The following is a 72089-nucleotide window of genomic DNA, read 5'->3' as shown; positions in this document are numbered from 1 at the left end:
AAGTTCTTGTCATATAGGTCTTTTACTTGTTTGGTTAGAGTCACCCCAAGATACTTTATGCTGTTTGTGGCTATTGTGAGGGGGGTCATTTTATCCTTTGAATATATAAAGGCTACTGATTTGCTTGCATTGATTTTGTAGCCAGCCACTTTGCTGAAGTTGTTTATCAGCTGTAGGAGTTCTCTAGTAGAGTTTTTGGGGTCACTTAAGTATACTATCATATCATCTGCAAATAGTGATAGTTTGACTTCTTCCTTTCCAATTTGTATCCCTTTGACCTCCTTATGTTGTCTAATTGCTCTAGCTAGGACTTCAAGAACTATATTGAAAAGAAATGGAGAGAGGGGGCAGCCTTGTCTAGTCCCTGATTTTAGTGGGATTTCTTCAAGTTTCTCTCCATTTAGTTTGATGTTGGCTACTGATTTGCTGTATATTGCTTTTACTATGTTTAGATATGGACCTTGAATTCCTGTCCTTTCCAAGACTTTTAGCATGAAATGATGCTGAATTTTGTCAAATGCTTTTTCAGCATCTAATGAAATGATCATGTGGTTTTTTTCTTTGAGTTTGTTTATGTAGTGGATAGCATTTATGGATTTCGTTATATTGAACCATTCCTGCATCCCTGGGATGAAGCCTACTTGATCATGGTGGATGATCGTTTTGATATGTTCTTGGATTCGGTGGGCAAGAATTTTATTGAGTATTTTTGCATCGATATTCATAAAGGAAATTGGCCTGAAATTGTCTTTCTTAGTTGGATCTTTGTGTGGTTTTGGTATCAGCCGTAATAGTGGCTTCATAGAAGGAGTTGGGTAGTGTTCCTTCTGTTTCTATTTGGTGGAATAGTTTGAAGAGTATTGGTGTTAAGTCTTCTTTAAAGGTCTGATAGAATTCTGCACTGAAACCATCTGGTCCTGTGCTTTTATTTGGTTGGAAGGCTATCTATGACCCCTTCTATTTCTTTAGGGGTTATGGGTTTGTTTAGATGGTCTATTTGATCCTGGTTTAATTTTGGTAATTGGTATCTGTCTAAGAAAATGTCTGTTTCCTCCAGATTCTCCAGTTGTGTTGAGTACAGGTTTTTGTAGTAGGATCTGATGATTTTTTGAATTTCCTCGGTTTCTGTTGTTATACCTTCCTTTTCATTTCTAATTTTGTTAATTTGGATACTTTCTCTGTGCCCTTTGGTTAGTCTGGCTAAGGGTTTATCTATCTTGTTGATTTTTTCAAAGAACCAGCTTTTGGTTTTGTTGATTCTTTGTATGGTTCTCTTGGTTTCCACTTGATTGATTTCAGCCCTGAGTTTGATGATTTCCTGTCTTCTTCTCCTCCTGGGTGAATTAGCTTCTTTTTGTTCCAGGGCTTTCTGTTGTTCCGTTAATCTTCTAGTGTATGCTTTCTCGAATTTCTTTTTGGAGGCACTCAAAGCTATGAGTTTTCCTCTTAGCACTGCTTTCATTGTGTCCCATAGATTTGTGTATGCTGTGCCTTCATTTTCGTTAAATTCTAAGAAATCTTTGATTCCTTTCTTTATTTCTTCCTTGACCAAGGTACCATTGAGTAGAGTATTGTTCAGTTTCCATGTGTATGTGGGCTTTCTGTTGTTTTTAATTGTTATTAAAGACCACTTTTACTCCATAGTGATCGGATAGGAGGCATGGGATTATTTCAATCTTCTTATATTTGTTGAGGTCTGTCTTGTGACCTACTATATGATCGATTTTGGTGAAGGTACCATGAGGTGCTGAGAAAAAGGTATATTCTTTTGCTTTGGGATGAAAAGTTCTATATATAGCTGTTAAACCCAATTGGTCCAAAGCTTCAATTAATTTCACTGTCTCCCTGTTTAATTTCTGTTTTCCTGATCGGTCCATTGGTGAGAGTGGAGTGTTGAAGTCACTCACAATTATTGTGTTAGGTGCAATGTGTGCTTTGAGCTTTAGTAAAGTTTCTTTTATGAATGAGGGTGTCCTTGTATTTGGAGCATAGATGTTCAGGATTGAGAGTTCTTCTTGTTGGATTTTTCCTTTGACCAGCAAGAAGTGACCTTTCATGTCTCTTTTGTTGACATTAGGTTGAAAGTCAATTTTATCTGATATTAGAATGGCAACTCTGGCTTGTTTCCTGGGACCATTTGCTTGTAGAATTGTCTTCCAGCCTTTTACTCCAAGGTAGTTTTTGTCTTTGACACTAAGGTGTGTTTCCTGTATGCAGCAAAATGTAGGGTCCTGTTTACATAACCAGTCTGTTAGTCTATGTCTTTTTATTGGAGAATTGAGTCCATTGATGTTAAGAGATATTAAGGAGTAGTGGTTATTGCTTCCAATCATTTTTTATTTTAATTTTATACGTGTGTGGTTATCTTTTCTTGGGTTTGATGAAAGAAGTTTAATGTCCTGCTTTTTCCAGGGTATAGCTTCCCTCGTTGTAATAGTGTTTTCCCCCTATTATCCTTTGTAGGGCTGGATTTGTGGAAAGATATTGTGTAAATTTGGTTTTGTCATTGAATATCTTGGTTTCTCCAACTATAGTAATTGAGAGTTTCGCAGGGTATAGTAGTCTTGGCTGGCAGTTGTGTTCTCTTAGAGTCTGCATGAGCACCACCCAGGATCTTCTAGCTCTCATGGTCTCTGGTGAGAAGTCTGGTGTAATTCTGATAGGTCTTCCTTTATATGTTACTTGCCCTTTTTCTCTTACTGCCCTAAGTATTCTTTCGTTGTTTAGTACATTTGGGGTTTTGATTATTATGTGATGGGAGGTATTTCTGTTCTGGTCCAGTCTGTTTGGAGTTCTGTAGGCTTCTTGTATATTCATGGGCATCTCTTGCTTTAGGTTAGGGAAGTTTTCTTCCATAATTTTGTTGAAGATATTTGCTGGCCCTTTAAGTTGTAAATCTTCACTTTCATCAATGCTTATAATCCTTACGTTTGGTCTTCTCATTGTGTCCTGGATTTCATGGATGTTTTGGGTTACAAGCTTTTTGCATTTTGCATTTTCTTTAACTGTTGAGTCCATGGTTTCTATGGTATCTTCGGCATCTGAGATTCTTTCTTCTATCTCTTGTATTCTGTTGTTGATATTTGCGTCTATGGTCCCTGATTTCTTCCCAAGGTTTTCTATCTCCAAAGTTGTCTCCCTTTGTGCTTTCTTAGTTGTTTCTACTTCTGTTTTTAGATCCTGGAAGTTTTTGCTCAGTTCCGTCATTTGCTTGTTTGTGTTTTCCTCTAATCCTTTTAGAGATTTTTGTGTTTCCTCTTTCATGACTTCTGCCTGTTGATCAAACTTCCCCTGTATTTTTTAAAGTGATTTTTGCATTTCCTCCTTATTGGCTACTAACTTCTGACCCATATTCTCCTGAATTTCTTTAAGTGATTTTTGTGTTTCCCTTGTAAGGGCTTCTAGGTTTTGATAAATTTTCTCCTGAATTTTTTTTTTTTTTTGAATTTGGTTATTTCGAGACAGGGTTTCTCTGTGTAGCTCTGGCTGTTCTGGAACTCACTCTGTAGACCAGGCTGGCCTCAAACTCAGAAATCCACCTGCCTCTGCCTCCCAGAGTGCTGGGATTACAGGTGTGCGCCACCACCGCCCGGCTCTCCTGAATTTCTTGAAGAGATTTATTTATGTCCTTCATGTGTTCCTCTATCAGCATCCTCACCAGTGCTTTTAAATCCAACTCTTGTTTTTCTGGTGTGATGGGGTATCCAGGACTTGCTATCGATGGAGAATTGGGTTCAGATGCTGCCATAATGCCTTGGTTTCTATTAGTAACATTCCTATGTTTGCCTTTAGCCATCTAGTTCTCCCAGGTGTTAGATGGTCTTATTGTCACTGGCTGGTGCTTCAACCTACTATGGATCTTTAAGGTTATTTCTGCAACACTGGATGACTGGGTTTCCTCTGGCACAGATTACTGATATGCTGCCTTCCTCTTTTGTGCCTTTGGAGCCCTGCTCAGTCTTGCCTCAAGCAATGTTATACCTAGGTTGTCAAGGTCAAGCAGGTGTTCTCTGACTGCTCTGTTATGGAGCAAAGATGGTGTGGTGGGGGTCACTCTCTCTGTTGATTCTCACATAGGACACAGGTACCGCGACGGACTGGCTTGCAGATGAACCGCCTATGTGCTAAGTTCCTGATTGCAGGCAGACCCCTGGAGATTTGCACCCCCAGAGATCTAAAGCTCAGGGTGATCCGTACCTAGTGACACTTTTCTGTCCTGGCAGGGAGTGAATATCGCCCAAACTGTTAAAAGGTCTGACGGCCATTAAAGTTGGGGCCTCAATCAGTAAAATATTGTCCTGGCCTTCTTTCTTTTCGCTCCTTCCCCATCTATCCCTCAGCTTCTGTTCCAGCAACCCAGTTCGTAATAGCTGCAGGCAGCTATGGAATACAACAGGGGGTTGGATGCCCTCTTCTGACCACCAGGGACACTCTATGTATGTGGCACACAGACACACATGGAAGCAAAGCACTCATACACATAAAAATCAATCTTTAGTTAAAAGAGTCCTTCGCGTCTCAGGATTTCATTCCTATCACCTATATAAACTATATTTTGCCAAATAACAAAAAGAAAGAACACCCAATACCAGCTTCCATCTGAATAGAGCTTTTTCCTAATGCACACTATGATGACATTTGAACAAGTGATTTCGTTTCTGTGATACAACTGTTGTGAGTGGCTGGTGTTCACACCCCATCAGCCAGCCCCAGAGAAGTCAGAAGTGTTAGCGTCCTAAACCACAGAGAAAGAGCCCAAAATTATCATAGTTGCAGAAAACATAATTGAATATGTTGTCTTCTTGCCATTTTATATTATCTCCCCAGCCTAAATCAAAGTAATTTCTCATGATACTTCCAATCCTAATCTTTACTGTCAACTTGGATAGACTTAGAATCATCTAGAAAACACACCTCTGGAAGCATCTGTCACGTTTCCAGGGAGGTTTAATCTCAGAGGTCCGTAGGCCGGGGTTCTGAAGTGACTAAAGAAGAACCTGAGAGAGGTGTCAGCATCTGTCCCTCACGCGCCTGCAGCCATGCCGTCTCTCCATGACAAACCAGGAGCCAGGTAAATGCCTTCCTCGGTTTGTTTTTGCCAGGAATTCTGACACAGTGATGAGACAAATAAGTAATAGTTTAATCATCTGCATTCCTGACTCCATTGTATACAGATCTGTAGACAGACTCTGGGTAGTGTCTTAGGAGAGGGAGAACAAAGATACGATGTGTTCTGGAGTTGATCTGTGGATTTAAATTCAATCAAGTGAGGCATGAACTATACCTCCCCAAGCAGGGATAACATGATCTAATTCCAGACTGGTCCCTCCAAGCAAGAGCTTCAGTGACAAAGCAGCCACTCTGGTCACACAGACCAGTCATCGTGATGGGTTATATCAAATGTCAACCCGTCAGGGTTAGAATCGCCTAGGTCTGCACACACCTGTGAGGGAGTGTCTAGATTAGGTTGGTTTCTGGGAATGACCATGAGGGAGTCATTCAATTGGGCCAGTTGAGGTTGAGAAAGGCCAACCTAAACGTGTGTGGTACCACTCCATAGGCCTGGATCCTGGACTAAATACAATGGAGAAAGCCAACATTCATCACCCTGCTTCCTGACTGCAGACATCCAATGACCAGCTTCCTCAAGCACCTGTGGCTGTCACCCCCCCCCCACCTTCATGAAGAACTGCACCCTCAAACTCTGGGTCAGAGTAAATACGCCTTGCCTTAAGTAGCTTCTCAGGGTTGTATGTTCAGCAACAACAAAGAGAGTTACCTAATTGGTACCTACAACAAAAATGCTCAATAGTGCTCTTTGTCTTCCACACTGTAGTTAACAAGGCACGTGGAATGCCTCAGGCTGTAGAGTGGCCTTAGAGTGGCCGCACAAGTCCAGGTCACACCTCACAAAGCATGGCAAGAGTGTCAGGAGGCTGGCTGTGTCCGCTGCCTGCACTGGAGAGGCCATGCGGCTATGGTGCCAGCTTTATCCCCTGAGACAGGTGTCCCTGCTCTCAGCTATGTGGAAGCAGCCCATTTTCTCCTCAGTCAGGTTGGCTCAAAGTTCTACACAAGTAGGTCACAGTGTGTAGCAGAGACCATGTTAACTACTGGCTGTTTTGTGACTCCTTTGGTGAGGAATGAGATGACTGGATAAGCCACTAATCTATGAGTATAGCAAAACATCATTAGGAGTCATTTTATTTTACTTCTTTTGACTAATCATGTCTGGTTTTGCCATAGGTCACTGGGCTATCTAGACTCTGGTTCTTGGTTGCCCTAGCAGTATTAGATATGGGCTCCTTTTTGTGGATTGAGTCTTATGTCAATTCAGACATTAGGTGTCCACTCCCTATTCTGAGACAAGTTCTGTGCCTCCGTTGTCCTAGAATATTTTACAAGCAGGATAGAGTGTAGGTCAAAGGTTTTGTTTCTGGGGTGGTGTCTACATTTCTCTTTGGCAGTCTGCATATTACCTTCCTGCACCAGAGACTAGAATGTAGGGTTGAGGGCTCCATACAGGCACCATCTCGACTTCTCCATGACCAATGAGTTTTATAGGTGCAATGGGGCCCTTGCTGTCAGTTTGCAGAGAGTAAGCTTTTCCTTTTGTCTTAGATTCAGCCCGAGTTATTTGGGGATCATGGGACATTCCTCCCCATCACTCCATACCTGCCCTGACCAACAGTGCAATTGAATGCTATTCAGACCTTCCACTGAAAACCTAGCCTGACCATAAGACATAGCTAGTTGATACTCCGAATCCCTCATCTCTAGGAGCCCTCACTAGGATCACCCTCATAGACACCAGGAAGTGTTCACTGCACTAGACTTCCATATGAGCCCCTTAAGTCCCCCCAATTCCAATCCTCTATCCATCCAATCTCCCATCCCCAATATGAGCTTTCCTGCTCCACATATGTCCGCAGGGCACCCACAAAATCTATTCTATCTCCTCTTCCCAGGAAGATCCATCGTCCCCTCTAGATCCTTCCTGTTTACCTAAGCTCTCTAGGTCTACAGATTGTAGTTTGGTTATCACTACCTAATGGCTAATATCCACTTAAAGTGACTATATATATATTTGTTCTGGGCCTGGGTTTCCTCCCTCAGGATTTTTTTTCCTAGTTCCATTCATTTGCTGCAAAATGAATCCCCCATGGCTTTCCTTGCCTGTCAGACCGAGACAAGCACGGTGCTGCTGCTGCTGCTGCTGCTGCTGCTGCTGCTGCTGCTTCTGTGTCTCAGCACTAACGGAGTGGCTGGAAACTTTTCACAATGTCATTTTTTAAAAAACAGCTGAGTAATACTACAACATGTAAATGAACCAAACTTTCTTTATCCATTCTTCTGTTGAAGGACATCTAGGTTGGTTCCAGTTTCTGGCTATTATAGATAAAGCTGCAATGAACATAGTCCATCAAGTGTCTTTGTGGTTAGATGGGGAGTCCTTTGGATATATGTCCAAGAGTGGTATAGCTGGGTCTTAAGGTAGAACTATTGCCAATTTCTGATGAACTGCCCTATTGATTTCCATAGTGGCTGTACAGGTTTGCACTCCCACCAGCAATGGAGGAGTGTCCCCTTACTCCACATCCTCACCAGTATGAGCTGTCACTTGTGCTATTGATCTAAGCCATTCTGACAGGTGTAACACAGAATCTCAAAGTAGTTTTGCATTTGCCTGATGGCTAAGGCTGTTGAACATTTATTTGAATGTTTCTTGGCCATTTGAGACTCCCCTGTGGAGAATTCAAAATGAGAATATTCTAAACCCACAGGTGTGCCCCTCCCTCCTATTGGCTGTCAGGCTGTTAAAACAATGGTTCCCGAGATAGGAAATCTCATGCTGGCTGGAGCCTGGTGGCAGCCAGAGGCAGAGTTTGTTTCCTCAGAAAGACATTTCACAGGTTGACAATTCATCAGGCTATCTTGTAGGACAGACCAGAACTGAGGCAACAGAGTCAGTGACAGACAGGACCGCATGATGACTGGGGTGTCTTAGCTATGAGTTGCTATAACTCTCTACTTAAATCTAAACTCCCAGTCAGAACCCAAAGGATAGACTTGGGATGTGGAAGTATGTGTGTGTGTGTGTGTGTGTGTGTGTGTGACTGTGTGTATGTGTGTGTGTGACTGTGTGTGTGTATGTGTGTGTGTGTGTGACTGTGTGTGTGAGAGAGACTGCTTGTGTGTGTATGTGTGTGACTCTGTGTGTGTGTGTGTGTGCGTGTGTGTGAATGGATCTCTCTGTCCCTCTTCCCAATGTGAGCACATTACTTTTCATCATTATTTATTCATTTAATTGGCTTACTGAGGATGGATGACTAAACTCAGCTTGTTAAGGGGATGTGGGGACTTGGGCTCTGGCCCTGGTGGCTCTGACAACAGAACAGTACAATACCAGGACTGACAGGGCCAACCATAAGAATGCCATATGACAGCAGTCAGGATCTGGTGGCACAGCAATGGCAGGAAACTGAATATAGGTTTCTCCGGGAGCTGTCAGGACCTGTGATGGCCAGCAGCTGCTCTTCAGAGGGGACTCCCCACTCCAGCACATCTGCAGCAGGGTGACACCTGTGCAAATGAATAACCCCAAGAATAACTGAGCTGATAATTGAGGAATTGGATACAATGCTGCCATGCAGCCACATTTCTATTTGTGTTGGATCTTTTGGTTTCTAATCCCATGAACCCAAAACTTTTATTTAGTTCTTTATCTCTGTTACAACTGAAAGCTTTTCTAAACCTTGTTTATCTGGAAAGTTCTTGAACTTTACATTTAAAAGTAGCAATCAAAACATAAGTAGCTTGAACAATGGTGAGAATTCTCCAGTGGCTAGGATATTTATTACCATGTCATGTGTAGCTACTAGGATATTTATTGACTAGTTTTGTGTAGCTCCTATGCCGGTTCCCGGGTCCAGGTTCATGACCTAAATTAACCTGCGTCAGTGTCCCAACAGCTCCCCCAGATGACCCTCCTTGTCTGGTAGAGCAAGACAAACACGTGGCTGCTGCTGCTGTCCCTCAGCAGTGATGCAGAGGTTGGAGACTTTGGGCCTCTATGTTGACTAAAGTACAGAACAGCTTTCCCTCCCCTCTTTTTTATCATGCAATGGAAAAAGTAATGCAGATACAAACAAAAGGGAAAATGCTGAAGATCTTTCACAGTGTTAAATATAAAAGCAGCTTGGTTGTAAAAGTAACTTCGATTCTTCTCATGTAGTTGTTGTCTTGGAGGCTTACTGATGAATAAGCTCACCCTTTCCAGTTCTTTCAGCCTTGCTGATTCAACTCAGCTGTTCTGGTCCAAACTCCTCTCCAAGCTGACTGATTCAAACGGACTTCTCTCCGCTTCTCACTGAATTGCTCTGATTGATCTTTAACTCTGGCAAAATCTTTTCTAATTTGTGACTCATTCTCATTCTCTGAGTCACCTGTGTCTAGCTTGTTCTCTCTGCCACCTGTTTGTAAAACTGTCCCTATAAAAACTGCCTCTGAACTCCCCAAACTGATCTGCCACAAACTCTACTGCACATCCTCAATGAAACTGACTCCCTAGCTTTCAGTCTCCTGAGTGCTGGGATTAAAGGTGTGTACCATCATACCTGGACCTAAGTTTTTCTTTACCTGAAACTTGTTCTATACCAGGCTGGCCTTGAGCTCAGAGATCCGCTTCCTGTCTCCTGGGGTTAAAGGTGTGTCTGTATTCCAGTTATATCACACAGACCTGAAAGGGTTTGGGATGTGATCCCTTGCCAGAGAACCCATGTTGCTGGATTAAAAGTCCTCTACACAGGCTCTGAAAAAAACCTGCTTATCAACAGAAATCAACAAAGGAACCCTTGATAGTGTGCTTATGATACAAGGCTAGGTGATATAGACACAGGAACGAGTGGGACCCTCAATTTGGATTCTGAGAAAATTCCACTCTCTTGTTGGAAATACAATAAAACAACTACAGCAAAGGAATGGCACCCTGGGCTGAGCCATTATCTGAGCATGTTGTTCTCGTGACTAGTGGAAAGTTACTGTGCCCTGAACAAGGACAGCAAGCAGCAGGGGAGAAGATGAACTCTTGTTCCGATCTGAGCTAACCAATCCCAAGGAATAGCCTCCGTTAAAGCCTTAACCTGGGTGTCCTTTTCACCGTCTCACTTTTTAATTCTCTCATTACTGGAAGTTCCCACATGTTTCCTCTATCGCCAACCTTTGAAAGACTAGTTTCAACACAAAATATAAAGACAGAAATCACTGAAATAAATAAAAACAAAATAGAACGCAAAGGCATCTATATACATGAGGGGAAATTACCAAGTTCACAGTCTGCCTTGTAATGACAAAAAGGCAAATTTTACCATGGTATCTGTCTTAGTCAGGGTTTCTATTCCTGCACAAACATCATGACCAAGAAGCAAGTTGGGGAGGAAAGGGTTTATTCAGCTTACAGTTCCAAATTGCTGTTTATCACCAAAGGAGGAACTCAAAGGAGGTCAGGAAGCAGGAGCTGATGCAGAGGCCATGGAGGGATGTTTCTTACTGGCTTGCTTCCCCTGACTTGCTCAGCCTGCTCTCTTATAGAACCCAAGACTACCAGCCCAGGGATGACACCACCCACAAGGGGCCCTCCCCCCTTGATCACTAATTGAGAAAATGCCCCACAGCTGGATCTCATGAATCCAGCTGAAGCTCCAACTGAAGCTCCTTTCTCTGTGATAACTCCAGCTTGTGTCAAGTTGACCCACAGAACCAGCCAGTACAGTATCTTATCTCCAGTGGTCACCTGCCTTCGGATATCAACAATGAACATAGATAAAAAATCATCTGGCTTCCCCTATTACAGAGAATAAGCACTCTGAGTGGCCCTGCAGAGAGTCCTTTTGATTTACTCAGGATACAACCTGTGCTCATGTCTTTGGGTTTTGTAAATGATGCATGTGTTTTGGTTTGGGGTGTGATTGTGATAACCATAGTAATTCATCTTAATGGCAGCACGCAGCAAAGATACTTGGAGGCATCCCATCATGCATAGCTTAATGCCAAGGAGAAATTCTGAGAAACCTAGATGAGTTCATCAGTGTGACAACATTAGAGAATGCTCAAGCTAGTTCAACCCCCCTAAGTGATACAGTGTTACAGGACCACTAGTGTAGGACAGACCACATTCAGCTGCAATTCTGGATAGTGATATCCATTAACTTTTGTCATTTTGACACAAACTAGAGTCACCTGGGAGGAGGGACTCTCTGTTGAGGAATTGCCTCTGTCACTCTGGTCCATGAATCTGTCTATAGACCAGATTGGGCTGACTGGGGTGGAAAAGTCCAACCTATTGTGGACAGTGCCATGCACTGGCAGGTCAGCAAACAGGTAGCCAGTGTTCTGCGTGGTGTCTGCTTCAGTTCCTACCTTAAGTTCCTGCACTGGCTTCCCTCCAGGATGAACCTGTCAGCCAAACATTCACCTCCATGTTTAATTTGGTCAGTGTTTTACTTAATTAGGACAGTGGCACGAGGTGGTACTTAGCACTAAGATGCACCAAGATAATAAGAGTCATCCCGGTGACCCTTACCATATCCGTCTCCACAGTCTTCATACATCCTGCTACCCCAGCCCTGATGGTCCCTTCCAGAACCATCAGCACCAGTTGTAACAGAGCCCAGGGCCTTAGCACAACTGGAAGTATCACTCAGGCTACAAAGGTCAGCACTGAGACAGTGTCTGGTCTCTTAACAGCACCATCCAAAAAAACTACAACAGAAGGCTAATCCATCAAAAACCATAGATCTGGAAAAGTCCCTAAATATGTGCTCCTCTACTTTATATCTGTTTGCTGTGATTCTCCTCTTCTTTAAGCTAACTTCTTTAGGCTGAGTTAGTCAAACCTGAATCAAATTGTCAACGTGCGGAAACACAGACTATGAGCCTATGGGAGCCATTCTTATTCCAACCGCCATGTGGGGTGAATATAGTTTATCTATATGAAATTCCTGAAGAGTAAAAACAAATGTAATTCTCTACAGAGGGGAGAGAGGGAAGAGTGAGAAGCGTGTAAATGCAGTCCTTATATATAAAATTCTTGAAAATTTTAAATTAACAATATTCTCTATATGGATCTGTGGTATATTAAAAAAGCACGATTTCATTCTTATGCCTCAGGCTTTATTTAAATATGTCTCAGAATTGTGTTGACTTTCCCCAAACAAATGTAATATGTATTTGTTTATTTATTTATATTCATCTGTGTTTCCAGCTTTGAAGGACTGCTGACAAGCATTATGGGATTGTTAACAAGGACTGCTCAGCAGGATACTTGGCGACCAGAGAGGATCCTGTAACTGGCGACTGCCATTTTCCTGGAAGCTTTATCCCTGGGGTCTGTCAGGATGCCTTGCTCACTGTGCTGTGGAGTCACACTTAGACTGTTCACATGAACGAACACTGAAATACGTGGCACTAATTTGAATGCACCCCTAGACCTTACTAGGATGCTACTTACTAGCTGGGACACTGCACACTCCTTAAAGACCTTCAGCGAGGAACTTGTAGCAAGGCAAGCCACCCTCACAGTGTGCATTACGGATGATTGTGGGAAAATCCATATATTCTTAGAATTGGAGGCAAATTCAAGCCATTGTATTTCTGGTCGACTTTTCAACAGCAAACAACTTGAGAAATGATATTTTAGCACGATCCACTGAAAGGGAGACAGTATAGTCCAAAGCTAATAAAAGGGGCATGATGGGTGTGCATAGCTCATTACAGGAAGGTCCTAATTAAATACACAGTGCTCATCTGGTTTTACTGTGTGTAATGATTATAATAGTGTCTGCATGTCATAGTTCTGGCCTCAAATGAGCAGTGTATACACAACAACTAGGAAGGAAACGTTTACTCCAGGGTTTATTTATATGTCACCTTGGACCTTTCTGAGGAACTGTATAGAGGTAGACACAGCCTCAATGTTGACAAAAGGACTGGACTGGGCGCTTATTCTCATGAATATTTAATGAGTGCATTTAATGAGTGCGGTGTACATCCCTGTGGAAGCACTCTCCCTTCTAAAGTGAGGGCCTACTAGGACGTCTTCCCTTTACCTCACTCTATGGCCTCCTTAATCACAGATCGCTGTGGTGGTACAGCTTCCTGGAGTCCTCCGGACAGCCCAGGAAACACCAGACCCTTTAAATCCCTAAGAACTGATCCTGTGTAGCATCTGTGAGAGAACCCGGTAATCGGGGAAAGACAATAAAAAATTATCAGGTTACAGTTAAAGAGTTTCATTTTTATGGTAAAATACATATGGCCAGACTAAAAATAAGAGGTTGGCGATGATCAGACCAGATAAAACAACAGACCGCCAAAGGGAGTGTCCAGTGCAGCTCAAATTTGAGGTACAAGGCACCCGCCTGGGAGGGAGGGTGTTTGCTCGCTGTGCCCTGGGCTCCATTCGGTAGCCCGGAGTGGGGTATTTCAGACTAGCTCCAAACTGATGCTGACAAGCAGGGCGCTGGTCCCCAGACTACACTGAAGAAATACGTGTGTCAACTAAATCCGTCGCTTGCTTAAATGTTGGGAGCTATAACGCTACCACCCTTTATCATTAAGCAAGTGAACCTGCCAGGGCCACCTCGGTGCCGCCCTCTTGCATCTCTTAGCAAAATCCTGAAGCAAGCACCTGAGTGCGCAGTAGGATCAGCAATAAAGCGTGGGGAGCGGAATGACATTTGGAGGTGTCTTCCTCGCCTCCAGGGCAGACCCCTACTCCCCAAAAGGACAGGACCTCCTTTCTCACGCCGGAGACCCCCGACAGCCGGCGCATCCGGACCACTTTCCCTGTCCAAGCGGCCCGGAGGCCTTTTGGCTCCGGGTTCCGTATTGCGCACGCGCAGCAGCGCCTCCGACACCCGGAAGTGCCTGTGCCTGTTGCCTGCCGCCGCCACGAGTGGGCGAGAAAAGCTGTTTGTCTTTCTCCACTACCCCCATGTCAGCGAGTCTGAGATGAATTCAGCAGGGGTCCTTGGATGGAAGGACCTTAGGAAGTTTGACTCCCGACAGATTAAAATAAAAGCCAACTGCCGAAACCCGGGATCGAACCAGGGACCTTTAGATCTTCAGTCTAACGCTCTCCCAACTGAGCTATTTCGGCGCTGTGGCGGCATTCTTCTCGAGTATGCTATCCCTGACTCCTTCAGGTCCAGTCCCGCCGTGTTCTGTCAATAATTAACTTTGGTTGCGCATTTCTGTTTGCTGTGTTTGAATTCTAATTTTACCATCTCGCTTTTCCCGACCAGAAATGCAAGGTCCTGGTCCCTCACGGAGACCTGCTCTGGCGCCTGCAGCCCGAGCGCAGGGACAAGGATGCTGATCCCCACCATCCAGGTTTGGGGGCCTCCTAGGTGAACAGGTCACACTTTTGGACTGTGCGGGAATGTTCCAGATCTGGTTGGCTGGCAGTGTTTGCCCAGAGCTGTTGGTAGACAGAGTAGCTGCGTCCCTGGAGATCAGAGTCCTCTGGCCAGCCCCAGTTGCACCGTCTGTAGAGTCCCCGAGAGCCGAATCCTGCAAAGGCCACAGCTCGGTTACAAGCTCTTTGAGGGAACCTGTTTGGCAAACTCTTGTGCAATTCGTGAATGATAATTCAATGTCGGCGCTCCTTCGCGTCACGCGGGTTTCTGAAGCACCCACTACCTGCTCCCTGTCTTTCTGAGGTTCTGTTTCCCGTCTCTCTCCTATTAGTTACTAATCTCGAGGCAGTTTTCTTTCTCTTGACGCCCTTTTAGCTTACTTAGGAGACGTTTCTTTTACCTAGAAACGTCGCTATCATTTGGGTTGATGGGTAGATATGAAAGAAAAAAAGGAAAAAAAGGAGTGCTTGTACCCCTCATTGGGTCCCCTTCATTCAGTCTGCATTCTACAAAACGAGTTTCTCAGCGCCAGAGTCAACCAAACCCAGGTAACTAAAGAGCTCAAAAATTCAAAGGTCGGTAGATATAAGGAAACCCAAAAAGATGCTTAGAGCGGAAGGAGGAAGATAGGAAAAGACATTTAATGTGTGTTCCCGCGACCTTCCGCATTCTCCGCGGGACACTGCAACAAAGACTTGATTTTCTTGGTCTCTTTGGGCAACCAGCCTCTCTTCCTCTCTGTGGCTGCCTGCCCGGACCGCTGAGAGTCGATCTCAGGTCTTTCCACCTTGTCCTGGAGACTTCCGGAGATGCGGTGGTCTGAATGAGAAATGTCCCGTCTAGTCTTGAGCATTTGAACACCAGTTTAGGGAGGTTTAGAATGTGCAGTCTTTCAGAGGCAGTGTGTCTGTCCCTCAGGGCCCCTGGAAGGTCACCGGCACTTTAGGTCCCCAGCCTCTCCGGTTAAAATTTCACATTCCAGGTTCTGAGTCTCGTTTTCATGGACGGAACTCGTCTGTTCTCTTCAGCTTAAAGTCCTGTGAACAGTGTAAGCTGATCGCAAGGATACGGTGACGCTGGGTTTGAGAGAAAACTTCCTTTCATCCGCAAGACTGCAGAGGGGAGATGAACCTTTAGCGCGACCATGGAGGGCCAGTCGAGTTGAGACTCAGAATAAGAATACGGATGTGGAAGGAGATTCTAGCCTGAAAAGACACTCTTTGTAGGCTATACTTCTGTCTTCCCAGTTAGCCGATTTTTTTTCCTAACCCCTATCTAATTGCTTATGAGAACTATGAAAACTGAACTAGCCAGCAGACGGAGGACGAATTAAAAAATAAAACTAAAAATAAAAAACTAAAGGAAGCTTGTTGTATATATGTCTGAACTTTTTTTTAACTGTCGTCGATTGATTATCTATTCTTAACATTGATTCTGGGACCCCTATAGCACAAACAAAACCCCAGCAACACTCTATTTCCCTCTTATTTTAGTATTCGTCATAGGGAAGTTTAAGAAAAACTGATGGGAATATTACAATACCTAAAAGCATATGACAGGCAGTGAAGACTTGTCCCAGGGCTGAATGAATTATGCCATGGGTTAAATGCAGAAGAAGCGGTGGCCCAGGAAATCACCGTTTTCTAAGCGCTATAATAAAGGCTCATCCAATGAAGAATTATCAGCAGCTGGTAACTAGCTCAGTGGTTAAGACTGCTTGCCTCCCACGCATAAAACCCCGTTTCTGACCCTCAGTCTTACTGAGGCCACATGTGGTGCTACATGCCTGCAATCCCCACACTCAGGCGTTAGAGATAGGAGGATCAGAAGTTCGAGATTATCCTCAGCGAAATTTCAGGTTCAAGACCAGCATGGGGCAGAAAAGACTCTGCTTCAGAGAAAGAAAGAAAGAAGGAAGAAAAGGATGATGACAGAACGGGGGAAGTCAGATGAGATGGCAAGTCTAGCTTGGGTAATGTCACGAGGCCAATACAAGGCTTAGGGTTCCAGCAGACAATGCCTTGACTTGTTCGTTAAGGTTAAGATCAGCAATGGAGAGCGAGCGTTTGGGCATCATGTGCCCTGAGACAATACACACACAGAATCCAGCCAGACATAACTAGGTTGGAATTTACCACGAAGCAGCATTAATCACCAAACAAAAGCTGTTCTCTAGAAGATAACCAGAAGAACAGTTGGGACGCCCCTCACACCACACCGCCTACCATTGAGATATAACCCCACTCCTTAGGTTTTTTTGTTTTGTTTTGTTTTGTTTTTTTTTGAGACAGTTTTTGCAAGTTAGCCCAGGCTGGTCTTGAGCATGTTCTGCAGACTGGGATGCCCTTACCCCGTGCCAACACTTCAGCTTTCCATGTATTGATGTTAGAGACAGATATACACGGCCACACCCAGGCACTTTTAACCTTTAAAGAGACCCTATTCTAATTAAAAATTGATATGAGAGCCTAAGTTTCAAGACCAGAATCCAGGGCTAGGCCCCACACTTGCTGTTAGGTGTTTTTAATGAGGGCATGACCATGCATCGTGACGTTTTTCTGTGGGTAGAAAGTAACGCCTTTCACTTGACAGATGCAAAATGATTTCTCCAAAGTTCTATGTTAAAGTTGCAACTGAGGGGAGAAGCATTAAAACGCTAATAGATTGCAAATATCACCAGTGTGTCGAATCGATCCAAAAGAACTTAATTTATTTAAAGCCATTAAACCGCTGGTCAATGAAGACCTTATTGGGTTTTGGTTTTGCTTTGTTTTTGTTCAATCACATACATCAATATAAAGCCTCCGGCTACACTCACCGGGCCAGAAACAATTAAGTAAATTATACACAAGAACAACCTACCAAGCTGTTTGTATGTTCTAACCCAATCCTCCCACACCCACCCAGCAAGAGTCTAACTCACCTTTGTGCATTTTGCACGATGCCCTAAAGGTAAGAAAATTTGGATTCCGGAACTTGCATGTTCTAGGCTTGGGCACTCTTAAGTCCTTCTTATCTTAATTGCTTGTGCCTTGCAATTAAGGGCACAGTGAGCCAGCCTTCCACCTGTTTTCATCCCCCCATCTGCGGGCCTCCCCTCCTACTATCCAGAGGTAAGGATAAAGCCTAATCATTTCCTAAATCCCTTGTCAATAAAAAAAAGGGGGGAGGGAAGGGGGGAGCAGGGCTGGAGAGATGGCTCAGTGGTTCAGAGCTATACTACTCTTGCAGAAGAGACAAGTTCTGTTCCCAGCAACCACAAGTGTCTGTTTCCTTTTTAACTTTTTAGGTGCTTCAAGTAGCTGGGAGTCCAGACTACGTCTGGCTTAGACGAAAGCAGCATTTCCTGGAGACCCTCTTTTTTGACTAGAGATATGGACTTGTAAGGAAAACACTGCCATGAACCCCCTTGTCGTGGGGATACTTGGACAAGACACTGCACAGGCATGACCCCAAACTGTCATATCTTCCAGTTGCTCTCTCTAATGGAATTCCTCTCACTGCCTGTCCCTCCCTTAAGTCAGCCTATCATCCTTTGTCCCTAGCTTTGCAGGCAGCCTCTGTCTGAGAATGACTTGCGTGCATGTGAGTTAAAACAATTCCCACCACTCGCCTGCCACAGGCTGAGTCAGAAAGTACATTTGCCCTGTTTGCAGGGACTGTCCATGTATGTGATGGAAAGGCAACCTTTCTCTTTGAGAGTAATAGATAGTTGCTTGTTTGCCTCAGGATGGCAATCCTCTTTAAGATACGCTGATCAGGGCTGTAACCACTGGGGAACTGCAATTGCCCACACTCCAATAAATGATCATATATGCAAGCAACACAATTACACCTAGTAGGGCTTGGTGGGACACACACACACACAGAGACAGAGACAGAGAAGCAGACACAGACATGGAGACAGAGATAGAAACAGAGAGACAGACAGACACAGAGACACAGACAGAGACAGGCAAAGACACAGAGACACAAAGAAACAGAGAGGTGAGCCACAGTAGGAGAGAGGTTTTGGGGTCCAACATGACTGAAAGGGAATGAGGGAGGGTAACAGAGGGATAAACACAACACATTTTTGTGCTGTTCCGTTTTGTTTTGTCAACATGACAGAAGCCAGGGTCATCTGGCATGACGGAACTTCCGTTGAGGAATGACCTCCATCAGACAGGCCTGTTAATGAGTCTGTGAAGCATTTTCTTGATTACTGACTGACACGGGAGGACCCAGCGTAGGTGGGTAATACCATCATGGAGCAGATGATCGGGGTAAGCTAGCCACGAGAGCACTCAATAAATGGGACCACCCCAGGGATCCTGCCTCATTTCCTGCCCTGGGTTCCCTTCGTGAAGGACCACAGCCTGTAATTTAAACCCTTCCTAAGTTTCTTTTGGTCACGGCTTTGACCACAGCCACAGAATGCAAACTAAGATATGCATGTATGAAATTGTCAAACACAAAATAATAAACACATCCTGACATTTGATCCTGTCGATTTGCATTACTGACAAACTTTACGGCACTAGAGTGGAGCTGAAGAGAGGCCTCGCTATCACATGTGGGTCAGTGAAAGCCCGGACCGGAGACTGAGACCCGGCGACACACATTTAGTGACAGAAGTGGGACTAGAATTTAGTTTTAGGTCCCCAGTCAGAGCTGCCACACTGTGTCATGCTTGTCCCTAAATTAGATTAGCTCTCAGGACCCACAAGCATGCTGTAATTTAGTATTCGTAAACTTTCAGAGATCATCAACTCTGCACCAGAGGGTTCTGTAGCCATGGATTGAAAATATTTCGAGCAGGGCAGTGGTGGCACACACCTTTAATCCCAGCACTTGGGAGGCAGAGGCATGTGGATTTCTGAGTTTGAAGCCATCCTGGTCTACAGAGTGAGTTCCAGGACAGCTAGGGCTGCACAGAGAAACCCTGTCTTGGAAAAAAAGAAAAGAAAAGAGAAGAGAAGAGAAGAGAAGAGAAGAGAAGAGAAGAGAAGAGAAGAGAAGAGAAGAGAAGAGAAGAGAGAAAAGAAAAGAGAAAAGAAAAGAAAAGAAAGAAAATATTTCGAAAAAAAAATCCCAACTTGTATCCTCACTGGATATGAATAAAATGGTTTTGTCATTATTCCCTAAACAATACAGTAACTTTAAATTTCTTTTATATTATATAGGGCATCCTAAAGTAATCTGGGGAAGTCCTAAAGTATAGGAAAGAATAGATATATGTTATATGTATATATATACAGGTTATATGTAAAAACTTTGTAACTTTATAGCATGGATTTTGATCATGGATTTTATATCCATTGGGTTTTGATACCCTCAAGTTTCTCAGAACCAAGTCTCCAGGGATATCCAGGAGTGATCATGTAACATTTTAAGACAAATAGTCTTCATCACCGAATTCAGTGCCAAATCTTGCTAGTTACACTACACTAGAATATTTGGATCACATGAAAAACTTTTATATAAACTTAGCTGAGAATCTTTCGGACTGACATTAACTAAAGTCCGGACCCAGGGCTAGACAGGTGGCTCAGCAGTTATGAGCTCTGGCTCCCCTCACAATTCCCAGAACTCACAACACCTGCAACTTCAGTTCCAAGGATACAATCCCCTCTCCTCTTCACTTCTACAGGCACCAGATACATATGGGGCACACAAACAGGTATGCAGGCAAAACATCCACATACATAAAATAAATGCTTTTTAAAATCTGGATCCACCATAGGCCGAACTTCTCCCCAAGGTTTTAGGTTTGGTGAAGGAAAAGAGAATATTTTCTTTCTGGTAATATGCTGTGTCCCTGTAAAAACAAAAACAAAACTTCCACCCACAGCCCTGAGACAACCTTGATGAAGCTTAGTATGGCTTTCTCTGGGTCTTGCCCTCCCCCCTCTTTCTCTCCTTGGAGCTGGTTTGGAAGAGAAGCAGAGCGGTATTAGCAGAGGTGGGAGGGGGACAAGACAGGAGAACAAGGGTGTGACTATTAATTGAACTACCAAAATGCCATAATGAAATCCATCATTGCATATAATTAATATACACGAAATCTTAAAAAATATATAGGTCTATGAATAAAAAGAAAGATTAGTTTTTAGTTTTTAAAGTTAGATATAAATGGGGATGTTACATATATACATATATACGTTTATGTATGTGTATGTATACATATATGTGTGTATATATGTATGTGTATATATGTATATATGCATGTGTGTATATGTATGTATATAAATGTATGTGTATGTATATGTATATGTATATATATATGTATGTGTATATATGTATGTGTATATATGTATATATGCATGTGTGTATATGTATGTATATATAGGTATGTGTATGTATACATATATGTATATGTATGTATATACACACACACATATATATACACACACACACACATACATACACACACACACATACATACACACATGTGGACAGGGCCACCATATTGGCAAAGCTTGAATCTCAAGCACTGCAGTCCCTGCATCAAAGGCTTGGTTGCCCACGTGTAACGCTATGGGGGATGGTAGAACCTTAGGAAGTGAGTCCAGATAGAGGAAGTTAGGACACCGGGGATGTGTCCTTAAAGGAGGTAGGGAACTACCAGTTCCCTCTCAGTGAGTCACTGTGAGGGTGGCAGCCTCCTGCCCCTCCTGCCCCTCCTGCCCCTCCTGCCCCTCTTGCCCCTCCTGCCCCTCCTGCCCCTCCTGCCTCCTCTCCTGCCCCTCCTGCCCCTCCTGCCTGCTCTCCTGCCTCTCCTGCCCCTCCTGCCTCTGCCTCAAGTGCTGGAAATTAAGGTGTGCCCTGACATGCATAGCTTCAGTAAATATCTCAAATATATTCACACAGAGATAGAGCAAAATGTTAACATTGTTGAATACAGATAAAGACATGTCTTAAATGTTGTTTGACTTTAATTTTGCATAATAAAAATGTGAGAGAGAACAAATATCAGTGTTACTTCCCAGCTGTAGAAAGCTCTGTGTTAGGAACCTGTGTTCTACTGACGGCTGAAGAGCTCCGTTCACGATCGGTCTCAATAGCCTGTGCAATAGCGATGTGTGCTGTACATAAGCCAGTGCCGTATTCTTGGCATCATCAAATCAGAAATATACAGTCTGATAAAGGATCTTTATCTTGATCCTTCTTTGCCATTGAGACTCTATCAAAGTTCCCAAACCAAAGGTGCCTGACTTATTTCTTTAAACAAATTCTTTTAAAAAAAAAAGTCTAACCGAATTTTAATTTTATAAGGAATCATCTCTATTGAAAAATGACACAACTAAGTGAAATTTGCCTGCCTCAAAAATTCAAAACACAGAGTTTCCAGATCTTGTAGTCAAGCCCAATGTAAGCCTTTCTTTAACTTTACAAGGTCAATTTAATAATCTATCACAACATAAGATGGGGGTAAAAATGTCCTCTTTTCCTTTTATTCTTAAATTTTAATTTCTTTTTTGATTCAAGCTTTCTGTTTTGACCTTCACGATTCCTAAGGAAAATCAGATCGCAGTGATTATAATATCACAGCAGCAGAGAGAGGCCCTTTGATGGGCGCCTTGGCTTAAGCAACCGCAATCGCAACTCCTGAGAATTCAAAGCTAATTTAATTTCAGCTGTATGGTGCATTATTCTTTTTTATGATAACTGAAATATCTGCAGAGCAAGTCAGAGGTTGTACACATATTTAGAATTCAAGTAGAGTGAAAGAAACGTCTAGAAACAGCCGATCGGCTTAAGGGGAGCACGCATTTTGTAAATACTAAAAGTTTAGCCCTTCCACTCGGTAGGGAAGATTCAAATAGGCAAAATGGGTATTTTCCTTCTGGAAGATTTTTCATTGGTCTTTGGCAGAGGAAAAAGTGCTTTACATTTTCCGCTCTGTTTATCCGGTTCCTTTGATGTCCTTCTGCGGATGAGCTGATGTGATAATCCTGCACAACTGTGGTCCTGATCATCTCTTCTGCAGCAGTGGCTCTTCCAGCAGCAGGGTTTTGCACTCTTCCAGTCTGATGAACAATCTGTCCTTCTTCAGCTGGTTAGCTGAGCTGTCCCCGCGCAGTGGGGATGGGCTTTCTGGGTCATCCGTGGGGCTGTCTGTCTGTTTTTCTGGGTCATCCGTGTGGCTGTCTGTCTGTCTTTCTGGATCATCCGTGTGCCTGTCTGTCTGTCTTTCTGGATCATCCGTGTGGCTGTCTTTCTGGCTCTCCTCCTTCCTCCAGTCAGGACTTTCATTTGGAAGCTTCTCTTTCTCAGATTAGCTCTTTCTCAAGGTTGATGGAACCTACAGACTTTCATCCCCTGTGGAAATGTAGGCAAAACTTCTTTCCCATCAAACACATTCCCCCTCTTCCACTCTGATGTTAAAACGTCATTAGTACACAGGTTAATCTAACTCAACTCAGCAGGGTTTTTTGTTTTTTCTATGATCCAGTGTCTTTAAACTAATCTTAGGCTCCCTTTCTGCCTACCAAGGTACAATTAGGTTTTTATGAGTCCACACATAAAGTAGACACACTCAGGCACTCATCCCAAGCCTAGCTCCACTGGAGAGAGCTGGGTTTCTCGCCCATTTACACACAGAAACAATCAATGACCCCTTTTTGCAAAGCTCATCCCCCAAAGTGAAAACAATGTACATTTTGACAAGTAGGATTATACGCCATTGCTTGTCCAATCGAATAGTCGTGAGTGTCAATATCAGCCGAAGTTCTAATCCACTCTTCTATGGATGCAGATCAAACTTTTAAAAGTCTAAGGACCTGTTTACACTATGCATTTGCATTTTCAAAAGCTGAAGTTTCCTTTGTTGCCTGTTTTGCATCTGGAGCTGACAACGCCCTGTTTATAGAGGGTGTTAACCTTTACAATGAGTCAGTACAAGCCTCTCTGGGGCTTTGCATAATCTTTGTGAATGAAAGACTTTTTCTTGTTGTTTCTCAACCTCATCCTAGGCTCTCAAAGCTACTAAAGTAGTAGTGTAACAATAGTCATCAAGTGTCATCTGCTCTCTTAAATCAGTAAGATGACCTTCACTTCATGATTAGTCTTTTACAATATTAACACCTTTAGATCTACTATGATTTTCCATAATTGCATCTTCTTCTTATAAAGGAAAACTACAAAATGTATGGTTCAAGGAGCTAGAGAGATGACTCGGTGGTGGTAAAGAGCATTGGCTGCTTTTCCAGAGAAATGGGTTCAATTCCTAGCACCACATGGCGTCTCACAACTGTCTGTAATTACAGTTCCAGGGAATTAAAGGTGTGTGATGTGTCTGCATTCCAACAGGATCACACAGACCTAGGATTTTGGATGTGATCTAGTGCCAGAGCAGCCATGTTGCTTGATTAAAATTGCTAGAGTAATTTTAATTTTCCTGGTATTGAAAGACCCCCAACTCAATGTTTTTAAACCTCTAAACAACTAGCCCATCACAGAGTAACTTGTTTTTCTGTTTTCAGCTTGAGAAAGATAGCCCACCCTGTCCTAGTTCCAATGTTTAACTATACAATGCCCCAAGGATGTTTGCTCCAGATAATCTCTAACCTTCCTTACTTCCTTATTCTGTACTTCCCCATTCCATGCATGTTTTGTCCTCCACCCCTGGCCTAGTGAATTGTGGCCTCCAACTCTTGTCTTGTGATTTTTCCCCTTTAAATACCCCTGACTTCAGTTGCACAGGATCCACAGTCCTCTACCCCTGCGCAGTGTATGGCTGTGGAACCCAGAATTCTGGAATAAAGAAACCCCCATGTTATTGCATCGAGACCGTTTCTCAAGAGTGATTTAGGTGTCGCCTTCCAGGGCGTGGGGTGCTGGGGCACCCTCAGTTTTGGGGGGTCTTACATTTTCATTATCCAAGAGGCTTTCTGCTGAATAAGCTCACCCTTTCTAATTCTTTCTGAACTCTACCTGGCTGGGTCAACTCAGCTGTTCTGATCAAACTCCTCTCCAAGCTGACTGATTCAATCTGCCGTCTCTCAGCGTCTCACTGAGTTGCTCTGTTTGGGCCTCAAACTTAACTCTGGCAATCTGTCCTTGTAAGACCCCAAAAACTGAGGGTGCCCCAGCACCCCACACCCCAGAAGGTGACACCCAAATCACTCGCGAGAAACGGTCTTGATGCAATAACATGAGAATGTCTTTATTTCCAGAATTCTGGGTTCCATAGCCGTGCACCACGCAGGGTTAGAGGACTATGGACCCCGAATGCCGAATTGCGACAGCTTTTATAAGTTTACGACAGAGCCCGCGAATCACAAACCCATCATTTCTTAGCATGGAGAGCCCTCAAAATGTGAGCCAATTGAGACAGCTTTTATAAATTTACGACAAAGCCCGCAAATCACAAACCAATCATTTCTTAGCATGGAGAGCCCGTGAAATGTGAGCCAATTGATTTGTACCACTCCATAGTTTTTAGGCCAATCAGTTTAAATTATCAGCCCGTGCTCAGTGGACCAATTAGTTTCCTATAATGTCTACAGCTGCATGAACTCCTTAGGGGTAATGGCATGTAAGTTTACAGAAGATAAGCTTAGCCCATTTCCAGTTACCCCATGGGGCCAGAATCACCTATTCAAGGCCTTTCTGCTCTGTCTAAACAAAGGGCGGGCTCTGGAATGTGGCCTTTTACCTAGTTTCTAACAAAGCGAGATAGCATTTTAAACTACTGATTTCTTGGGGTCATTAGAATTAGGCTGTATTATTTTCTATCCTTTCAGTCCTAATCTTCTGGCTCCTCTTTATTCTCTGGCTTCAACAGCCTCTACTGACCTGCACTGAACTGCATGAGCTCATGAAGGAACTCAGCTCCACTGAGCTGCACTCACTGCAGGACTCTCAACCGACTCTCTCTCCTTGGACTGCTCTCCAACAGATTCTCTTTCCTCTGCTGCTCTAATGAGAGTTGGACATATTCTATCTCTGATTCATTCTGTTAAATCTTTCTCTGATTCATCACTTTGTCTGCCCCTCAATTGGATGTCACTTTCAAACATAGCTGTTTCCTTCTACAAACTAACTTTACCTACATCGTTTGGGATTAAAGGTGTGTACTAAGGGCTTGCTTGTCCATATTCTAATCTGAGGGAGTGTATATATTTGTATTCCAGCTGGATCACACAGACCTAGGTCTTTGGATGTGATCCCTTGCCAGAGCAGAAATATCTCTAGATTAAAATTCCTCTACTTTGTCTCTTTGAAGGCAGGAGTTAAAGGGGTTCTAACCAGCCAGGGCCTGGCAAGCGTGGTTCTGGCAGGCTTTGCTCCTCTCTCCCATTCCTTCTGCCTTGCTAAAAACAATGAGATTACATTCCCACAGCTAGACACCCCGGTCTATATCCTCTTACTTGGCCACTTTTTCCTCCTGAGGTTGATTACCAAGGTTCAGCAATCAAAAGCCTCCTTTAGCCTTCCTAATCAACATACCCAGTTAAAATACACCACCATATCCTAGCCCATTCTAACACAGACCCCCCTTTTTTTTCTTAAAAATTGTACCCACAAAGTCATTTGCAGCTGGTTTTCTGCCTGAGTCAGAAAGCAGCCACTTTAACTTTTCTTCCTAATTAATAAAGGATCTCTCTGTAAAAACAGGTGTTTGGGTGTGGCTTGTGCCTAATCCAGGATCCAGAAGGGAACTCCTGCTGTGTGGGGTCTCCTTTAGGAGTTATTTTCAGAAAAAGAAACTACGACATACAGTTCCAGAAGTGCAGACATGATTCTGCTCCCAGAAGCTACAAGTCTAGCAGAAAAAGCAAACTCTTAAGCACATAGATTTATTTGTATGTAAAAGATAGAACCTCCATATTTGTCAATAAGGCCATATTCGTCTCCTCTGTCATTATGACATAGAATAGCAGTGGCTGGGTAACTTAGATGAACTTGGACAGCCTCATCATTTGGGCCTTTGGTGACACTTTCATGAGAGATGTCATCAAAATAGAAGAATGGAGCTGGTGAGATGGCTCAGCAGGTAACAGAACTTGCTACCGAGCCTGAATCTAATCCTGGAACCCACAAAGTAGAAGGAGAGAACTGACACCACACACATGATGTGGCCTGAACACATGCACACACACACACACAAATACATGATGTGACCTGCACACATACATATACACACATATACACACATGCACACACATGCACAAACACATGATGTGGCCTGCACACATACACACACATACACACATATATGATGTGGCTTGCACACACGTACATACACATATGTGCGCACATTCACACGTACATGCACAGGCATACCTACACACACAATCTGGACAAGAATGGGTAAGAGTGTATGCAACAGACCTCATAGTGAAGACAGGAAGCCCTAGAAAAGTCCAGGGGAGTTGTTATTTTGTAACAACAAATTCCTGGAAAGTTTCACTAATCCCACCAAAGGTCCTATCCATTGATCAGATTGCCTCCTACCGGGCCTCAGCTCTTCAAGGTCCCATCACCTCCAGGTCCCATTGTCAGATGTTAACATATATTTAACCCCTAAATCTAGATCTTGAGCTCACTAACCTGGTCTTTAGATTTATATATGTGACTGTTTCTGAGTTAAAGCCCTAATTCCTCAGTGTATCATCCCAAGCCAACATGTAAAGCCTTAAAATACCACCCAAGTCAAGCGACAGCATGTCTGCACATCATAGGTCAGCATGCTTCCTTTCATCTAGAAGTCCTCCGGTCTGTCGTCGCTCTACCCACACTTGCAGGTGTGTGCTTCAGGCCTCAGCAGCAGCTGATTTACCTCAGCTACTTCCTAAAGCTTGCCATCCTTACACCTATCTTCCATATTGTTTCTGGAGTAAGCTATCAGAAACATAATTCTATAGTCAATAAAGATGGTAAAACATCTCACACCATGTAAGTGCTGTCAGTGGAAAAAAAGCCATCTCTAAAGAGAGAGTTAGTGATAATCCCACATTTGCTTTTTAGAATTTAAGTGCATAAACACCAAAAAAAGAACACACATCAAAATATTAACATCATCTTACAGTGACAGGATGATTTTCTGGTTTTTACTTAAATGTTCAATTCCTGCAACACTTGCATGTGACCTTTGAAATAAAACTAAACTAAACTAAACTAAAATAAAATAAAATAAAACCAATCTACAAATCTGATTATATCAAGCTGTTTTTTGTTTTTTTAAGAAAAATATTTCTTGGCAGGGCAAGGTGCTAGCATCTCACCATAGCAAAGCCCTTCAGAAGCCTGCACACGTGTTTTGTTGAAGCCAGAGAATATTGGCAGTCTTTCTCTATTTCTCTGTCTTAAGAAAACCGTTAGAAGGAGATTTGGGCAGATATATGAAGGCAGGGACCAGGAAAGGACACAGAGAAGACAGGAATCTATAAACCGAAGCAGAGAGGGGCCTCATATACTGACTTCAACACCTGCAACTTGACCTTAGATTTCTTGCCTCAAGATGGTGACAAAATAAACTTGTTATAGCAAACACCTATTCAGTGGTATGTGTGATAGAAGGCTCTGCTAACCAATGTACCCACTCACGTTGTCATCCAGAGTCTACCAAGGTGGGACGGAAGTGGAACACCTGAGCTGGACCCTTGGGACAGGCTGAAGTAAGCATCAAAGGCCGGCCAGCAGGACTCTGGATCTCCAGTTACCCGGTGCACACACCTTGCAAACAGGTAGACAAATGGAAGGGGAGGGAAAGTCCATCTTGGTTTATCAATGTTAGGGTTTTACTGCTGTGAACAGGCACCGTGACCAAGGCAAGTCTTATAAGAACAACATTTAATTGGGGCTGGCGTATAGGTTCAGAGGTTCAGTCCATTATCATCAAGGCAGGAACGTGGCAGCATTCAGACAGGCATGGTGCAGGAGGAGGTGAGGGTTCTACATCTTCATCTGAAGGCTTCTAGGGAAAGACTGGCTTCCAGGCAGCCAGGGGGAGGATCTTAAGCCCACACCCATAGAGGAACATTTACTCCAAGGCCACACCTTCTAATAGTGCCACTCCCTGGGTTGAGTATATCCAAAGCATCACAATGGGCGAGTTACACACAAGGGCAAGTGAGAAGTAGACAGTAGTTGTATTTAAGCCATGCCAAAGTGGCCTTAAAACAAACATGGAAGCCTGGGGAGGGTGAGAGGGCTGGGCACTTCCCACTAACCTAACATGCATCCTGCATTCAGTCCCAGGACCCACCTGGCAGGAAGAATCAATTCCCAGAAGCTGTCTTCTTGCGTTCACATAAACACTATGGTACACAACATCTACCCCACAAAAATAATTACATGTAATTAAACATGTACAAAGGGAAATCAAAGGACAGCGGTTTAAGGATGTGCCTTGCCTAGCATTTACCACATCTAGAAGTGGCCTGCACTGGAATGACATACTCAGTTATGGGCAGAAAACTACTGTGGCCTAGAAAGAGGAGATATGGGAGTAAAGAACAACAGGGATGGGAGCCTGTAGATGGATGGATGGATGGATGGATGGATGGATGGATGGATGATGGATGGATGGATGGATGATGGATGGATGATGGATGGATGATGGATGGATGATGGATGGATGGATGGATGGATGATGGATGGATGGATGGATGGATGGATGGATGATGGATGGATGGATGGATGATGGATGGATGATGGATGGATGATGGATGGATGGATGGATGGATGATGGATGGATGGATGGATGGATGATGGATGGATGATGGATGGATGATGGATGGATGATTGATGGATGGATGGTGGATGATGGATGGATGGATGATGGATGGATGGATGATGGATGGATGGATGGATGATGGATGGATGATGGATAGATGGATGGATGGATGATGGATGGATGGATGGATGGGTGGATGGATAGATGATGGATAGATGGATGATGGATGGATGGATGGATGGATGGTGGATGATGGATGGATGGATGATGGATGGATAATGCATGGATGGATGGTGGATGATGGATGGATGATGGATGGATGGATGGAGGATGGATGGATGGATGGATGGATGATGGATGGATGGATGGATGATGGATGGATGGATGGATGGATGGATGATGGATGGATGGATTGATACATGGATGGGAGAGGGTGAGAGAGTTCAGAACTGTGTATGGAAGAGATGCTGAACCCAGAAGACAAAAGGACATGCTTTTAACTTTGCCCAGCTTTGTCACCAGTGACTCCAGCATGACCACATGGGTATCTGTATGTGACAAGTATAAACTTCTGGGACACACAACAGACCTTTATTCCCATTCTCTCTCTCTCTCTCTCTCTCTCTCTCTCTCTCTCTCTCACACACACACACACACACACACACACACACACAAACATTTGGTAGATTGGACAGAGCCCCAACACTCCAGCAGCCACATGATATTTCTTCTCTCTGGCCTCCTTATGGCTCTTAGACAAAATTTCTTTATAAAATTACCTCACAGAAATATTGTTACACAAACACGGAGTCACAGAAGGATGTTGATAGTTAAGTTTGAAGCAAAGTTTCATTCTCTAAGCTCAGTATAAGTCCAAAGCAACAGTTTCACAAAGTCTTGTTTTATCATAGTGCACACCTGTGCCTTCATCCTTGGGCCTGAGTGTTTTTCCTTGATCACAAATCTGTCCCAAGCCCATATCTCTACTCAATGCAATTTATGAAAGCTCCTTGTATTCCTTACTATGCAGCCTTTAGTTAGTATTCTGTGGTGGTGGTGGTGGGGGGGAGCACATTGTCTTCTTGATTCTAACTTATTACATCCTTCTGGCATAACAACTAAAACCATCCCCTTAAACATTCTTCTTAACATTATTTGAAACAAATCAGGAATTCTATAAAGTCATTAATTAATCTCAACACCATTAATTCATGAAAGTTCATCTTCATGTTGGTCTGCAGGGAACTTTCCCAATAGGGTGGGCTGATGCCCAGTAATCGTTAGGCTACATAATAGCAGGAAAAGCACATCAGCAGTGAGAAGCAATGCTAGGACAAGGTCTCCGGGGCTGCACCTCTCCAGCGTGCACCCGTCTCAGCCAAGCCAAGCGGACATTCTCCAGGAAACGTGCTCGACTGCCGCAGCCTCTCCCGGGTGGCTTCTGCAGTGGCAAGCTGGCCTGGATGTTTTTACCGTGGTGCTTTTCTGCCTACAGAGCCTGCGCCAGCACTACTATCCGCCCACTTCCACATCCCCTCTCATCTGCACTGGCATTGCTCTGGCCTACATCTGCCTCCCCCAGGACATGAGCCCCCTTTCTCTGTAGATAGGGAAAACAAAGGAGCAGAAGGAAAGAGGTACACACTGCAACCTCCTGGCATGGGCAAGGGGTGGGTGCCTACTGCCTGGATTAATACTTGAGGGTCAAATAAGTCATTTGTTACCATTTCATTACAAAGCAACTCTCACTATGTAGTCCAGGCTGCCTCAAATTCATGATCCTCCTGCCTCAGTTCTTAAAGTGTGGGATTGTAGGTATGAACACCGAGTTCTTTCTTTCTTTTATCTACTTAGTTTTGGGCCTGGTGCATGTAGACTACAGTGCATTTGTGGAGTCAGAAGATAACTCAAGAGAATCAGGATCAAGATGTCAAGCAAAGTGTCCAGTGGCTTTACCTGCTGAGCCATCTCTGATCCTTCTTCTGCTATGACAGTGTGGTGGTTTAAATAGGTATGGCCATTGTGATGGTTATGTGTGATTGTCAACTTGACTATATCTGGCATGAACTACAACCCAAAACTCATAAAGATCTCATGAAAAGAAATTAAAGAAAAGCTTAGGTCCAGGTGTGGTGGTCAGTCTACAGAGCAAGTTCCAGGACAGCCAAAGGTGGGCAGTGAAAGAAATTATCAAAAAACAGAAAACTGGTGAAGATATAATTGAAAGAGAGAACTATGTACCCGTGCCCTGGCAAGCAGAACTCAGCATCTTAGACCACGTGGCTCTTTAAAAGTCAAGAATAGAAGGGGACAGTTACTCAGACAACTGATGGTTGTTAACTGGAGCTAAGAAATTGACAGTGATTAAGAAGAGACTAGCATCACTGAGGTGACATTTTCTGGAATGTGTTTTCTGAGAGCAAAAAGAAGCTGTGTTCTAGAGATAACCTAGGTTATACCTCCTGCTGGACTTGGTAATATGTAAGAATCACCTGCCTGGTACTGTTTTTAAAGTCATGACAGGGTCATGAGAGCAACTGAGGCTTGACAATGTGAGACACTAGGAAAGGCCATTGCTTAAGGTGCAGTCCCAGGACTGAAGGGGTCATGCAAAGAAGTTGAGGTTTGGCATCATGAAGTGAGCCTATGAGAGGCTATTGGTGAAGCCTAGATGCAGCAGAAGACCCCAGTTTATATTGGAGATGCCAGTACCATGGGATGATCACCAAGAACAGCAGCAGCAGTGGAGTCAACCAGAGCCTAGAGTGCTATAGAGGGCAGAGCTGGAAAAGTGACGCAGACTCTTTGGAGGAGCCTAGAAGATCCTGTGTGGATCCTAGACATTAGAATTAAGTGGTGGAATTGAAATTGTCTTGCAGAGCCCAAGATGTTAGAAATGCAAAAGCCACGGGGTACCTGCTAAGGAAAGTTGCTAACAGGGAGTGGAACCAGCCCGGAAGAAACAATTGTGTTACAGTCAACAAAGTTGAAAGGAGTTGGACATCAGATATGGAAATGTAGAGTCTGGGGTTTGCCCAGCTGGTTTTAGCCCTGCTTTGGTTCAGTATTTCCTCACTATCATGTTTTAGAATGGTACAGTATACCTTATCTGATCTTTGCCCTTGCCTGAAGAGTCTGCCTGAGGCTAAAGTGAAGAGATTCAGATTAATTGCACCAACAAAGGAAGTCCTAAAAAAGCCTATCACAGACTTTGTCTTGTAGTTTACTCTCATGAAGAGCATTTTAACCAAGCATAGAAAATTGAAAAATATGAAATTTATGGTTTAAGGATTAAAGTAGAACCAGGAAGTGGAACAGAACTAAATCCTGTGTTTAAGGATAGCAAATGGAATTATGTATTTGTAGTGGTGAAAGGGAGAGTTCTATTGTGTTGGGCATTATGCTGACCTGGTTAGTGTTTTCATTTAGACTTAAGGAGATATGATTGTGTGTCAAATCAACAAGGGCTGGATACCACCACAGTCTCCACAGACTCATGTGTTTGTGTGAACGGCCCAAATAGAGTGGCACTAAGGAGGTGCGGCCATTTTGAAATAGGTGTGGCCTTGTTGGAAGAAGTGTCACTGTGGAGGATGGGTTTGAGGTCTCCTACACTCAAACATAGTATGACATACAGTCTCCTTCTGGCTGGCTTTAGATCAAGATGTAGAACTCTAGGGTCCTCTAGTACCATGTCTGCCTACGTGCTGCCACAATGAAATGTCCTTTCTAAGAGTTGCTGTGGTCATGGTGTCTCTTTATAGCAATGGAAACCCTAGGACAGGTTCTCACCAAGTCAGTGGGAATAAAATCTACATTCACAACAGAGCAACCTTTACTTTTTTTGTCCACTCAGTATCCATTCAGTTACCTTTCAAAGTTGTACTGAAGTCTTTCAGGCAAAGAGATTGAAAATGTATGATTATTTTAAAAAATTATAACAAAATAAAAAGATAATCACTAAAAAAAGCTATAATCTGCTTTAATATATTAAAATATATTGACATTTTCATAAATAAAACCATTGTAAATTATAGATACATGATAAAATTTCTGATACAGGTTATATAAAATCAACAACTGATTTAAAAAAATGTAAGAAATTTATATTTCACCTTTAAAATCTATTTAACTTAATTTTGTACAATTATCAAAAGTTTAAAAGTGCTAGATAGTCTTCTATTTTTTTCAATTTTCACATAATCAGACCTTAGGAAATACAGTCAGGACAGAAAATCTGAGCCACCAGGTCCTGGGGAAGGCTGGGGGCCAGCACAAGTCTAAAGCAGCTCAGAGTGACACGTCTCCAAGTGACACGTCCTGCCTTTGTTCTCAGAGCCAGAGTCCTGCTGCTCACACCAGAGCTCTGCTGGACCACTGCCCGAGTTCTAGAAGTTGGCCAAGGGAATCTCCACAGTGAATTCTGGACCAGTACTGAACTGCTGAAGACTGCATCCCACCCCGGGCACAGAGAGAAGATGGCACTTCATTCAGGCACTTGATTCACGTCACTGGCTGAGGTAGGATGGTGTCCTCTTCTCTTCAACTGGCAGTGATATAAATGGCGGCTGGACTGGAAAGGGCTCTAATGCTTTTTCTACATTCTTCCAGTTGTGAAAATTCTTTCGGTACCACTCAACTGGCAAGAAAATCAAGACAATGAAAATTTAAAAACAGACATCAATTAGTCAGCATTTCCTGAGGCCCTACTATGTCAGCAAAGTCCCTTCTTTAAGCTGAGGTGAACATCAGCAGGTGACTCATCCCAGAAAGTCTGGGAAGCTGTAATGGGTGTGTGTCCTGCAGCACAGAGCCCCACTCCCAAGGGTAGTGCAGAAGACTCGGATTTTAGTAATTTCCAGTGAAAGACCTAAGTCATTTATGCTGGCTTTAAAGTTACTGTATAAAAAAGAAAACGCTTGCTCATCTAACAGGACGACAGGGGATCAGGAAGCATGAGACAACAGCTTTCTACAGCAGGTTACATCAGTTTGCGGTGTGCACTATTATTATGCGATTTCAGTTTACAATGTGCACTATTATGTGATTTCAGTTTTCAGTGTGCACTATTATTATGTGAGATCAGTTTACAGTGTGCACTATTAGGTGACATCAGTTTATGGTGTGCACTATTAGATGACATCAGTTTACAATGTACACCATTATTAAGTGACATCAGTTTATGGTGTGCACTGTTGTTAGCTTTTCCAGTAAGAACTCCAAGTTTAGTTAAAAATGGAAGTTTCTTTGCCTTTGCTTTTTTAGTACCTGACCCAAGTATTTTGTATTTAATGTTTGAATCAAGACTTTTTTATACATTTAGGAGAATCCTTTCCTACAAATACAATTCCATATAGATTTTTTTATTGCTCCGTTTTGTTCTTTTGTCTTCTGAGACAGGGTTTTACTAATGCAGCTCTAGCTATGCTGAAACTTGTTAAATTATACATCAGGCTGGCCTTAAACTCAGAGAGCCTCCTGCCTCCACTTCCTGAAGGCTGGGATTGAAGGCATGTCATGGTCCAAATAGTTTTAACACACACACACACACACACACACACACACACACACACATCTGTACACACAATTTCTGTACATATTGAATTTACAGAGTTTTCTTCAGACCTAAGGCCCACTGCCCTCACATGGACCACTGTGTTACAGAGAGGGAGGCTGCAGCAGAGGGCGGCTTGGGATCAGGAAGGAAAGGAAGGGCTGAGCGCCCAGAATCGGAGATAGGCCTCTGGTGTCACAAGACCCAGCAAGAGCAGTGAGAGGCGAGTCCAGTGAGCTCTCGATGCGCTGGAGACAGCTGCTAGACATGAGGCGGAGCAGCTGGGAGCGTGCGTGCGTGCGTGCAGACAGTCCTCACAGAGTCCTGCTCAGTCTCCAGTGTTCTGGGAATGAGCAGCCTTTCCCTTCACTGGTCTGCACCGCTCCCCAGATGATCACGTTACTACACACCTGTTTTCTTTATTCCCTCTTCCCACGGCACTTTGGGCTTCCATCCTAAACTGTGGATTTTTTCAGACTTCATTGGGTATCTCATGTCATTGTGAGGCCTTGGAAAGCAAAGATTTAAGATGACACTGAATACACATTTGCACACCTGAGACACTCACATCTTTACTGTGAATACACATGTGAACAACTAAGTCAGAATATACACTCACAAGTCTTTACTGTGACTACACATTTGTACATCTGAGACACAGCGTGCACACTCACACATCTTCATAACTCCGTGCACACTCACACATCTTCGTAACTCACATTAGAACAAAATCACCCTGGTGACATGCTTATTATAGAAACATTTTATAAACACATACAACCCCTCATTCCCAGCGCCTGACACTCTCTATTGCCTATCCTTTCCTGAATTTATTTCAGCCGTAATTTAGGTGCAAATCAAATGCCTAACATATCGAAGAAAAATAATGTTTGATTAGTGAGAAATAAATCACACAAATATAAGTAATTAGGATTCTTGAGTGTCAAGCTTACAGCAAGGTACTTGGTCTATATTGTAATTATAGCTTAGAGTACTTTCTAAGAAGGTAATCACCAGTTGTCACAAGGGAGAAAACTCCACACTGGGAAAGAGTCCCTAAAACCTGAAGCCCATAGCTAAAAATAGTGCTATCCTTAATGATCTCTATGACATTTATGATTAGGAAGAAAATTCACAAGTTAAGCTATTTTTCTGGCAAGTTCATACAGTTTATTGTTGTATAAGCATCTAGACTTCACCATCTTCACTCTATGTTCCAACCTGTCACTCACGGAGTCCACCAACCTGTCACTCACAGAGTCCACCCACCTGTCACTCACGGAGTGCACCCACCTGTCACTCACGGAATCCACCAACCTGTCACTCACAGAGTCCACCAACCCGTCACTCACAGAGTGCACCCACCTGTCACTCAGAGTCCACCCACCTGTCACTCACAGAGTCCACCCACCTGTCACTCACGGAGTGCACCCACCTGTCACTCACGGAGTGCACCCACCTGTCACTCACGGAATCCACCAAACTGTCACTCATAGAGTCCACCAACCCGTCACTCACAGAGTGCACCCACCTGTCACTCACGGAGTCCACAACCTGTCATTCACAGAGTCCACCAACTTGTCACTCACGGAGTGCACCCACCTGACACTCACAGAGTATACCCACCTGTCACTCACGGAGTCCACAACCTGTCACTCACGCACAACCTGTCACTCATGGAGTGCACCCACCTGTCACTCACAGAGTCCACCAAACTGTCACTCACGGAGTGCACCCACCTGTCACTCACGGAGTCCACCCACCTGTCACTCACGGAGTCCACCTACCTGTCACCCAATAGTCCACCCATATAGTCACTCACGGAATCCACCAACCTGTCACTCACAGAGTCCACCCACCTGTCACTCATGGAGTCCACCCACCTGTCACTCATGGAGTCTACAACCTGTCACTCACAAAGTCCACTTACCTGTCACTCACGTAGTCCACCCACCTCTCTGTCTCAGACTCTGAATTGGTCTCTTTGATCTGTCAAATGAAGCAGACTTCTGAGCCACGTTACAAAAGGAGAGCCCAGAGCAACAAGTGTATTTCACAGCTGACAGAGGCAGAGGAGGACCGACAAATGGCTCACAGCGGGAGGCGGGAGGAGGACAGCAAAGGCTCTTCATCCCTACAGCTCACACTCAGTCCACATAGAGAACACAGCCCACACAAGCACGGGAGAAGGGCGCGAGCATCGGAGGACCATTCACGCCGCAGCCTGGTAGTTGTTGCCGCTTCGCTCACTGGTCTTCGACAACAGTGTGTCCCATTTCTGAAGCTGAGGTACATCTTACAGCTAGAGGAGGCAGGAGCATTCTTTCCCTCGAGAACTAATGCCGGTTCACACGAAGGCTCACGGTACACGTGATTATGAACTATTTTCCTGTCTGTTCAGCTGTAGTTAAGTGAATGTACACTAGTGATGCAGCTGTAGTCTGCATGAGAAATGTCCCCATTCGCTGTGTATTTGGACCCTTGGTCCCCCACTGGTGGTGCTGCTGGGGGATGTTACAGAAACTCTAGCAGGTGAGGCTTTGCCCAACAGTAGTACACCAGGCTTTCAGGACCCACTTCCTGCTCTGTCCTCCTTCTGCTTCCTGTTTGTGGATGAAAATGCATCTGGCCAGCTTCCCACTCTTGCCTTCAAGCCATGCCCCCTCCCCCCCCATTATCCCTGCCCCTGACACACACACACACACACACACACGCACACACACGCGCGCACACACACACACCCCACCATGGACTCTAGCCCTGGAGAACTCTAAGCCAGGATCCAGTCTTAGTCCCTAAGGATCAGTCTTGTACCTCTGCAGCCCCAGGAACGTCACTAACACAGATACTAAGGGAACTCTTCCTCCCTGCCACAAAGGCGGGGACAACCTTGCGGGGACAACCTTGCGAACCTCCCCCTCACAGCAGACATACCAGCTGTATTAGTTCTTTCGCAAGCTGGATGACTGACATCTCAAAGTTGGTCCCGATGTTGTAAATTTCGCCTGGCTCTCCCTTTGTGAGGACAGTGAGAAAGGCTTCCACCACATCAGCAGCATACAGGAAGTTTCTCCTTTGAAGCCCTGACCCGTGAATGCAGCTAAAGGGATTAAAGAAGGCAGAATTATAAAGTGCACATGCGAAGCTCCCAAGCAGGAGTCAGCCTCGCCAGCTCAGCTCTGGGGAAGCCAATACCCAGAGGTCCTGGAGATCGCTGAACGAACAAATCAATTCCCTTACATTTTCTTCCTCATTTCTTATATGCGACCCAAACTTCTGAAGGATTTTTAATTTGAAAAGTGGAAAACATGGATCCCTAAAAAATTATTTGTTAATTTGGTACCATAAATTCATTTTGAAGAAATACCTAGGGGACTGGGTTGCACAGAACTATAACTCCAGCCACCCAGAGACTGAGGCGAGAGGGCTCCGTGTTCAAGACCAGCCTAAGTGACTTCCAAAGTTACAAAGGAAATCAGGGGCTGGGAGGGAGCTGGGGAGGGGGCTTGTTTGTTAGCAGAGCACTTGCCTAGGACACATGAGGCCTGCTTTCAGGCTCCGGAACCTAAGAATAATGGGTAAGGAAAGGGGGAAATCTTAGTTTTATATTAATCATTTGCAAATATGAAATTATACAGATGTCAAATTTTTATTCTGAAATTCAAAATTCTACAGCAGATAACTTCAGTTAGTAACTTCTGAGGACACAGTTTAGTTATGAAAACCACCACAGGAAGTGGAGAAAGCGTTCCTGAGCGGGTGGAACCCCGAGCCCGAGGCCTCTGCGGCACCAGATTACTACTGAGCCCTCTCAGCAGAGCAGATGGCACATGAACGCCAAAGTAAGAGCCACATACCACTTCCTGTCGTGATGCAGCAAGGAGATGAATTTTGGAATAACCTAGAAGAATATTTAGATGTCATTTCAGCCTTTGTAAATGATACTAGTATGAATTTAAACTCATAAGATTAAAAATTATTATATATGTATGGATGGATACATTCCAATTATTTTAACCTAAATTCATGAAAAAATATAATGTTTCCTGAGTAACAGACTTCTAAGGCAGTTTGTGATTTCACAGAAACTTCATATCAGACGAAGGTCGCATGGGGTGTGAGGAGGCTTCGTGGACAGTCTACAGCCAGCGCTCGCCACCTCTTTGGTGACGTGTCACATAAAGACAGGCATCATATCTCACTTTATCCCTTATGTATAAGCACACACAGTAAGTCCAAGCTCTCTATACCACTGCCTAATTAGCTTTGAACTTCTGTATGCCTGACACAACTGCAGACTGTCTATGTGCTGCATGGTGCTTTAGACTCCAAGGAAGACAATACATGCCCACACTCATGCTGGACCCCTAAAAATCCTGTGTTTTCATTATATCCCCAGTTTACAGACAGCAGCTCTAAGACCTAAAGGCACAGCAGCTGCAGTGTGCAAGCTGACGCTGTCTTCAGACTCACACACACACCTACACTGAGCATGCAGTCATGCACAGACACAACACAAACCACTTCAGAGAAATAACTACTCAGAGACTATTTTCAATAATGTTACAAGCAGTAAGAACCACTAAGAACTTAGAAATAAAGTTTACCTTTTCTGGATACTGATGTGGTCCATAGACGTTACTGCTTCTTGTGATGACAACTGGGAACTTAGAGTAAACATTCAACATGAGTGTAAAGGAAGGGTCCGGCAATCAGGGCTATCTTACGAACTTTCAGAACACTGCTGCCTAAATGACCACTATCAGCACATACGGAAGGGCCTGTCTGAGGGAGGGAGGGAAGTATGGGTGTCTGTGTGATATAGCATATAAAAAGTTTATTTGTAATAATATATATTATTTTACATAATGTTTTCATTGATCATTTGAGAATTTCATATCATGAATCCCTATAACTTCCCAATCCTCCCAGACCCCTCATCCCCAGAAAAAAGAAAAAAAAAATTGCCCACACTCCAGCCTACAGTGAGGATGACCACACTCCAGCCTACAGTGAGGATGACCACACTCCAGCCTACAGTGAAGATGACCACACTCCAGCCTACAGTGAGGATGACCACACTCCAGCCTACAGTGAGGATGACCACACTCCAGCCTACAGTGAAGATGACCACACTCCAGCCTACAGTGAGGATGACCACACTCCAGCCTACAGTGAAGATGACCACACTCCAGCCTACAGTGAGGATGACCACACTCCAGCCTACAGTGAGGATGACCACACTCCAGCCTACAGTGAGGATGACCACACTCCAGCCTACAGTGAGGATGATCACACTCCAGCCTACAGTGAGGATGACCACACTCCAGCCTACAGTGAGGATGATCACACTCCAGCCTACAGTGAGGATGACCACACTCCAGCCTACAGTGAGGATGACCACACTCCAGCCTACAGACAGACAGTCGAGTGAAGAAAGCTACTCTGCAGTTGCACTGATGACTGCAGTCCCAGTTGAGGAGGGACTTAGAAGCTTCTGTGACAACCTCCACTGCCACCCCTACTCTTCCAACAAGAGGTAAGTCTCATAAAGCTGGCTCACACTTGTATTCCTGACACTCATGAGCTCAGGCAGGAGGATTCCTAGTTCACGGCCAGCCTGAGCTATGTAATGAGACCCTCATTTTGTCTTTTAAAAGTCAGGCCTGGAGGTGCATGCTTTTAATACTAGAGTTCAGGAGGCAGAGACTGGTGGATCTCTGCGTTTGGAGCCAGCATGTTCTATATACTAAATTTCAGACCAGCCAGGGCCACACAGTAAGACCATATTTTTAAAAAAGAAAAAAAACCAGGAGAGCATGGGGCTCAGGCAAAGGCAGAGGGTCCAACGGCAGTAACGGGCTCCTTCCTTAAGCACCGAGACCTTCCTTCGCATGATCATTTCCAAGATGGCTTCCAGGAGTCTACATTCAGTTACACAATAGATACCAAGTTGGCTCTCTCCACTGAATCAGCTCTCACAAGTAAAAAGGCCCACCACAGAGAGGAAGGGAACAGGAGGAACCTCTTGCTTGTCTTTCTGACTCAGCCCCTAGTAACTGACGATGGCTGGTGGGAAGGTGGGTATGGCACGGGGGCTGCTAATACTTGTTTTGCTGCAACCCAGTATGGCTCTGTCAGAGCCACCAGGCACAAGTCAACAAGTCTACTCTATACGGAGCCAAGCCCTCTGAGTCACACAGAAAAGCTTCACCGTCTGCCATGTAGGATGTCCATGGGGCTTCTTCTCACCAGACCTGTAAGACTCTGTTCCTGCAGCAGGATGAGCATGCTCCTGTTGGTGCTTTCCTGAGGAACCGAACAAGGCCTGGCCCATGCCACGTGAGAGGCCGATACTTAGACGGCCCTTACCACCCACATTCAAGCCAGGTCTTCCACACCAACACCAGCTTAGAATTTTAAAATTTAGGTCCATAGTTAATGGTTTAAGGGTTTTAGAAATCAGGCCTGGTGAGATGGTCAAAGTATTTGCTGCCAAGCCTGATGACCTGAATACAGGGTGCAAAGAAAGAACTGGCTTCCATATGCTGCCCTCTGACTGCCACGTTCACACCACAGATCACACACATACACACATTTACTCACACGATAGATGACAGGCAGGAGAGAGAGAATAGAGAGATAGATAATAGAAAGATAATAGATTAATAGATGATGGATGGACGGACGGACGAACAGACAGACAGAACCTTTAATCCCAGCACTCAGGAGGCAAAAGCAAGTGGCTGAGTTCGAGGCCAGCCTGGTCTATAAATAAGTCCCAGGAGAGCCAGGGACACACACTGAGGCCCTGTCTTACCTTGTAGCGTTCCCAGTAAGACTGCACAAAGCACTCAGCAGCTGCCTTAGATGAGGCATAAGGGTTTGTAGGTTGCTTGGGCGATGATTCATCAAACTCCTAGTTTTAAAAGAACACATTTGAATCACACACACTCTCTAAGTGGAAAACATTACAAGGTCTAAGCGTGTGGCTCAGCAGTAGTCAGGTCATATTTAAGAGGACCTGGGTTCTACCCCAGCTCATACGCAGTGTACACAGTACTACACATACACACGTAGTGCCACAGTGGCCCAGTCAAGTCTGTAAACATGATATTTTACAGACAGAGGTGAAAGAAAAAATGTCTCCTGGGAATAGCGGACCTCCCCATATATTTAGAAGGTGAAAATCTCAGTTGGCAATTCTGGTGGCCAGGACATGGTATAACCAAGCAAATACAGATATGTAAGAATCCATCTTGTAGCAAAAAAGTCTGCTTTGCTTTGCTCCACCCATTTATGTTATTATGGTAGAAAAGGCATTCCAGAAATTCCAGTCACTGCCTTTTCAGGGTAAATACTAAGGGTATTTACATCTGAAAAATCTTAAGAGGTCCCAGCCATACAGATGAGTATTGGTCAAGGTAGAAAGAATTTACATTTGAGTTGGTTCCCTAGCTACCTTTCCCCACAAGTTAGTCCAGTTCTGCCTTTAACTCATGATTTTGCTTACAGACAGGCTATCTCAGGCCTACCTGAATAACAAAGGAAGCTTCATGAGGAACTGGCCTTTTGTGTTACAGGCCTCATGCAGGGAGCCCTTGAGGAAAACAACTTTTCTTAGCTTATCCAGGTGTGATTCAGTTTACAGTTTATACTTAATACTCAGAAAGACTTAATTGAGTTAGAGAGAGAGTCAGAGAGAGAGAGAGAGAGAGAGAGAGAGTCAGAGAGAGGGGGGGGTTCTCTCTACTTAGAGAGAGACTCAGAGGAGGAATGAGTTAATATCAAGCTAAGGGCTAGAGGCTAATCGCCCGGGGCCTAGGGCGGCCTACAATGGCCCCAGGCACTGCACAGAGAAGAATGCAACCCACAGACTAGGCAGAAGTACTCTTGAAAGACAGAGCAAGCAAGGCAGCTTCCCAAGCTCTATAACACTGCCATTTTCTCCAGGAGGCGAAGCATGAGAACGCCAGGAGGCTAGGCACTAGAACCATCCTTCTTCAGCTCCCAAGCCAGGGCCACATCGAGACCAAGATGAAGAAGCAGTTTAGCCGCATGGGCCCTGGACTTTGGGTAAACACCCTGTATTGCCTGAGAAAGCCTAGCTAGCCTTTTACAGATGTATATGATGCCTAATTTGAAATGTTAACTTGACTGGACTTTGGGAGATACCCGAAAATACTTTCAGATTCAAGCTGCCTCTGTATGTGTTTGTGGTTTGTTCTGTCTGTCATCTCAACCGGACCCGTGCCTTCCTGGACCAAGGAATCCTGGATATCCCGAGACAGACCCACGGACTGTAACAACAAAACAGACCCACGGACTGTAACAACGTGGCAAAACAAAATGGAAAACCAACCATGCTGCCCGTGTGAAATGTCAACCACTGCGTCTAGGAAACGCCCTCTTGCTCTGGTGGTTACACATCCACAATCCCAGCACTTGGGAATGGAGGAATGAAGCCGAGAGCTGAAACCCTGTCGCAAAAAAGACAAACCCCCAACGAACACAGGGATGGATGCCTTGAATCCTAATCAGGGAAGAACTACAAGCGCAGAGGTCCTAAAAGACAGTGTGTGGGGAAAAAAATGGAAAACCAAGTTACTGAGCTGGTTGGAGGCCATTTTAAATCAAGCCTACGTTGTCAACCAATTAAAAATACTTACTCATTACTAACATATGCGTAATGCATGGGTTTATGTGCATCACATATACACAGGGACTAGTCACATTGACTGTAAGCAACCACACAGTATCAGGAACCAAACCAGGGCCTTCTGTAGGAGCAGGAAGTGCTCTTAATCAGTGAGTCACTATTCCAGTCTTTTATTCATTATTTATTTAGCCTTTAACTTTGCCTCCTCCTGCTTCAGCCTCTTAAACTCAGATTATAGAGCTGGTCACCAGGTCTGTGCCTCCAGGTCTGGCGAAAATGTCGATCTTCTGGTAGCAGCTGACAGCTATGCTGCAACAGGCTGAAGCTCCCCACTGAAAGGGTCATCCAGGTCAAATCAGGCAATTACTTAGTTATAAAAATGACTGGCACAGTAGCCTCTATCATACAGCTGAGCTATATTGTACTGGTACCAGGCAAAATGATCCTCTTATTTTGTGCAGTCAATAAATAACTCAATTTTCCCGAATAGAAGGACTGCTGAGTAGACTTGGGACTGGAACACTAGGACCTTCTCTAAGGACCTGGCATTATTGAGCGCTTTCTATCAAAACATGAATCTGAAGATCTTTCGGAAAGTAGAAACCAACTGCTGGCTAATGCCATATCAAAAGTCCACAAATCAGAAATGTTTAGAAGGGGCTGGAGAGATGGCTCAGCAGGTAAGAGTACTGACTGCACTCCTGAAGGTCCTGAATTCAACTCCCAGCAGCCACATGGTGGCTCACAACCATCTGCAATGGGATCCAATGCCCTCCTCTGGTGTGTCTGAAGACAGCTACAGCGCACTCATAGACATAAAATAAATAAATAAATCTTTAAAAATTATACAAAAATATATAAGGGAATCTGCAGTTTTACTGGGTAACAGTTGGGTGCCAATATATCAATCACGGTAGAGATTTGAAGATTAAAACTTCAGAAATATGAAGAACCATACTCTTTTTTACCTAATTAAAATTTGATTGCTATTAATTCTTTCAATCTGTACAAGATCACATGACTACACTCAAGTGTTAACTGTGTAGATATTATCTTAACCATTATAATGGTTAGAAGTAAGATACAGTAACTGTTACCTGCACACAGATTTTTTTTTCTTTTTTGAGACTTTTTTTTTTTAACTAGGCTTAGGATCAAACCCAGGATATCACACACTAACCAAGACTCAACGCTGAGTTAGACACCTAGTCTCTTTCCGACCTCCCAACACAGCATATGTTTAAAAGAAAGGACTGAAGGAAAGGAAACGATGGACTAACTAACAGTGCTATCTCTGTCTATAAAGTACAAGAATTCGGAATGATTTTATATGATCAGACCCAGGTTGGAGGTATATCCCTATAACATCAGCATTCAGGAGACAGGCAGGAAATCATGAGGTTGGGACCAGGCTGAACAACAGAGGGGACTCTAGGCAAGTCTGGGCTACACAGTGAGTCTATGTCCAAATCAATAACAAAGGAACAGATTCCAGCTTCAACAACCTCTTACTTATCGTCAACACTCTAGTGTTTCCTGCCCAGGGGGGAGAGGAGGAGGGCGGGCCACAGCCCAGGGGATGATGCCATCAGTGAGGCCTGCTGCTGGGCGGTAGAGTTGTCAGTCTGCACTGTGCTACTCCTTCCTCAGGTGACACTACCCACTAGAGAAGAACAAAGGGCAAAGCAACATTTTGGAGGATATGCCGTGTGTAATTGGCTGTTTTGTGTCCAGGTATATCAGGAATGTATTTGAGTAGAAACTATCCAAATGTGGTTATTTTTAGGGGTGTAGAAACTTGTACTGTTGTTCAGAGAGGGGGGTACATACAGCCAGAAGCAGGGTAGCCCAATGCAGGAGAGGTTTGGTGGGCTCTAGGTTACTAAACGCCAAGGCAGTGTTCAAACAAGAGTGGGGACATGCCATGTGTAATTGGCCTGTTTTGTGTCCAGGTATATCAGGAATGTATTTGAGTAGAAACTCAAAAGCAGGGTAGCCCAATGCAGGAGGGGTTTGAGTAATTACACAATGCACGTAATTAGAGCGCAGCAGAAGCCCAGTGAGCTTTAGCCAGCCAGACATCCATGCTGGTACCCAGCATGTGAGCTTTAGCCAGACAGACATCCATGCTGGTACCCAGTAGGCAGAATATACTTTCCAAGCTTACCTGATCGAGACTGCCTCCATATACTTCATCTGTGCTGACGTAAATAAATTTCTCCACTCTGGCTTCATAAGCAGCATTTACCAAAACATGAGTACCATAAACGTTAACGTATGTAAACTCAAAGGCGCGGACAAATGAAAGATCTAAAAGAGACAAGAGAAAAGCTACAATAATTCTGCTCATGGGAAAAACCAAATGCCAAGTGACTGGGACGTCAGAGCACTCACGCCCTTTGCTCGCCACAGCCGCAGCGGGCTAGGAAACAGCACAAGAAAGGGCGATATGGAGCCTGGTGCTTTACTTAATCTCGGCCGTGTACCCCACTCTTGTTTGAACACTGCCTTGGCATCTAGCAACCTAAAGCCCACCAAGACCCTCTTGCATTGGGCTACCCTGCTTCTGACTGTATGTACACCCCTCTCTGAACAACAGTACAAGTTTCTACACCCCTAAAAATAACCACATTTGGATAGTTTCTACTCAAATACATTCCTGATATACCTGGACAAAACAGAGAGGCCAACCCAGCATGGTGTGCATGTGCAGGAAGGCAAACCATGTCTTCCTAGTCAACTTTTAGGTTAATTGCCTAGTTAGTCTCTTATACCTATACATAACTGGGCCACCTACGATTAAAATCAGATGCATCATGGGGAGAGACAGCAAAATGAGAAGAAATGATTATCTGACCTAACCTGTCAATCAAGACAGCTAAGCACCCAAACCATGCACCTCAGAAGTCAGCTCCTCTCTCTACACAAGTAAGGGCAGCCCTGCAGTGACAGCTACACAAGTAAGGACAGCCCTGCAGTGACAGCTACACAAGTAAGGACAGCCCTGCAGTGAGAGAGCTACACAAGCAAGGACAGCCCTGCTGTGACAGCTACACAAGTAAGGGCAGCCCAGCAGTGACAGCTACACAAGTAAGAACAGCCCTGCAGTGAAACAGCTACACAAGTAAGGACAGCCCTGCAGTGACAGCTACATACACAAGTAAGGGCAGCCCTGCAGTGACAGCTACACAAGTAAGGGTAGCCCAGCAGTGACAGCTACACAAGTAAGAACAGCCCTGCAGTGAGACAGCTACACAAGTAAGGACAGCCCTGCAGTGACAGCTACACAAGTAAGGACAGCCCTGCAGTGAGACAGCTACACAAGTAAGGGCAGCCCTGCAGTGACAGCTACACAAGTAAGGGCAGCCCAGCAGTGATAGCTACACAAGTAAGGACAGCCCTGCAGTGAGACAGCTACACAAGTAAGGACAGTCCTGCAGTGACAGCTATACAAGTAAGGACAGCCCTGCAGTGACAGCTACACAAGTAAGGGCAGCCCAGCAGTGACAGCTACACAAGTAAGAACAGCCCTGCAGTGACAGCTACACAAGTAAGGACAGCCCTTCAGTGAGACAGCTACACAAGTAAGGACAGCCCTGCAGTGACAGCTACACAAGTAAGGACAGCCCTGCAGTGATAGCTACAGAAGCAAGGACAGCCCTGCAGTGAGACATCTACACAAGTAAGGACAGCCCTGCAGTGACAGCTACATAAGTAAGGACAGCCCTGCAGTGACAGCTACACAAGCAAGGACAGCCCTGCAGTGAGACAGCTACACAAGTAAGGACAGCCCTGCAGTGACAGCTACACAAGTAAGGACAGCCCTGCAGTGACAGCTACACAAGTAAGGACAGCCCTGCAGTGAGACAGCTACACAAGTAAGGACAGCCCTGCAGTGAGACAGCTACACAAGTAAGGACAGCCCTGCAGAGACAGCTACACAAGTAAGGACAGCCCTGCAGTGAGACAGCTACACAAGTAAGGACAGTCCTGCAGTGACAGCTACACAAGTAAGGACAGCCCTGCAGTGAGACATCTACACAAGTAAGGACAGCCCTGCAGTGACAGCTACACAAGTAAGGACAGCCCTGCAGTGACAGCTACACAAGTAAGGACAGCCCTGCAGTGACATCTATACAAGACACAGATAGTTTACACAAATAAATGGCCCTTGAGCTAGTAATCCTCAACTTCACTTATAATAAAGAAAACTCAAATTTAAAGCTGTTATTTATCAGACTAATGAAAAATAAATATCTGAAGACAGGGGCTATGGAGACGGCTCGGTGGTTAAGTTCTTGCAGAGGACACAGATTCAGTTTCCAGAACCCACACAGTGGCTAATGGCCACATGTCCTAGGGGATCTAATGCCTGTTCTGACTGCCACAGGTCCCTGCATGCATGCAGTGGACATGCATACACTCAGGAACATACACAAAATAGTACTTAACAGATATGAAAAGATATTTTGTAGGTGAGACTAAGCGAGGCGGGTGAACGCCTTCTGCATGCTGGGCTACAGCAGAGGCTATCAACCTGCTTAATTATGGGACCCTGAATACGGTTCCTCATGCTGTGATGACCCCCCAGCCATAGGATTATTTGCATTGCTACTTCATAACTCCAATTTTGCTACTGTTGGGAATCGTAATGCAAGTATGCGATACGCACAATATCTGATGTGACCCCCTATGAAAGGGTCATTCTCCCCTCAAAGGTGTTGAGACACACAGACTAAGAACCACTGGTCTACAACAATGTACTCAAATGCAGAGGAAGGCAATGTGGTGATATGTAGCCAAACTGATAGACACTTATCCTACACTTATCCAAACCTATGAACTAAATGTCTCCCCGTAAAATGTATGCTGGTGCCTACTCCCACAGCACACACATCAGGATGCGACTATTTGGAGACATGTTTTCTAGAGGTGAGTCAGTCAAAACAACCCCTTTAATCCAGACATAGGCCCTTACAAGAATAAAATTTAGACCCCAAACTGATGCTAGGGGGCAGACACAGAAGAAAAGCTGAAGGGGAAATCTCTGGTTTCTTTGGAAAGTCAATTACATCAAAAAATGTTTTGCTGGGGCACACAGGTGAAAGGATGTTTTGCTCCAGCAGACACGGGAAAGGACGTGTGGTGTTTAGAAGGACTATAAATGCTCGCTTTGCACTGCCTCACTGGTCTTCGCTGACAGCGCACGTGCATTGGTCCGCCTTACACTGTGTAGTTGAGCTTCACTTGTGGTGACGTCATAGAGAGAAGCACACCAAAGACCCTGTCATGAGGTTCCTGCAGATTCTGGAAGTTTCTGCAGTGGACTCGGGCCGGTTGGTGAGCCTCAGTTTCTTGTGGATTGAAGTGCCCTTGCTGGTTCATGGGTGATGACTGCCCAGTGGACCAGACTACTGACTCGCATTTGGTTTGTTATGGACTACATTGCTGATGTCCTAACAATGAAAACTGGGCTCACCCCCAAAGAACTATTTCTAAACAAGTCTATAAACAAGTCTATATCCCCCCCACCCCGCCTGCCCCTAATAACTTCTCTCTTTCACCACCTCTCCTGAGTGGTGGGCTAGAGGACAGACTGAATCCTTATTAAAGTAGGTTCTGCCAGAGAGGACCCAAGAGGCAAGCAGAAGTGGCTAACAGTGGGTGTGAATGCCCACACCACGACACCACAACTGACTAAAGCAAACAGGAAATAAAAGGGCACACTCCTTTAATCCCAGCACTTGGGAGGCAGAGGCTAGTGGATCTCTGTGAGTTTGAGGACAGCTTGTTCCAGGACAGCCAGGGCTACACAGAAAAAAATAAGAAAAAAAAAAAAAGAAAGAAAGAATGAGCAAAGAAAAGATGAAACGGAAGGAAGGAAGGAAGGAAGGAAGGAAGGAAGGAAGGAAGGAAGGAAGGAAGGAAGGAAGGAAGGAAGGACAGTAGGTTTCCCCTGTGTGTTAAAACCCCATGAATTCATACTGGAGGAGGAGAGCCCAAGTAAGTACATCAGACCCCAGTCCTCGGGTGGCAAGAAAGCACCCGGCTGGCTCAGCATCAACTGAAGCTCAAGGAACTGACCTGAAGAACCTGCTCAGAATCCTGATTAAACATATGACTGGATAAAAGACAACGAGAAAACCATCATTTCCAAAGCTCAAATACATACTGATGTCATAAGATATCGCTGTAGAAAACACTAAGGCTGATCTGCAGTGGAACTGAAAACAAAACAAAAACAAATTAAACACAACAGACTTAAACTCTTAGCTAAAAACAAGGCTGGGCGTAAACAACGTCAAGGAGCATGCCCTGGGAGGAGGGCAAAGGTTTCCGGAGTTTAACTCTGAAAGGCTGATTGTAAGGTGCCGACACACACACACACACACACACACACACACACACACACACACACACACCACCTTCCAAAGTAGCAGCGGGAAGAAGAAAAGAAACCAATTTCTAGTTACATCTCTGAAAGACAGCAAGAGGGTAAATGCCATGGACGACCACATAGGTTTCCAAAAGACGTAAAGCCTAGACTGAGGATGGAGCTCAAGGACAGAATGCTGACCCAGCATGAGGATGTGAGTTCAAATCCCAGGACCACATGCTGCACACGTCTGTAACCTCAGTGCCATATGCTGCATGTCTGTAAACCCTGGACCACATGGTACACATGTCTGTAAACCCTGGACCACATGCTGCACATGTCTGTAAACCCTGGACCACATGCTGCACATGTCTGCAATCCCAGGACCACATGCTGCACATGTCTGTAAACCGTGGACCACATGCTGCACATGTCTGTAATCCCAGGACCACATGCTGCACATGTCTGCAATCCCAGCACCGGGGAGTAGAGACAGGTAGAGCTCAGGAGTTCTTTGGCCACCCAGTCTAGACCAAATTGTGAGTTTCAGGTCTAGTAAGAGACCCTGTCTCAAGGGAGTAAGGCAGGGCACAACAGAGTGAGGCATGTGACTTTCTCCTCTGGCTCCTGCATGTACTGGCACAGGAACACGTACCTGTACAAATATACATACATATGCACATAGATACATATACACACACACAAACATACATACATTCTCTCTCTCTCTCCCTCCCTCTCTTTCATGCACACCACACACACACAAACATGCATACATATCACACCACACATAAAATATGGACAGGTTCAGGGAGCTGGGAATACACAAGAAATCACGTCTCAGTCTGCTTGCTAAAATATCTCTCATTAAGATATTTCAATATGAAAAATGTAAACAGGCATTTTTTAAGAAATGGACAAATAATTAACAGAATTTTATAAAAGAAATTTAAATTATCAAAAATATAAAAACCACATAATCTCCCTACAAATTTGGGAAAATATAAATTAAACATAGTGAGAGCTGGCCCCACAGAAACAATCCGACAAGAGCTGTGAGTCGGCATGACTGCTGGGCAAAGCTGCCTGTGACATCCTCAGTGCTGAAGAAAGCAAGCACGATGACCTGGACAGATATCAGACAGAGGTGTACTTCAGGACTGATCCAGGACAACAAAGCTCACAGCAATACTGCTTAAAGGTGCCCACAAGTAAGAGCAACCCAATGCCTAGCAAAAGTCCAAACACAACTGTGGACCACCACAACCCAGTATCCACGACCGACTACCCAGTATCCAGCAGTACAGAAACTGACAAAAATTTAAAAAAAAACTCATGTGCACATGTACAAAGGTATATTTGCACAGTACACTTACAGTACAAGATTTAAAACAGCCCCAACTGGACTGAGTGTTAGAAAGCAGGTCCGCACAGAAGAGCACAGGGGAGACCAGGCCGAGCGTGGGGACACAGGAGAACGGCTCCTGCCAGCTGGGTCCACAGCAGTGCTGCCTCTGCTTGCCTGGGGGCAACGTGGTGGCCACGTTACTTAGCTAACCAAAACCTTCCAAATCTATATCATATTTCCCAGGGGAAAGGCTAGCTGAATTATTGAAACAGCATCTCAAATGCACACAGTGCTCCAGATGGTGTTCCTTGGGGTACCTGCCACTCAAGAGGAATGACATAAAACTGTAATTAAAGGCTCAGATCAGTCCTGCCTTTCAGAATTAACCATCAGTCTGAATTTGATTCAACTCAAAGTTTTTAAAGCCACTTTTAATGTTCCACTTCAGCAGACATGAATAAAATGTGACCTATAAGAAGCACCAGGTATCAGGCTGAGGAAGTGGCTCAATCAACAACATGAGTGCCAGTTAACTCAAGTCTGAGAAGCTAAGCTTGATTCCTGAACCCACTTAAAACACAAACAGACGAAAACAAAGCCCGATTGATTCTTTCTGTCAGCATGTATGTACAACGTGGGGCTGGTTTCTGGCCCCACAGGTGTATCCCCTTCCAAAGACTCTGAAGTTGCTGCTTAGTCAACCTATTACTGGAGTTGGGATTTATTCACTAGCGAAGAAAGATGCCAGTCGCAACTACAGCATAAGACAGTGCTTACCCACATGTGTCTGTGCAGCAAAATGTAGGACTATATCTATTTTCTCCACTTCAAACAGCAGCTTCACAAAGTGAGAATCGCAAATGTCACCCTGCACGGAAAGGCAAACACGGAAAGGTAGGGTTTCTTGAGCCCCATTCGTAATAACCAGTTTTACTTTAGCACCCCCTCCGGTTCGCACCCCTAAATCCAACAGAGGATGTCTCCAAATCAGGCAAGCAACCAGGCAAGTGTAAAAACAATGTAGATCTTTGGCATCTTAGAACATGCGTATTTAATTCAAAAATATTTCTGAAAATATGTTTCAAGTAATATTTTTGTTGAGCACCAACTTCTGCTAAATATTGTGCTAAATTTTATCACAATTTGTAAAGCTAAAACTGCTAGGAAATTTTTTAGCATTTAGAAAGCTATACTAAAATAGATTTTAAAACAATCACAAAGGCTGGAGTGACCCTGGGAAGTATGTTGTCACCACTAATTAACCTACAGCACTGACGTGCCCTGTTATTTGTCAGTTACCCAGAGGGCTGCCAAGGTCCCCACACTCCACCTGTGTTCCCTCTAAAAGAGGAACTCTACATCAGGAACTATTTGCCCTTTAACATGTTTGTAACACAAAAAGATTATGATTTCTGCATGACCAAGACGCACTGCCAAATAACTGTAACAAAACTTCCATACCTGTATAAACTTGTAGTTTTGCTTGTTAGAGACAGGTTCCAGATTCTTCAAGCTTGCACAGTAATCCAGCTTAAGAGAGAGAATAGGGTGAGGAAACAGGGCAAGGCAAGACAGCTCTTTCTATAGTGTATCAGGTTAGTTTGAGGGTCATAAATGTTCAACACAGTGATACAAGTCTTCCTAATGTTTCCTGCACTTTTACATCTTCAAAGTTTCTGACATTCTAAAAGTAAAAGCAGGTCACTGTTACTTTTCAGAAGAGCAAACTCCAAGAGCAACACTGTTACAAGTTTCTCTTTAAAAAATCTTCCTGCTCTAACTGTCCTGGGAGAGGCTCCACCTAACAGCAGACAGAAACAGATGCAGAGACCCACAGTCGGAACTTGGGGAATCTTGTGGAAGAGTCAGGGGAAGGATTGTGGGTCTGGAGGAGGACAGGGACTCTACAGGAAGACCAACAGAGTCAACTATCCTGGACCCTTGGGGCTCCCAGAGACTGAACCACCAACCACAGAGCAAGCACGGGTGGACACAGGCCTGACACACATATGTACCAGGAGTGCAGCCTGGTCTTCATGGGGACCCCAACAACTGGAGTGGGGGCTGTCCCTGCATTCAGTGCCTGCCTGTGGATCCCGTTCCCCAGTAAGGCTGCCTTGTCTGGCCTCAGTGAAGGAGGATACGCCTACTCCTGCATGGCCTGACCGATGTGCAGGGGGTTAGGGGAGAAGGAGGGGGGAATGGGGTGAACAGGAGGAGCTGTGACAGGAGGGTACTGGGAAGAGGGGGCTGATATTGGGGTGTTAAGTAAATAAATAGATTAATTTTAAAACAAAAAGTTTCTGCTTAAGCTCCCCTCAGCAGCTGGTAGCTAGAAACGTTTAGTTCTTAACAGAAAAGGAACAAGCAATTGAAGGTAAAAACACCTGCTTCATACATATCTTCTTCAGCTACCATGGTAAATACTGAATGTATTTTAAAAAAGAACGAGTTGAGGCTGGAGAGTTGACTCCGAGGTTACGAGCACTAGCTGCTTGCTAGTCCAGAGGACCGAGCACTAGGTGCTGTTCAAGATGACCTGAGTTTGGATCCCACCACCTACATCAGTGGCTCAAAACCACCTGTGACTGCCCTTCTGGAGTTCCCGATACAGGACCTCTGGCCTTGAGGGCTACTGCCCTCGTAAGCCCATAACCCACATGCAGAACAAACACACCTACTCATAACCTATTAGTTTTTATTTTTATGTATATATTTTGAGAAAAGGTTTCAGTCTGTACCATCCTGGAATTCCCTATGTAGACCAGGCTGGCCTTGAACCCACAGAAATGTACTCGCCTTTGCTGGTTGTAGTTTTGCACACTACAAGGATTTACTAAAGAGATAGATATGCAAGAATCAGAAGTCTGGGGGCAGCCGGAGCTATACCTTTAGAGTAGAACAGATGACTCAGTGGGTAAAGGTACTTGCCACTAAGTGTGACCCTAGGAGTCACATAGGGAAGAGAAAAACTAACACCCACAAATGGTCCTATGGTCTCCCTACATTCGAGCTATAGCTCACAGATGACCCTGCCCCCAAATAAATAAATGTTCTGAAATAGAATTCTGTTCACCCCTTTATAACATTAAGATGGGAAAAATGTGCCCAACATTAATGGTTATTCTTTGCCTGTGCATTTTTACCACTGTATTTTATAAAAATAAGAAAACCATTTGCATCTTTTGTTTAAACTATAGGATCATATTCTTTAGGGAGACTTTAACCATGGCTACAAGACTGTCAAGGCTAAATTATTTTCACTGTTTTTGCTTATTTGTTTGTAGACAGGATCTCATGTGTTCCGGGGCTGGCCCTGAACTCCCTCTACAATTGGAGCCAGTTCAGGATGACCCTGAAGTTCTGATCCTCCTGCACCCACCTGCCTAGTGCTCACATTACAGGCAAGCACCACTGCAACTGGCTTTAATTATATTCTACTGCTAAGGAGAAATACACAGACAAATGCTTCTGGAAGGTAGCAATTCTAAATCAAAGTTAATTTTAAAAAGTCAATACCCTCTCAAAATAGTAATCACAAAGTTACAGTATATATAGAATTTTTAAAAGGTAAATAAAGCTTTTCTTTGGCTAAAAATATGGCACTTAAAAAACACTGAGGCTCGCAAAATAAAAGTTTCCAAAGCTTTGACCTAAAATTAAACACAGCGTGAGCACATGGTGGTGCGTGTCCTGAGAGGCTGCGACGGGAAAGCAGGACACGAACATCTTGCCAGGTGCTTCTCTTCGGTTCTCTGGCTCTGCTGCTTACAGCTCCCTGGCGTGGAGGTAAATGTAGGTAGGGCTTTAGTACATGAAGCTCATTTCATGCTTACCTTGTCTAGATTAATGATCATGTAGTTGGGATAGTCTTCTACTAAGGAGACAATCACGTGGGAAGCACTAGAAGAAGACAAGATCTTAGTGAGCGACAAACATTAACCTCCCTCGATTCTTAACATCCCCTAAGCTGTGGCGTGGTACGGAAATAGTAAGAGGTAACATGCACACACATGCACTTTTAACCTTATAAACCAACTCTCCTATCTTCCTTGTGCCACATAAAACTGTCTGGCCCTGAGAATGAAGAAAAAGCCAGTTTAACCAAAGGCTGGTGAGCACGCATGCCAAGGAATGTGAGCATGAGAAATGTAAAATCTGGTCAGAGGCACGGCACGAGTGCAGTGGACCTTTTTAGGGGCTGTGATGGAGTTAGACAGTGCTATAGCATGCTCAAAGCTGTCTGCTTCTGCTTGCAGTGACTTCTGCAACTGCTCTCTTGGTCCTACACGTCGGCCTGAGTAAGCCTAACACCCCAGGAGGGTCCTGGAATAAACCCAGGTTTCCTAGGCTAACAATCATGGAGTTTGGGCTTGGTACTGCCAATGGCTCCTGATGATCAGAGGACCCTGAAATGGAGCTATCTCAGTAAAAGGAACCTCCAGGTTTTGTTGTTGTTGTTGTTTTGTTTTTTAAACACATTTTGGGCTCTTGGGAGTAATGGCAGGCACTGACCAACTGTGAAGGTGAAGTTTACACTTGGTGACCCTTTCCCTCATTTTCTAGGCCATCCTCTGTGGACCAACCCTTCCATACAAGTACAAGCATTTCCCCACACTACACGCCAGTTAAGTGAATCTCGGCTTCCTGCTACCTACCCTCAGCAAAGTGTCTGTTGGATTTAAAAGGCCCACTGCATGTTCTTGGGCAGTAACCAAGGCTCTCCGCCCGCTCCCCATGCAGGAGACACCGAGTTCTACGAGGACAGAAGAGCTCTGTGTATCGCTCATGCATCCATCCATTCAACTACTACTGGAGACCTTCACAATATGGTCCTGACCTTTCTTTCCGTGGTTGCTTAATGAGCATTAGTCTGCCCTCACAGAGTTCATGCTCTAGAAGGGGACAAGGCTGTAAACAAGTAAAACACAAATATCAATGTAGTTTCAGGTAGTGTTGGCCTAAGGTGGTCCTATAAGCACTCTGAAGGTGATATACAGGTAAATTAAGAGTTTATGCAGGAAAGAAGTGCAACTGTCTCAAGTCAGGAAGTGCTCCGAGAAGCCGGAGAGGGTTGTGGGCGAGTACAGAAAAGCGAGGGATTAGGTTGGAAAGCAGGCCTTGAGTACACGAGTCTTCTAGATCTGATATTTTGGACTTTCAAGTCTCACAGAAACCACAACTGTGAACTTCTATGCAGCCGCATCTCACTTCCTTAAAAACAATGACTTCTGCATAGGCACACATTTTTGAAAGTGTGAAGAAAACACGTGAGATCAATCAGAAGAGGTATAGTAGCCGTGTTCTAAGGAAAAGAAGGCAGCATCAGGCCTAAAGCAGTCGGGGAACAGTGGAGAGAAGTCAAAGAATAACCTTGCGGGGCGGTGGCGGTGGTAAAGGTAAACGCCTTTAATCCCAGCACTTAGGAGGCAGAGGCAGGCGGATTTCTGAGTTCGAGGCCAGCCTGGTCTAGAGTGAGTTCCAGGACAGCCAGGGCTATACAGACAAACCCTATCTCGAGGGAAAAAAAAAAAAAAAGGAATAACCTTTGACACGAATGGAAAGAAAAGGTTCACGGTAGCGGGGTATGAGCCTCGAACAAGTTGGGAATAACAAAGGATTTGTAAATGGTTTCTTAAAAAGACAATACAAAGAGTCCCATTACGATCCTCACCTCGTGTCGGGGCGAGCTTTTGGAAAGGCCTGTATCTGCTGCTGGGAGCTTTGGCAGACAGCAGGAAGAAAATGGAAAGAAACTGATGTGCGCTTCTCAACACAGTGACAGGTGGTAAACACCCCCGGGCAGCTAGGAGGGGGACAGCACCACAGCACTCCTGAGTTCCCCTTCCAACGAAGGGGAACAATCGAAGGTCAACGAAGTCGCCAAGTCGAAGCAACCTCGTTCTGCTGGCCAGAAAGTGAGGGAAACTGGGTGGACACCCGGGCTGGGCATTAGGACCCTCTCCATACCGGATCCTCAAAACAGTGCACCCAAAGAGCCAAAGACAAGGAGAGCCGCGGGGAAAGGCCAGGGTGTGTGGGGAGAAACTCCTCAGCCGCCAGCACCGTTACCTACATGAAACCAGCACCCCCGGTCACCAGGACCCGCTTCGCGAAGCTGCCGGGAGGACCAGAGCGCTCCTCCCGGCTCGCAGCCGACATCTTCAGCTCAGCAGCGCCAGCGCCGTAAAGCGCGGCGTCCGAAGATCCGAGGGAAGCACTTCACGATGCTTTACGACATGCCCCGCCTCCGACACGTTCAAAGGAAGTCGCAGAGGCTTCCTGGTTCTCCCAGACGACCGCAGGAGGGGCGGGGCCGGCAGTGGCACTGCGCAGGCGCAGGCTCTATTCCTCTGTCACCAGCTAGGAGGAATTAGGGTCATTGGTAACTAGGGTCTGGAACATTTTCTAAGCAAGTGTCACCTGCATGGATGACTACTATAGGTGCCTAGAAATTCGGAGTTATGAATTGATGTCTTCATTTTTGAACTTCAACTATGTTCACAGACTAGCCCCCAGCGGAGCAGAATCCTCCAGAATGGTTGCAGTATGGAATGTATGCAGTATGGTCGTTGCATTGCAAAATTATGTTTCACAGTTGTGAATGTTACCACAAAGGCGAATCTTGCAATCGTGATACATATGTTTCGTAGAGTTCTATGTTAAGTCTTACTCTATTCTCTTGTTTGCTAACTCTGCCCCCATCCTGGTTCTTCTCGCTCTTATTTATATTACCAGGTGTTCTTCCCCGGTCGACCTGCCGTTTCCTCGGATGTCTGACTAGCGTTTACCTCCTTCAGTTCTCAGTTTGAAAGCCATCCTATTGGAGTTGTTCCTTGACTCTTTAAACAGCAACCTAACCATGCAGAGACATTATTTAAATCTTTCTTCTTAGCCCCATCAACATATAGGCGACTGATGTAATCGCTCAGTGTCTTTGCTCCACGGAGGTAAGGTCGCTGTTCGTTTCTCTGGGGCCAGATCTATCACACACTCATCCACAAGCAGGGTTATGTGATTGATCACTGCTCTTTATATTACAATTGTTCTAGTAGAGTCTCTTTGCTCTTCGTGAATTCCGAGCCTCTACCCATTGGGAATGATTGGCATTCATATTCTTCTATTATGTACCAAGGCATCAAAAAAAAAAAAAAGAAAAAAGAAAAAAGAAAAACCTGTCTTCAGTGAAAGAGGACAACATTACTGATCAAGAAGAAAGACATGAAGGCGGCAGGTGGTGGCACAGACCTTTAGTCCCAGCACTTGGGAGGCAGATGCAGGCGGACCTCTTGAGTTCAGGGTCACCCTGCTCTACAGAGTGAGTTTCAGGACAGCCAGATTACACAGAGAGAAGCCCTGTCTCAACACACACACACACACACACACACACACACACACACACAGGGGGAGGAGGGAGGGAGGGAGGGAGGGAGGGAGGGAGAGGGAGACATGAGACAAAGGGAAAGTGCTCACAGTAATCAACCCAGGTTCTGCTTTTCCTAAAGGGACAGCCTCACCCCTGTTCTTGGTATATTATTAATACTATTAAAGTTTTTGACAAGTAAACTTAGTAGGGTTTTATTTATAGCAAACAATGAAAAACTAAGCAATGCTCTGAAAGAAAGGCTCAGAGAGGGGGCTGGAGAGATGGCTCAGCAGTTAAGAGCACTGACTGTTCTTCCAAAGGTCCTGAGTTCGAATCCCAGCAACCACATGGTGGCTCATAACCATCCCTAACAAGATTTGACGACCTCTTCTGGTGTGTCTGAAGACAGCTACAGTGTACTTACATATAGTAATAAATAAATATTAAAAAAAAAAAAAAGAAAGGCTCAGAGAGTAGCTCTGAGCAACCCAGGTGGTCAGTATGTATAAACAAAGGCTGGAGGGAGGTGTGAGGTGTGGCCCAGCGGTTAAGAGAACTAGTTTCTCTTCCAGAGGCTCAGGTTAGATCCCCAGCACCTACATGGTGGCTCACCACCATCTGTAACTCCAGTTCCAGGGTACAGGGAGCCCTGTTCTGGCTTCTGTGAGCACTGTGCCCATAAGGTAGCAGATTCCCATACACAAGAATGTAAATCTTGGAAGTAATGTTTAGATCCAGGTTATGAATCCAACCGTGCCTTCTCAAAGGGAACCCGGATGCACTGTCTCTCCCGACTACAGACAGAGCTGCTCAGCTGGGAGCATGTTCCCTGGCTAAAGCTGACTAAGTTAGGTTTCAGTTCTGATGGAGCGATTCAAAAGACTGGGGACAGCCCCCAGGCAAATTTAGTTTAACACCACACATATTTGCAGAGGCTTATCTGAAAATATCCACTGGGAAATAGTAGCAAAGGCTACATTTCTATATTGGGTATTGGCAAGGAAATTGGAAAACCACAACTTAAAATGTTGCTCTATTTACTTTTGGCTATGGACGTTTTTCTTTTCTTTTCTTTTTTTTTTTTTTGTTTTGTTTTGTCCCCCCCCTCCCCCCAGACAGAGTTTCTTTGTGTAGCCCTGGCTGTCCTGGAACTCACTCTGTAGACCAGGCTGACCTCGAACTCAGATATCTGCCTGCCTCTGCCTCCCAAGTGCTGGGATTAAAGGCGTGCGCCACCACCGCGGGGGCAATGGAAGGTTTTCTAAGCTGCTGGTGTAAATGTCAGTTTTATTTCCTCGGGTGAAGGAATGAAATGAGAGCCACGCCCAAGCTGTATGAATACATGGCTTGGGTTGAGACCAGCACATTTATTTCTCTATTCTAACCATCCCTTGGCCCAGGCCTTCGTACAATCTAATCTTTCAAGGTGACAGAATCTCTTGGCTTCTAATTGAATTGCGTTGTTTGGCCTCATACTAACACTGGCAATATGTTCTAGTGTTCTAGTCTTCTGATTCCTTCTCATTCCCTGGCTCAATCTCTCTTCAACTATGTCTAACTTGTTCTCTCTGTAATCTGTCTCTGTAAAAACTGTCCTGGTAAAATAGCCATTTTCTCTCTCTCTCTCTCTCTCTCTCTCTCTCTCTCTCTCTCTCCCCCCCTCCCTTCCTCCCTCCCTCCCTTCCTCCCTCTCTCTCTTTCCCCTTTCTCTCTTAAGAAGCCTCTCCTTCCTGTGCTGTTCTCTAGTTTGTTGCGCATATCCTATCTCTCACTTATTCTGTCAAATCTTTCTCTGATTCATCACTCTGTCTGCCCATCAATTAGATGTCACTTTCCAACATGGCTGCTTCCTTCTACGAACTAACCTTACCAACATTGTTAGGGATTAAAGGTGTGCACTAAGGTGTCTGTATTCCAGGCAAATGATATTGTAATCAGAGCATGTCTGCATTCCAGCCAGATCACATAGATTTAGGATGTCTTTAGATGTGACCCCTTGCTAGAGCAGCCATGTTGCTACATTAAAATTTCTCTATATGAATGAATTACTTTTATATTTAAAAAGAATTAGGATAAAATTTAAACATCTCAAAATACTAACCCTTATTCTGGGAGTCCAGGAGCACTGAAACTGCGGGTGATGGTGTTTATTTAAATGATGAGGTACGTGGTGAGCACATGCTTTTATGTTATAAAAGATGCCTTGTTGGGTAAAGATAATTTGTACACACTTATTCATGGCACAGTTTTGAGTCCCTACTTAGGTTTCATCAAGACACTCACAGCCTCTGACCATCTGCACCTTACAGTAGAGTAAGAAATTCAGATGAACGGGGAGTCATTTACAGTATTTTGTGGTAATTGACCCGGTAAGGAGTAGGGTATTCTGATTGCACTGAAATCTGACACAGTCTGAGGGGGTCAGAAGGGCTTTTTGGAGTATGTTGGGAAAGGAGACTCTAGTAGAAAAAGCAAAGAGAAGCAAAGGAGAGGAACTGTAGGAAGCGCTCCAGCCAACGGAATTTGCAAATGTCATCAACAAAGGCAGGAGCTTTGGGGTGGATATGGAAATGACAGTGTTAAGGATGGGCCTTAGTTGAGAGACAGGAATTTGAAATATTTGAATCAAAGAGCGTTGGTTGTGTACTAAAGGGATGAAGGAGTGTGACGCTGGGAAATTATGTTTTCTACAATGTTCTGTAACTCCAGAAGTCAGCACTAGTGGGGAGGTCGGTTGCCATAGGTCAAAGTGATGGCTACATAGCGTTGTGGCTGCCGCTTCACACCATCACCAGAAGAAAGGCCAATACATGTTTGGCTACACGTGAATGAAGGTGGTCGTTGTCATTCTCAGCTGTCTAGCCAACTGGATAATGAGTTAATTCAACCAGATAGGGAACCCTATTCAAGGAAGGAACAATCAGTTTGGTGCCAAGAGAAGATAGGCTTTTCGGTGTAGACACATGACGTATCCTAGCAACATTAACGCGCGCATAGGCGCGGGAGAGGAAAAAGCAAAGAACGTGGTTCCAACTTTGAGGGCGTTTTCCGGTCAGGTATACAGCTCGGCCACGTATTTCTTAGTTCTTTCCTGGAAAGCCTCAGACGTCAGTGACAGGCGCGCGCCTGCGCAATGGCGTAACGCGCAAAGGCTACTAGGGCGATTGTTTTCCAGCGTCTGTAAACAGCGACCCTGGAGGGCTCCATTTAAAACAGGCGGGAACTAGCGGCGAGGCTCGGGAGCAACCGGACTAGCAGAGCTGCATGTCCCGCCCACCGCGGCCGCTGATTGGCTCCTATCCCGGCTCATGGAAGGCGATCCCGAGCTTCATTGGCCGTCAGTCTCCGGCTCCACACCCCTTCGGCCCCGCCCCGCCCTCCTCTGCCGACGTGGGCTGCAGGCCGCAAGCGGTTACCGTGCGAGCGAGCGGAGCGTGCGGCGGGCATGGGCGGCCTGCGGCTGCTGGCCGTAGCCCTCACGTGCAGCTGCTGGTGGCCGCAGGGCTGCCAGGGCAAGACCCTGCGGGGCAGCTTCAGCAGCGCCGCGGCCCGCGACGCCCAGGGCCAGAGCATCGGCCATTTCGAGTTCCACGGTAGGTCCGGGCGGGCCGAGCGTGGGGTGGAGGCGCGTGGCCTCCCGCGGGCCCGGGGTCGGAAGGCGGCGGCCGCGGCGCCTCCCTCCCGCCACGTCGTCCGGGCCTCATCTAGGTTCCCGCAGCCCCACGACCCTGCACCTTCCCCGGGCCGCAGCCTAATGCACCTGAAAGCCGTTTGCATTTCCCCGACGCTCCTGGTGCCAACCGGACCGCTCCTCTGCATCTCCCCCAACTCCGCACTCGGCCTGATTATGTGCGTTTGAGCCCCGTAGTTATGAGTGGATGTCAGCCCCGGAATTTAGCTTTTTCTTGTTGTTTGTAAGACCGGTTGCATGAAATCTACTTGGAGCGGCTATAGGATCTGTCATTGCCTCAACAGTTTAGTTATTACCGCGTGCCTAGAGTATATTTGGTGAAGACGCGTTTAAGTGTTTAGAAAGTTTCGTGATGTCACACTCTGACATGTGAAAGAGTTGCATTTCATAAGTATTCCTGGTATCCTCCATGTAAATCGGTGGTCTTCAGTTGATGAATTTGCAGTTCATTCTATTAGTTTTGCCCGTTTATTTGTTCTCTCAGAGTGTTTTCTTGGTACTTTGAACATTACTTCATTTCGAGTTTACTGAAGCTGAGATCTTCAGCTTATATTACAGATAAAACTGTACCTACTTAAGAGTGAGTCTTAGGAGAGGATAATAGAAATCATAGTAAGGAATGTCAAACATCGAAGGTTTTACAATTCTGAGAAAAACATGTCAGTTTTAAAAAAATCTGAATAAACCCGGGCGAATGAAGAAGAGGAACCCCCCCCCCACACACACACACACACACACAAGTAAACAGCTTTGTGGTATTTTCAGTCTCTTGACCACCTTGTTGGGCAGGTCCTTTGAGAACTGACAGCACAGTCACTGTGATCTGTACAGCGCTGATAAATCAAGGATCTATGCTGGTCATACCCCACCTGTAACTCCGATTGTAATCACCCTGTGGAGGGGACATGGAGTACAGACCCTCTGGATGTTGTTCAGGCAATGTTAGCAAGTATTGGCTGAATTAAAAAGACGGGGTTCATGTTAAGTTGCCTAAGTCTCACGGCAGATTGGGAAGGGGTAGACCAGTAGTTTCTCTCATATATTATGCAGATATAATTCTCTTACCCCTAGTTGTTGCCAGGTTTTGGTCAATTCCAGTTAAATACAGTAAAGCTATGCCGAAACAGAACCATCACTTATTACAGTTTAAAGTGTTAATAGTAACTTGGCATACTATATCGAGTCACTGTGTAACACTTGATATAGTATACCAACTTATGTAAGAGACTTTTTCTTTATGTGAACTGTACATTTTAACTTATTTAAAAGGTTTAACCAAAGCAGTAATTCTAGTAAAAAAAAAAAAAAAAGAACTTAACCAAAAGAATAGAAAATTGTAAAGCGAGTCTCTGTTTCACCTCTCTAACCTAGCATCCCTTCCCCTACAGGTACCTGCTTTTCACCATTTCTATACTAAAATTTTGTGCTGGAGAGAGGGCTCAGCAGTCAAGAACACTGACTGCTCTTCTGAAGGTCCTGAGTTCAAATCCCAGCAAGTACATGGTGGCTCAGAACCATCCCTAATGAGATTTGACACCCTCTTCTGGTGTGTCCGAAGACAGCTACAGTATAATAATACAGTACATATAATAATAATAAAGAAAAAAAACTTAAAAAAGTGGATCTTCCCACTTCAAATGATACAACTATACTAAATTTTTTTAAATTATTACTTTTGCTCATGTGTGCATTCCTGTACAAATAACACATAATGTGTGTCACTCTCATGCAGGTGTCTTTGGGAGCGAGAGGGAGTCAGTTGCCCTAGAACTGGGATTTTCAGATGATGTGAGCTGTCGCTGATGCTGGGAACCAAAGCCACAGTCCTTTTCACAAGCAGCAGGTGTTCTTACTGAGTCCTCTCTTCAGCCTCTAAAGTGGGTCCTAACTAGTTCTGGGTGCAGCCCGGCGCTCTTTCTGGTATTCACACAGCCTACTGTTATGTGTTATGGGCATAAAATAGGTATCCCAAACACATATTACCTGTGTTTATTTTCACATTAAAACATAATTAGGTACTAATAGCCTTGTCATGTTAAAAAAAAAGATACTTCAGCAAAAGTCTCTGTAGATTATGAACAAATGCATAAAAACATGGATAGGCTATACAGTGAAGCAGAAATTCGGTGGTGATGAATGTTCGTGTGTCCCCGACCAAGCTTTTCATTCAGGGAAGTGTTACCACGTGCCACTGCAGTTGCACAGACACATTCCGGGCTGGGTGAACTCTTAGCCGGAACAAGGTGTCCTTATGCTGAGATTAATTTTCATAATGAAATTTAAGAACAGTTCTACAAAAACCCCCAGTTGCAGTGTGGAAGTGTGGACTGCTGTCTCAGTACTTTATAGGAACAAACTAGTTGATAATTTCTGTTTTAATGTCAAGGTGACCATGCTCTTCTGTGTGTCAGAATCAACAACGTAGCGGCGGCCATTGGAAGGGAAGCTAGACTCTACCTGTTCCGAGCCCAGGAGTGGTTAAAGCTGCAGGGAGACAGCCCGGGTTCCGGCTGCAGTGAGCGGCTCTCCAGAGCCCAGCTGACAGGTGAGCCGTGGGTCTCCTTCAGTCACTCATTAGCTGTGCGCGTTTCCCCTTTTAATGTTGACATACAACATGGTACATGTATGTATATGCTAAGATGCTTTGTGACTGCATATGTGTAACTGATGATATCTTGGTTATTCTGTTTATAGCTGCATTTTTTAAAAGCTACCCTTTTCTTTGTTCAAAGGATAGAATGCTTTTCTCCTCCTTTTATCACTCAAGAAGTTTTTAGACATCCAAATAATTTATACTATGTTTTATGTATTTCATGCAAATATATATGATTTTCGCCTGGTTGTAGTGCACAGTGAATAGCATCGGCTGACTACTTACTGTTTGCCAGCGCTATGCTAAACACTAAAGATGTTGTGTTACTCCATACAGTTTAGCCCAAGTAATGCCGTTTGCACACTGTTGACTTAGTCATAGCATATCACTTATAAATCTCAGGGGTCTAGATAGTGTCTCCTGACAGGAGGCTAGCCACTGGGTGGTGGTGGGGGGGGAGAGCTTTTATAACTGAGTAATGAAGTTCACCTGCCATTCTGCCTGTTCCACCCCTGAAACTGCTTGTAGGCGACAAAGTTAAAGCATCAGTATTTGGTTTTTTCCACTGCTGTGGTAAGACGCTTGACCAGGGCAGCTTATAAACGTTGGGGCTATGGTTCCAGAGGCTGTTGTCTCTGACGGCAGAGTGAAAACGTGGCGGCTGGCAACTGGAGTTCAGCCACAGGCCCACATCCTGATCCACAGGCTGGAGGCAGAGAGTATGCTGAGATGACACAGGTCCAACCTCAAGGATCTCATAATCCTTCTAAACAGTTCCATCAGCTGGGGACCAAATATTGAAGCCTGTGAGAGACGTTGTCATCCAAACCACCATGGCATTGTCTTAGTCGGGGTTTCTGTTCCTGCATGACCAAGAAGCAAGTTGGGGAGGAAAGGGTTTATTGAGCTTACACTTCCACCTTGCAGCTCATCACTAAAGGAAGTCAGGACTGGAACTCAAGCAGGTCAGGAAGCAGGAGCTGATGCAGAGGCCATGGAGGGATGTTTCTTACTGGCTTGCTTCCCCTGGCTTCCTCAGCCTGCTCTCTTATAGAACCCAAGACCACCAGCCCAAAGGTGGTACCACCCCCAAGGGGCCCTCCTCTCTTGATCACCAGTTAAGAAAATGTTCCACAGCTGGATCTCATGGAGGCACTTCCCCGCCTGAAGCTCCCTTCTCTGATAACTCCAGTCTGTGTCAAGTTGACACACAAAACCAGCCAGTACAGCATTCATGAGAAAAAGCTTGCAATCACCCTCTTCCTTTCCTCCTGTGTTCACAAACGTCACCCACATGCGGGACTATGCTGCTGTCTTCTCTTAGCCTAGGCAAGTAGGTGCTCCCATTTCCAAAGAGCTGGTCTTACCGGGTGTCTGGATTCCTAAAAGGCAGCAACCCAGAGGAAAATGGAAGCTCTTTTATCACCGTTATCTGTGGATGGATCCTCTCAGTCCGCTAGAATAATGCTGACTGGAATGAATCAGATCAGTGTAAAGACACGTACAGTCGGGGCTAGAGAGGTGGCCTGGCTGTTGAGTCTTGCTAAGGATATGACTTGTCTCGTGGCTCACACAACCTTTTGCAAGTCCATCCCCAGGGGATTTGATACCCTCTTCTGGCCTCTGCAGCTTTCCTTCACACACACACACACACACACACCCGCCATGAAGTGTGTGCTCTGGGTGAAACTCATCAAGTAGTTAACAGCCTTGGGCTTTTGGACTGTCGTTTTGTTTCCTACACCATGTGGTTCATGTTGTATTCTATCCTGTATTTGTATATACAACATTCTTTCCTACATTGCCAGAGTGCAAGCCCACTAAACTGGAAGTCACTGCTAGTGGCTCATGACAACCTGATCGTAAAGCAATTGGACTGTACCTGGTCCTGCGGGCTCTGACATGCCTGGCTGTTTGTCAGCATGGGGAGATGGAGGACTTCCATCTTTGCCCTGGTTATCTTTGCTGTGTGTCAGTTTCCCTTCCCTGATCTCAAGGACAGGAGCACTGTAGGAATTACAAAGCTAAAGATTACAGGAGGGGCTGGAGAGACAGCTCAGTGGTTAGAGCACTGCTCTTGCAGAGGACCTGGGTTCAGTTCCCAGCACCACAGATGGAAGCTCATAACTGCCTGTAAGTAGCTCTGGGAATCTGGAGGCACTTCTGGCATCTGAGGGTACCTACACATACATAAATTAAAGAAAGATAAAAGATAGCAGGAGATAGGAATTTTAGAGGAATGAATAATTTGTTAAATTTAGGAGCCTAAAATAAAGTACTAAAGATGCTTATACATTACATAGTTGTTACATATCTGTTACATATATATTTTGTATAAAACATCGTGTTCTAGTTAGCTTCTCTAGGTAACAATAAAATATTGTTACTTAGAAGTAACCATACTGGGGAAGGAAGGGGTGTTCCAGCTTACAACTGAATGGTCAAGAGAAGGCTGTGCAGGAAGTCTGCTTCCTGTCCTGCTCCCCAGGGATTGCTCAGTTGGCTTTTCATGCAGCCCGGCCCCACTCGCTCACGGGAAGCACCACCCACAGTGCACCGAGCCCTGCTCATCAACCATCAATTAAGAAAATGCTTGCCCACGGTCAGTCTGATGGGAGCAGTTTCTTAACCTAGGCTCCCTCTTCCAAGATGACTGGCTTGACTCAAGTTGACAAACCAGGTAGTGCGCGTGCGTGTGTGCGTGCGTGCATAATAGAACTGATGAAATCAATAAAACATGTATGTATATGTATAGGGTATGTATATTACCCTAGCTGTGAAGTGTTTTTATCTTTTGAATCGCTAATGGTCGAATTTATAATGTATTGCTGCTCCGGAGCCTTCAGTGAGGAAAGCGTAGCCATTATTCCCTGACACTAACAGTGCCACATACTTACTTTTGTGCTAGACACTTATGGAACAATCTTTGTTATATAAGGAAACCCTAAGAGCATGCTGCTGCATTTTAGGGATAAATGGTTCCTCAGTTATGTGTGTGGGTTTTCTTTATTTGGTACACACAAGAATGTGCCTGCATCACACTTGTCTTAGGGTCACTGTCTGTGAGAAAACACCAACCAAAGCGACCTGGGAGGAGGCAGGGCGTGTTTGTTTGTATTTTGTTTTGTTTTGTTTTTTTGGCTTGCACTATCATTGAAGGAGGTCAGGACAGGAACTCAAACTGGGCAGAAACCTGGGGAAGCAGGAGCTGCTGCCGAGGCCAGGAGGAGTACAGCTCAGCCTGCTTTCCTGTGGAGCTCAGGCCAGGGATCGAATCGCCCACAGTGGGCTGGGCCCTCCCCCATTGATCACTAATTAAGAAAATGCCCCACAGCCAGATCTTCTAGAGGTATCTTCTCAGTTGAGATTCCCTCCTTTCAGATAACCCTAGCTGTGTCAGTTTGACAGAAAGCCAGCAGTACACCACTGCAGCGGGGTTCCAGGACAGACGTCTGTGTACAACACCCTGGGTTTTCCTGCTGGGCCTTGTATGGGTTTTAAAAAGAAAGACCAATGAGAAACCTTTTTATAAATGATCAGGATGTAAGTATTATAACCTCTGTGCTTTATTTATCCTGATATCACACCAGGACTTGAATTTTTGAGGCAAAAAAAAAAAAAGAGATTTTCTCTGAACGATGCTCTTCCCTTCTCTCCAAGTGACAGTGAACCAGACTGAGCACAACCTCACAGTGTCCCAGCTGCCTGCTCCCCAGACGTGGCACGTGTTCTACGCTGACAGGTACACCTGCAGGGATGAGGCGGAGAGGCCCCAGGTGGACGATATCCCCTTTGAAATGGTGCTCCTCAACCCGGATGCTGAAGGAAACCCACTGGATCATTTTGGCGCCAGAGAGTCTGGTAAGGAGCGTCGGTGCAGAGCGAGGCTTGTGCGTGGGGGCCTCATGGTACCTTTTAGGATGTTAGAGGCAAAAAGCAGCTGAAGTTTGAAAGGCAAACATAGAGACCAAAAATAACCAATATTAGCAGGTAGTTGTACATACAGGGTGATCAAATTGTGTGTTGTCTAGTTTCTTTATACAGTTTCAATCTTGTTTTTAAGATATTTTGGATCATTTTTATAAACAAAAATGTTAATGAATGTCACGTCCACCCTCTCCAGCAAAGAGGACGCGACACCAGGGAGTTTCTTCCTTCTATGGTTTATTCGGGAAACCTTGAATTAAGCTTATTTCTTCTTTTGGCGGCCTGGGCTCTCTCCCAGCCTGACCTTATATAGCCTACTCAGCCCCGTCTACCTAGGGAGATAGCCAGCCGTTTCCTCATAGGTGAACTAAGTGAGTTCTTCATTAGCATGTAAGTGTGATAAGGAATACAGCACACTGCGCATGTACTCAAGTGATTTACTACCAGGGAGCTGCATCTGGCCAGCGCCATCTTGTAATAGAGATGAACAAAGGCTGGCTTACTACAAATGAATTGAACAGTCAACGTTGAGGTATAAACTGACTACTCAGTAGGAATTCCCTCACAGTGGCTCTGAACAGGTTCACCCCTTGCTTGGTTCTTCCATAGTAAGGATCAAGTCTGGTGTTGTCTGCAATCAGACTCACTCCCACAGGCCTCAGGAGAAGTTTAGGTCAGGGTCTTGCGTTACTGAAGTGCATTCTAGCCCCACAGAAGTTACTGTCATGGACTCAATAGCGTGCTCACGTCAGGCTGTGGGCCATCCGTCAGGGAGAGGGCTGGGGCTCACTGCTCCATGAGTCACTGGCTGCTTGACAAACTCACTACAGAGATGCCGATGAGCCAAGCCAGAGGGAGGCCACGGGAGGCCCGGTGGTCAGGGTCAGTGTGTCTGCTGGCCACAGCTAGAGGACAAACGGCGTAGCTGGTCACCGAGGGGCCACAAAGGATGGGCCTCTCCCAGAGGTTCAGAGCTCTGCACGGGAAGGAAGGAGCAGCCACTCAGATGCCTGCGAGTACTGATTGAACTGAGCTTGTTCGGCGATGACACCTCAGGCTGGAGACTCACTAGAGCAGAAGTTACTCTGCCACGTTTTGTCTTTGCAAGTTAAGCCAGTGTTCCGAAGACAGCACCATTCCGAGTGTCAGGGTGGGGTGGGGGTATGGACTGATGGCCCTCGTGTAATTTCCTGTGACACTTGCTTCCTGGAAAAGCCTGGCCTGCTGGGCCTATCCCGGGACTCTCCCTGCCTGGGGAGGGCAGCTCCGCCTGCTGCTGTCTGAGGCCCGAGTCTGAACTCCTTGTCCTGACTCTTAGTTCAGTTCTTTTTTTCCCCTCATTTGGCATGAAGTAATCCCAGGTGCTGAGTTGGATCTCTCAGTGCGAGTCATCGTGCCTTGGCTCTTCCTGAACTGTGCCCACACCTCCAGTGGGCAGATGCAGGCAGATTCCTGTGGGTTCAAGGCCAGCCTGGTCTACATAGTGACTCCAGGACAGCTAGAGCTATATAGTGAGACGGTGTCTGGAAAAACAAACAAACAAATAAATAAATAAAATAGAAAGTAAATTCACATCCCCTTGCTGAGACTCGGGCTTCGTTTGGGTTGTAAGCTAGACTCTGAATCAGAGCTCTGCAATTGCTTCTAATGTTAGAAGGCTGTATTTTACTTTCTGTGAGTGATATGCTGGTTATATGGTACAAATCTTAAGAGGGTCCTTCCTATTTTATAGCATTTGTTTCCAGAGGAGAGTCTTCAGTTCTTTTAAAAGCCTATTAGTTTGTCTGATTATATAATCTGGGTAAAAAAAATTTTCCCATGATTTTTTTATTGAGAATTGACTCCATCTGAAAAATTTTAATTAAATAACCTACTACAACCTACAAACAACATATAATTAATGTTGTATGCTATTCTTTTTAAATTTTGCAACTTTAGTTCAGTTATTGCATTCTAAATCTAGACTGGTTAATCCCTGGTTTGCAGCGCAAGACTCGTTTTACAAAACCAGCTAAGCAAAGTTGACGCTGTTTACCATCATATCTAAGTAGGGGCGTAAGGCCTTTCAGGGAGAAAGAGTGGAATTACTTTAAAAGATTAATGGTGAGTGTAAGAGGGAGCGAGAGGTAAGCTGGAAGGGGAAGGGAGGTGAAAACGATGCTCACACATGGGAAATTCTCAAAAAACCTTCATAACCATTTCCTGTTCTTGTCTGGGGCTACAGACTCTTGAGAGCTCTTTGCCTACAGCACACAGCTGATTCCTGAGAGAGCAGTGTCGCCTTCGCCGCGCTGCCTCGGTCTCGTCAGTCCGTGTGCCTTTGCTTCCCTCTGCCCTCTGTTCCAGAGGGACCTGGCCCAACTCAGCGCTGGCGAAAGACTCCGTGTGCATGGGAAGAGGTGGTCAGGAAGCAGCTTGAGGAAAGGTCTAAGGCTCGTGCTCCAGAGGAGACGAAGCTCCCACTGGGCATCTGCGGCCTGACCAGGCTCACACAGCTGCGCTTGTTAGCACCTCCTTCTCAGTGCCGGAAAACTGAGGGTAGACAGATCACCAGATGGTTTGAGGTCGTGCTTGGCATTGAGATGGTGAGGGTGGAAGACTGTGCCCTAAGACAGGAGTCGGGCTGGCCAGGATGGTGCTGTGTCCAGCATCCCTCCCTCAGTGGAGGCTAAGGTACTGCAGCCATTCTAAGCATGTCAAAGCATCCTTAAGGCTTACTTTATAAGTGTTCAACATCTGCGACATGTTCATCCAAGAGGCTTCTCTGATGTGGGCTGACATAGTTACCCACCTGTTGTAAATTAGATTTCAGTTCCGGTGTGAACAGCACAAATTGCTTTCTTGTGACTGCTAGAAGTAGAGCAAAAGTAAAATTCACAGCTAAAGAGAGACAGACATGGCATCATAGAGATGATTTGTTTAAAAGGAAAACAATAATAAAGCCCAGAGTGGGCAGCCACGTGCTGTCTTCAGAGTGCACTGTGGACAGGCTCAAGGTAAGGCCTCCTCATCTAAGAGTGAGTTAGTTAAGTCATAGTGTTTTAATATATTAATCCAATCATATTTTTTGTCATTTCTTTGTAATCTTTTTCTGGGAGATATATTTACCACTGAATAATATTCCTTTGTTCTAAGTTATTTTGATTTATTGGTAAATACAGTTTTCTTAGTCAATCTGTTATATAATGAGTACTAAACCCCAATCCTGTAATAGGTACCTTACAAAGTATTACAAATAAATAAATTTCAATAGATGCTTTGTGGAATTACTTAATATGAAGAAGGAAAAATTAGAAACCAAGATGAAGACAGGGAGTTTTGCTGACCCACAGCTGCTGACTTTGGAAGCATCTGCACTTCCTGCCTTCTTCCAGTACTGTAATTAGCTCAGGAGCACAGTGCCACTGTGCGAAATGCAGCCTCTCCTGCCAGAGACCCCAGCTACCTCAGCTACCCCAGATATCTCAGATACCCCAGCTACTTCAGATAC

The 72089-nt window shown here is 44.8% G+C and overlaps 2 protein-coding genes and 1 non-coding gene across 6 annotated transcripts in view; 1 reads left to right on the top strand and 2 right to left on the bottom strand.

The window, feature by feature from the left end:
* Nucleotides 1-14085: 14085 nt before the first annotated feature.
* On the bottom strand, nt 14086-14158 carry Trnaf-gaa (transfer RNA phenylalanine (anticodon GAA)). Its single transcript has one exon. It is a non-coding gene; the product is annotated as a tRNA-Phe (tRNA).
* An 18906-nt stretch (nt 14159-33064) lies between these two features.
* Tgds (TDP-glucose 4,6-dehydratase) lies at nt 33065-57226 on the bottom strand. Of its 2 annotated transcripts, XM_052190664.1 has the most exons (13): nt 57099-57173; nt 55681-55933; nt 54859-54925; nt 52484-52552; nt 51800-51890; nt 45466-45608; nt 41460-41558; nt 39247-39306; nt 38497-38540; nt 37574-37739; nt 36570-36628; nt 35050-35147; nt 33065-33724 (listed from the first exon to the last, which is right to left on the bottom strand). In XM_052190664.1, exons 3-13 carry the CDS (start codon nt 54877-54879, stop codon nt 33594-33596), a joined length of 981 nt encoding a protein of 326 aa, XP_052046624.1. In that variant the 5' UTR covers nt 54880-54925; nt 55681-55933; nt 57099-57173; the 3' UTR covers nt 33065-33593. The 2 variants fall into 2 exon arrangements, with proteins under 2 accessions (XP_052046624.1, XP_052046623.1); XM_052190663.1 differs by lacking the exon at nt 55681-55933 and having other exon boundaries at nt 57099-57226.
* A 4395-nt stretch (nt 57227-61621) lies between these two features.
* The window catches only part of Gpr180 (G protein-coupled receptor 180), a 20496-nt gene continuing 10028 nt past the window's right edge, over nt 61622-72089 (top strand). The window contains exons 1-3 of one of the 3 annotated variants that reach the window (XM_052190659.1): nt 61622-61981; nt 64491-64624; nt 68333-68533. In XM_052190659.1, the coding sequence (XP_052046619.1) occupies nt 61653-61981; nt 64491-64624; nt 68333-68533 (664 nt within the window). In that variant the 5' untranslated portion in view covers nt 61622-61652. The other 2 variants (XM_052190660.1, XM_052190662.1) reach the window with 2 other exon arrangements.

This window comes from Apodemus sylvaticus, chromosome 8 (genome assembly GCF_947179515.1).
Source record: "Apodemus sylvaticus chromosome 8, mApoSyl1.1, whole genome shotgun sequence".
Lineage (NCBI taxonomy): Eukaryota > Metazoa > Chordata > Mammalia > Rodentia > Muridae > Apodemus > Apodemus sylvaticus.
The sequence above is the reverse complement of the archived record's forward strand: the minus strand, read 5'-3'. Positions and strand labels throughout refer to the sequence as shown.

Bases quoted from the DNA above. Each gene is read 5' to 3' on its own strand.
- Tgds (XM_052190663.1), bottom strand. From the start codon at position 57,184: ATGTCGGCTGCGAGCCGGGAGGAGCGCTCTGGTCCTCCCGGCAGCTTC. The intron at 51,891-52,483 runs GTATGGAAGTTT...CTTTCCGTGCAG, and splicing joins AAAACTACAAGTTTATACAG to GGTGACATTTGCGATTCTCA. The intron at 35,148-36,569 runs GTAAGTGGACTT...TTGCTTTCCAAG, and splicing joins GTGGACTACGTGAGTGACAG to GCCTCACAATGACATGAGAT.